This window comes from Esox lucius, chromosome 1 (genome assembly GCF_011004845.1).
Source record: "Esox lucius isolate fEsoLuc1 chromosome 1, fEsoLuc1.pri, whole genome shotgun sequence".
Classification (NCBI taxonomy): Eukaryota; Metazoa; Chordata; class Actinopteri; order Esociformes; family Esocidae; genus Esox; species Esox lucius.
Window position 1 is genome coordinate 5,089,998 of NC_047569.1, and position 72,089 is coordinate 5,162,086.

Here is a 72,089-nt window from a genome sequence, read left to right on the forward strand (position 1 = left end):
AACAGGGTCTAAGTACACAGGGCTAATGGGGAACCGGGGACAAGACAACAGGTGAAACACAAGATTTCTAAAATATGACAACACAGTGTATATGAAACTACAAAATAAATGGATCTTGACGGCTTGCATAGAGTGATAGGTGCATCATGCATCTTTAGCTAGTTAAAACATACCCTAATTGACTAGAGCTGGTGTGGTATGAGACAAGGCAACCGTGTTTGACATCCACCTGTTTGACATCCACCTGTCAAACCCCAGGTAGTGTACATTTTGCACCACCCTATGGTGGAGCCTCACACACTGTCAATACGCTGCAACCAGGATGCGATTGAAGCAGAGTTGCCTATTTGGAAAATATATGTATTTTAAATATATTTTTTAATACATTTGGAAAATATATTTTCGAAACACATTTGGAAAATATATTCCTGAATACATCTCGTTTGAACGACAAAACAAAAGTAGTTTTTAACTTAAATAAAAAGAAAAAATACTATGAATTGTCCCCTCCATGAACTGCCACCTTAACGTGGTGGAGGGGTTTGAGTACCCGAGTGACCCTAGGAGCTATGTTGTCTGGGGCTATATGCCCCTGGTAGGGTCTCCCAAGGCAAACAGGTCCTAGGCGACGGGTCAGACTAAGAGCGGTTCAAAACCCCCTTAATGATGAAAAAAATTATGAGTTCCGTGACATCGCCCGGTATGGCGCAGCCGGGGCCCCACCCTGGAGCCAGGCCCTGGGTTGGGGCTCGTACGCGATCCCCATGGGGGTCGGCCGGGCTCAGCACGAAGGAGCGACGTGGGGCCGCCTTCCCATGGGCTCACCACCCACAGGAGGGACCATAAGGGGCCGGTGCGGAGAGGATCGGGCAGCAGTCGAAGGCGGGGGCCTAGACAAACCCGATCCCTGGACATGGAAGCTAGCTCTAGGGACGTGGAACGTCACCTCGCTGGCAGGGAAGGAGCCTGAGATTGTGTAGTCGGAAACTAGCTCTATGGACGTGGAACGTCACCTCGCTGGCAGGGAAGGAGCCTGAGATTGTGTAGTCGGGATCACCTCTACGCATGGCTTGGGCTCTGGAACCACACTCCTTGAGAGAGGATGGACTCTTCACCACTCTGGAGTTGCCCATGGTGAGAGGCGGCAGGCTGGTGTGGGTTTGCTTATAGCTCCCCGGCTCTGCCGCCATGTGCTGGAGTTTCCCCCGTTAAACGAGAGGGTTGTTTCACTGCGCCTACGGGTCGGGGATAGGTCTCTCACTGTTGTTTGTGCCTACGGGCACGTGCAGAGTACCCGACCTTCTTGGAGTCTCTGGGAGGGGTGCTGGAAAGTGCTCCGACTGGGGGACTTCAACGCCCACGTGGGCAACGACAGTGACACCTTGAGGGGTGTGATTGGGAGGAACGGCCCCCCTGATCTGAACCCGAGCGGTGTTCAGTTATTGGACTTCTGTGCTAGTCACAGTTTGTCCATAACGAACACCATGTTCAAGCATAAGGGTGTCCAACAGTGCACGTGGCACCAGGACACCCTAGGCCGGAGGTCGATGATCGACTTTGTTGTCGTTTCATCTGACCTGCGGCTGTATGTCTTGGACACTCGGGTGAAGAGAGGGGCGGAGCTGTCAACTGATCACCACCTGGTGGTGAGTTGGATCCGATGGCGGGGGAGGAAGCTGGACATACTCGGCAGGCCCAAGCGTACTGTAAGGGTCTGCTGGGAACGTCTGGCCAAGTCTCCTGTCAGAGAGATCTTTAACTCCCACCTCCGGCAGAGATTCGACTGGATCCCGAGGGAGGTTGGAGATATTGAGTCCGAGTGGACCATGTTCTCCACCGCCATTGTGGAAGCGGCCGCTCGGAGCTGTGGCCGTAAGGTCTCCAGTGCCTGTCGAGGCGGCAATCTCCGAACCCGGTGGTGGACACCGGAAGTAAGGGATGCCGTCAAGCTGAAGAAGGAGTCCTATCAGACCTGGTTGGCTTGTGGGACTCCTGAGGCAGCTGACGGGTACCGACAGGCCAAGCGGACTGCAGCCCGGGTGGTTGTGGAGGCAAAAACTCGGGCCTGGGAGGAGTTCGGTGAGGCCAGGGAGAAGGACTATCGGCTGGCCTCGAAGAGATTCTGGCAAACCATCCGGCGCCTCAGGAGAGGGAAACAGTGCCCTACCAACGCTGTTTACAGTAGAGGAGGGGCAGCTGTTGACCTCAACCGGGGATGTCGTCGAGCGGTGGAAGGAGTAGGATCCTTTGCTAAGGGCTGTCAGGTCCCTTCACGACCGAAGCAGAAGCTTGGTCCGCATCCCGGCAGTAAGTCCTGGGAAGGTGTTCCGGTCCCGTCCCACCGGGAGGAGACCCCGGGGAAGACCTAGGACACGCTGGAGGGACTATGTCTCCCGGCTGGCCTGGGAACGCCTCAGTGTCCCCGCGGAAGAGCTGGAGGAAGTGTCGGGGGAGAGGGAAGTCTGGGCAACCCTGCTTAGACTGCTGCCCCCGCGACCCGGCCCCGGATAAGCGGAAGAAGATGGTATGGTATGGACTCCCCAACCATGTGTATAGGTGGAGATGTTATGATGATTATTTTACTGTTAACATTTCCAAACCTCTAGGAGTAATCCAGGATTACTCGTGTTTCAATCCTGAGGAAGACAACACCCCTTGCAGACCACATGACTAGCCCAAAGGTAGACCCGCTGTGATATGTCCCATAGCAGTTCCATGTACTATTGTGGTTCCTAATTTTGCACCATGTCGTTCTAAGCCAGGTAAAATATGGAGAGCACTGTTAGAGCCAGAAAACACAGCCCTTAGGATAATGGTTGATTATGCAAAGCACAAGAACATGACTAATTGTTGGATCTGTCAACACATACCAACATTTTCACGTTCCCCTATGTTGACCCCTATCCCATTTTCGGTAGCAGACTGGCAGGCGCATGGTTGGACGGAGGTGGCAGCACAAATGACGCAGAATGCGCATACCGTAATCAATTGCAAGTCCAAGTACAGTACAACCTTTGCTTGTTAAACCTAGACGATATGTTATAGCCTAACTTACATCATGTTTAACCTTAATTTAGAATAGGCCTAATACAAAAATAATTGGTAACTTCTAGCTAACGATCACCTGCTAGCTATTAACATGGCTATTAACGAGGCTTGTTGTCTTTTAGCTAACGTTAGCTAGCCCATTACATTTATTTACTAATTAAATAGCTTATAAATTTAACTTACCGAAAAAAATTCAAAGATCGATTGGAAATGCCAGATCGGTTAGCACAATGTACTGCAGAACAACCCATTATGTCCGTGTGAAATTATATCAATTATAGAAATTTAGAGATTAAATGTAAAGTTCCAATCTCCTCAGTCCTCCGAAGATTCAGTGGCTCCTCGGCTCAGATAGCTGTCAATCACAGCTGTGAATCACGACGTCACACCACCGTTTTTAGAGCATTAAATAACTAACTAAAAACAAACTTATTTTAAAAACAAACTCTTGAATTTACATTAGCGTGATACAAACTACAGTAAATGACAGAAACCAGCTTCGGAAAAAAGATATTTGAAGGGTAATTTAATTGTTTAGTTGATCTCGCGTCCCATTGAATAACATGGGGAGGGCGGGGTTTATGACCTATACTGGGACCACTCACCAGGGGGCGATCGAGACGTTTTGGCTTCACTTTTCAGGGCTTGTGCGGCACGCTTGAGGTTAACCTACACCGAGCGAATAGGAGCATGTATACTGTAAGAATGTAAATGACCCTGGTGCAGACAGACTGTCGCACTAAATAGGATCAAGCCAGATCAGGTATAACCTGTAATCCCTTACCTTCAGGTTTCTCTGTTCGTATTGATCCGGTTGATAACTATATCCTATGGGAAACATACATTAATAAAGATTCAATGACCATCAATTTGCATAACTGTTCCACTCCTGCCATACCTGAAGAAGCTCAGTTTGCGTGATTGTGCCCAGATTTGGTCACCAATACCTGTTTATGAATTGCATAATGTCTAACTCTGTATTACAGACACTTCAGGAGCCACACGGAGTTTAGGACATAGTGATTGTCCCGCCACAACTCAAACCAACTTCACGGCTCTAGGAACTTTGCCGGAGCAGGTCTATATAGTCTGTGGTGGGAAAGCATACAGTTGCATTCCTAGAGACCCAGGTGGGGTATGCTATGTGGCGTACTTGGTCCCTTTGATTAGGCGAGCAGACCACGAGGAAATGACTGCCTTATATCAATCCCAACCTCTCCATAAGTGAACACTTACTAGAACTCAACTTATATTCAGTGTACTGATCCCAGGATATGGCACATACACCTCACAGGAAGAGATAATGGCCCTGTCCACAGTGTTGGAGAAACACATGAATTTGACAACTGACACAATTGCAGCAATAGGCACGGAGCTGAGTGAAACCCGTTCAGTTGCTCTGCAGAATAGAATGGCACTAGATATGATTTTGACTTCCCAGGGCAGTGTCTGTAAGGTGGTGGGATTTGAGTGTTGTACATTGATCTCTGATGTGTCACAAAAGGTAATTAATTTAGTCCAAGAAACAAATAAAAGTATAGAAGAGCTGCATACAGTTCATGGGTGGGACCCGTTCTCAGGGTTATCCTCTATGGTTGGTCCCTGGGGAATGACAATATACAAGTTATTGACTACTGCCTTAGCCACTATCACCCTTTTGTTTGCTTGTGGTATATTTATGTCCTGTTTAATAAAAAAAATAGTTTCTGTTTGCAAAACATGTAATGGTCCAGAAGCCTGTAAATGAGGATTCAGACATTTCAGATTTTTTCCTGTTCCCTAATTACTGGGAGGATGATATCATAAAAGATCATATTGTTCAAGATTATTAGTATTATTTGTAGCATTATTAGTAGTAGTCTAAAGCCTAATGAGTTTATGTTTAATGATCTGTGAGTAAAATTGATTAAAAGTTGCATTACATTACATGATATTTCATGATATAGGGCGGTTAGTCAGGGAAATTTCTTTAACTGAGATATACTTAGTTTTATACATTAATTAATTGTTAAGAGTACCCCATCTTTAGATATGAAAAGGAATGTGAGAGAGGGCGATCTGTTATTTGTTTATGGTCATCATTGGATGGTCTCACAATGCATGAAAAGGCCTGTTTCAATACAAGTAAATACATAAAAGTAAAGATCTTTGTAATAGTGACAGGTATAAGGCCAGCGCGGAAATGTTGCGATATAAAAAGATTTTAACCAGTCAGCTCTTGACATTTCTGGAAACTCAACAAACTTTGCACATGCAAATTAGTTCTTAACACTTGTCTTTTGTCCTCAATCTAATTTCAATGAGCAGGCAATCTAAAGTTAAAAAGTAGTATAGTGTTGTACTTCTGGACAAAACGTAGTATGGAAATGGTTCATTGAGTGAAATAACGCAGTTGTTTTAAAATGTTGTATATTTGTATATAATTTAAATCAAATAATTGTATGCAATTATTGTGCTACAAAACTTCTTTCAAAATAATATTTTTATTGTTTACATGTGTGTGGCTGTTCACCATGACAACAAAGGAAAAATAAAAGTAATTGAATAAAAGCCTTTATAAATAGGCTGGTTGAGGATTCAGATTCAAAGAAGTTCGATGTTATATTGCAAAGTTCAAGAAACAATGTCAGCTGAACAATGGCAAGATTCTTGTTTGGAAGGTAAACAAAATAACTCGCCGGCATCCAGTCTGCGTAACATCCAATAAGAATTGAATAACGTTTCAGAAATTTTGTTATTAAATTGTTATTGATAGACATTTGTTGGGAAACGAAAATGGCTCCTAAGAAGTCTCAGAAAGAGCCGGCTGCTGAAGAGGAATATGTGACTGTGAATGTTCTAACGGAAATGTTAGAAACACAGAAAACCTTTTTTAAGGACATGATGGATCTTCAGGAAAAAAATTCAAAGTTTTTACAAATCTTTATGGAGACAACAAACAAGCGAGTTGATGATCTTGTAAAAGACACAAAAACACAAGCGCAGATGGATAATCAAGAGAAGAACGCCAAAGGAGATTGTTAAAATGTGCCGAGAAGCACGTGGGGATATAAAAGTGTGTGAATTGACGCCATTACTGGATGGGAAAATCGACAATCTTGAGGCGAGGTCAAAAAGGAATAACATTATTATTGATGGAATTCCTGAATCGCAACGCGAGAGTGAGGAAGAAACGGAGAACAAAGTCCGCCGCATAATAGTTAGAAATGAATGAAGAAGGGATCGAGGTGGAACGAGTGGGTGATCCTACAACAGCAGGAAATCGACACAGATTGATAGTTGTCAAGTTTCTAAGATGGAAAGACAATGTAGCTGTGATGACCAGGGTAAACAAACTGAGAGGTACAAACATTTTAATGAGGACTATTCTGAAGCCGTAAGGATTAAGTGAAGGGAATTAGTTCCGGTCATGAAGGCTGAACGAGCAAAGGGAAACATTGCCTACATTCGCCATGACAGACTTATTGTCCATTCTCCCTCTCAGAGGATGACAGGTCCAAATGGAAAGACCAGCTAAGAATGTGGGTTTGTGTGAGTACTCACATGGACTATAGGACTACATATATTTGAACTGAACGTGTGTTAATTTTTTTGGACACTATATTAATGTCATTTCCCAAGAAAGGCTTAAAAATAGCTCATATAAATATTTGTAGTTTAAGCAATAAAATTCCAGACATAAGTAACATGTTAACATCTCATAATATTAATATTTTAGCTATTTCTGAAACTCATTTAGACAATACATTTGATGATGCTATAGTAGAGATACAGGAATATAGTATCTATAGAAGGGATAGAGATGTTTATGGGGAGGAGTTGCCATGTACATTCAGAGCCACATTCCAGTTTAAATCAGAGAAGATCTAATGTCATGTGATGTTGAAATGTTATGGTTACAAGTTCACCTACCCCATTTAAAGCTTATGTTGATGGGATGCTGTTATAGGCCACCAGGGTCTGGCAGTCGGTATCTTGATGATTTGGGAGAAATGTTTGAGCGAGCATGTGATGAAAATAGGGACATTTATATCCTGGGAGACCTTAACATAGATTTTCTTGCATCAAAATGTTCACTGAAAAAGAAAATTCTTACTATAACTGGGGCCTGTAATCTGGTTCAGGTTATTAACCAGCCAACCAGGGAATGTATTAATAAGACAGGACTCATAACATCCTTATGTATAGATCATATTTATACTAATGTAACTGAACTAAATTGTTCTAAAGCCGTATCAATTTCGATCGGCTTTAGTGATCATCATTTGGTGGGTTTATCTAGAAAAATTAAGGTTCCAAAGGCAGGGCCAAAACATTTATATAAAAGAATGTACAAGGGTTTTGATTGTGATTTATATGTGGAAGATGTTGGAAATATCTGTTGGTCTGATGTCATTCAACAGAAAGACCTGGATACTGCACTTAATGTATTCATGAAATTATTGGCCCCAGTTATGGATAAGCATGCACCTGTTAGAAGGCTGACTGTTAGAGCTGCTGGGGCTCCTTGGGTTGATGAGGATTTAAAAGGATATATGGGTCAAAGAGAAAATGCAAAAGAAGTGGCAAGGAATTCTGGATCCTTATATGATTGGCAAATATATTGTAAATTGAGGAATTATGTTACCAACTCGAATAGGAAGAAGAAGAAACTGTATTATGGATTATGTATTATCTAGGATTGATTGTATAAAACATGATGGAAAAAAGCTCTGGAGTACCTTAAATAATATCATGGGTAGAAAAAGTAATTTGACCCCATCATGGATTGAAGTGGAAAGATCATTTATAACTAAACCTGTAGACATTGCAAATGATTTCAATGATTACTTCATAGATAAAGTTTGTAGATTAAGGCAGAAAATTACAACATCGTACTGTGAGTCAAATTATTCATGTATATCAGAAGAAATAATGAATGATAAGAACTGTTCATTTACATTTCGAGAAGTGACAAGAGAAGAAGTATAACTACTATTATTGTCTATTAATAATGACAAGCCACCTGGTACGGACAACCTTGATGGAAAGCTATTGAGGATAGTAGCAGACCACACTGCCACTTCCATATGTCTGCACCAGCTTTAGAAAACATTACTGCAGCTCTCAACAATGAGTTGCAGATGGTATCCAATTGGGTTACTGATAATAAACTTGTCTTAAATATAGCCAAGACTAAAAGTATTTTATTTGGTACTAAATTTTCATTAAAAACAAGGCCCATGTTGGATTTGGTACTAAATAATGTTGCTGTTGAGCAGGTACATGAAGCTTCTTGGGGTAACATTAGACTGTACATTGTCGTGGTCAAGACATATAGAGGAAGTGGTGAATAAAATGGGGAGAAATATATCTGTAGTTAAAAGGTGTTATTCGTTTTTAAATCCATATTTAATTAAACATGTTTTGCAGACACAAGTGTTATCGTACTCAGATTACTGCTCTGTGGTTTGGTCAGGAACTACAAAGAAGAATTTAGGGAAACTACAGAGGGTTCAGAATAGAGCTGCTCGTTTAGCCCTTTGCTGTTCATTAAGGGGTAACAAAATGCACGGCAAACTATACTGGTTACTGGTTGATGAGAGGTTAAAAGCATCACTCCTTGGCTTTATAAATAAAATTAATTTAAGGAAAACTCCGGATTGTCTGTATAGGCAACTTACTCTGAGCTCTAATTTACATACATATCTCACGAGGCATGCCGTTATTGGTAAATATATTATTCCAAAATCTAGAACAAACTCAAAACAACATGCTGTGTTGTATAGAGCTATGGTTGAATGGAATTCTCTTCCAGGTCATATTGCTAAAATTCAAAATAATATGAGTTTTAAAAAACAAATAAAATAATTTCTTTTTCATATGTGTATATAGATGTACACTCACCTAAAGGATTATTAGGAACACCATACTAATACTGTGTTTGACCCCCTTTTGCCTTCAGAACTGCCTTAATTCTACATGGCATTGATTCAACAAGGTGCCGAAAGCATTCTTTAGAAATGTTGGCCCATATTGATTGGATAGCATCTTGCAGTTGATGGAGATTTCTGGGATGCACATCCAGGGCACGAAGCTCCCGTTCCACCACATCCCAAAGATGCTCTATTGCACAGGTGTCGAACCGGTTCCACAAAGGGCCGAGTGTCTGCAGGTTTTTGGTTTTTCCTATAAATTGGTTCCTAGTTCATACCTACACAACCAGGTGAGGGTAGAAACTAACCAATCAGTGACCTAATTAACCAATCAAGTACAAGGAGAGAGCAAAAACCTGCAGACACTCGGCCCTCCGTGGAACCGGTTTGACACCTCTGCTCTATTGGGTTAAGATCTGGTGACTGTAGGGGCCATTTCAGTACAGTGAACTCATTGTCATGTTCAAGAAACCAATTTGAAATGATTTGAGCTTTGTGACATGGTGCATTATCCAGAGGATGGGTACATGGTGGTCAAAAAGGGATGGACATGGTCCGAAACAATGCTCAGGTAGGTTGTGGCATTTAAACAATGCCCAATTGGCACTAAGGGGCCTAAAGTGTGCCAAGAAAACATCCCCCACACCATTACACCACCACCAGCAGCTTGCACAGTGGTAACAAGGCATGATGGATCCATGTTCTCATTCTGTTTACGCCAAATTCTATCTGAATGTCTCAACAGAAATTGAGATCGAGACTCATCAGACCAGGCAACATTCTTCCAGTCTTCAACTGTCCAATTTTGTTGAGCTCGTGCAAATTGTAGCCTCTTTTTCCTATTTGTAGTGGAGATGAGTGGTACCCGGTGGGGTCTTCTGCTGTTGTAGCCCATCCGCCTTGACTCAAGTCTGTTGGAGCAAATTACGTTTAAGGTTTTAAATAAATAAAAGAGCTGAGATGACACAGTTTTCCGATTATGGCTCCAAACTGGACGGTGATGGACTTGGCACAGACTATATGTTTCGATGACCAATCAAATTAATGGAAGAAGGAGGGCGTAGTGATGGAAAACGAAATAACCAAATCTGGCGAAGAAAACCCGGAGTGAGGGTGTGACGATTTATTAATGACCAGTGAAATTAAGAGGATTGGAGTTCACTACAACATTGCTTCTTTTTTAAACTCTCAAGAACATTTTACTTCACAATTGTGTTTTACTGGCAGTTGTAATCGAAGTCTAACATTTCAGTAAAGCATTGAGAATGCATTCCAGCAATTTTTATTCAACTCGCCAAGCCATGGAAATGGCTACTGAAAACACGACAACTGTTCAAGGCAGTCCAAGTAGTTTTGTTACTACAAATCAAGATTAGATTCGACTAAGAGCTTGCTGTCTGTACATTAGCTAGCAGGAAGTGCGGTAACGAGTTGTTTTGTGTTTCAGCTATCTAGCTTGCTGGGTACTGTTGTAACATACAGAAAGCAATATTAAGCGCATTAACTAGATAACTAACCCTAGTAAAACATTATATAGAAATATTTATTCACATACCTAGCAAATTAACCAGACTATTGACCAGATAGCAATGAGTTGGCGGACCAGCGGCGGTCCTCCAGAGGCAGTAGAAGCGTCAGAATGTCTTAATCGCAAACACGTTTGCCGGTTTAACCAAAATACATATATAAAAATCCACACTACAGTTTCCAATTACATTTTGGTTACAAAAAACTGCCTTACAAGCAGATTATAACACTTAAACACAATCATTGTTAATAATATAAAGAGGTCAGCTCTGGGATGAAAAGAATTACCAGTAAACATTATAAAAAGTAATGAGGATATTTGGTACCACAGAATGTGCAGGATACCAAATAAATCGATATAACATCACATTTTCAAGCCATTTCTATCAATAGGATAAGTGGTAATAATTTAGAGTAAAGCTCTGGAGTAGAACAGACCATTATAATGGCATTGCTGACCTGGGGCACAAGATCTACACTGTGCTGCAATAAGATCTGTGTCTCTTGTATCTGTGATCAACAAAACTTGACATATATAAAAAATACGGAGGTAAAAACAGTAGTAGAACAGACCATTATACCTGCAATGCTGACCTGTGGCACAAGGATTTACAAGCTATATTTAACAATAGAATAACAGTTAAGCACTGTGACGGAATGAAAAAAGCTAATGTTAAAAATAGAGTAAGTAGAATATTTGGTATCAGGTAATGTGCAATATGAAGTATCAGAGGTATGAAATAGGATTTACAAACTAATCACCTATTTTACTTATCCTATGAAAAGTCCTGTATCCTCCAAATAAGTCAGAGAAAAACAGGTTTGTGTTAAGAAATGATCTCTGGGTCTGTAGTCTCCTTATCATTCCTATAAATGTAGTGGTTAGCATAGTCTCTTCCTCAACCCTGGGTCTGTAGTCTTCTTTGCTTGCTGCCTATGTAGCCATCAGCCTTTTTCACGGTACGCATAGACTCTCCCAACCTGTTTAAAGTGGAGCAAAATGGCCTCCAGGAGGCCTTCAGCATCCACAACAACAAAGTTTTAGTATAAAACGAGGGTTATCTTGTTCACCAGTAGGGTTGGCTACATCGATTGTAGGGAACTGTTCTCCACTGCAGCAGCGTCACTGGGTGGGATGGGATGATGCATCTTATCCTGCCCACTTCAGCAAAGTTCCACCAAAGCCGAGGTCTGGCAGGACTGCTAGTAAGGGGTGGGGGTCGGTCAGAGGGACAGTCCAGGTCCAACCTGAGCGGAAATAACTACAACACAGAGATCAGTAAACCACACAAAAATGTACCTAAAGCTTTCATCAGTCCCCTCTTTCCACATATTGTAGCCTTCCAAACTATTTTCTATAGCACCTTCACCAACTCCTTTAAGTTACCTTGTCCTCCAATCTGCCCGATAGGCAGGGCCGTGCAGAGACCTTTGGAGGGCAGGTGCTCAAAGTATAAAAGGGGCACATGGAACAAGGGCTTAAATAGGGCTTTGCTCAAAATATCAATACATCAATATATTGTGACACATTCCTTTCTGATACGTGTATCGATACGGATGCTTCTGTATTTATATGGCAGCAAATGTTCTTATGCAGTTTTGAAAAAAGAATCAGAAAAGAAAAGACCATTTTAAGGTCAAAAGTTAAAAAATCTATTTTCTTTGCACCTATTAATAACTCTGGAATTACACACTGAAGTGTCTTAAGTTGTCCCAATCTGAAGGCTTTTTCTTCTCTGTTATACAGAATAGTAAAGAATATCTGTTATAGTAAACTCTCTCTAGGACATCGTCATTATTCAAAATCAACGTGGCCCGTTTCATACAGTACACATACCGCTTCGCTGAGAACAGCACTTACCAGCAGCCGCAGTAGTGAAGATCCTCTCCTGGTAGTAGTGCGCGTGCTCGATATTGAAAAATGCGCGTGCGGCAAATTGTCCCGGGCTGGACAAATTGTCCCGGGCTTATTTTATTTACGAATAAATTATTATTCATACATTTTACTAATAGTTAGATTTGGGCAGGCCTTCACAAAGGGGCATTTAATTACATTTTTCTATTCATTTTTTTTTTTTGCCTTGACAAAAGGGCACTTAGGGCATCAAGGGGCAAAGGGGAAGGTGCTCAAGCATATCAAGCATACCTGCTGATAGGCCATGCATCCGTCACCGCACAAAAGTGCCATTAACCAGAAAATCTAAACAACTTCCAGAGCCACAATTGTACATGTCCGCACACCAAATTTGTCTAGCATACATTTGCAACTATACCCATTTCCCCAATTTCCCCAGTAAATCTATCAAATCTCGATAAACATGCCGTTAATAAACCCATTGGTCCATTTGCAAGATTTTCAAGGCCTAGCCTTGTCTGCAGAATTCAATTTCGCGGTCGGACTTCCACCGAGTCAGTGAACCGTATCGTGACCTCAGGGACCTGTACTGACCAGTTTCACAATCCACTCCAGACAAGCGTTCGCTAACTCAATGCGTTTAAGGCAAGCCCTCTCCGGGAGAGGTTTGAGCTCCAATGACCCAGTCCTGGCCGTGCACAGTTGGTAGTGAACGCGAAACGATCACCAAGGCAAACCAGATGAGCACCCCAAATTTTGATGGCAATTCCATCGATCAGAACTCTGAATGGAAGTAGGTACAGAGACAACATTTTCTTGACACAATTAGCGGTTTTATTGCATGGAAAGAGGTATCAAAGATTACTGAATAAATTGTGAGACATCTCTGAAGTAACACAGAACAATCATCAGTACTTATGCAGTAAAAGGGGAGTAGTAAGATACTGCAAAGCTGTCCTATGTTAACAATACATGTTCCCTTTGTTCAATCTATACCTAGGTTTTACCCAAAGGGCAGACTGCCCCCCACATTTCCCCATAGAACTAAGGACACTGTAGGCAACCCATTCAACTCAGAAGGGACACATACCATCTGGACAAAGAACAGATACACTGATGGTTTAAACAGATAGAAAGATTGACAGATTGATGGAGGACCCAATGATCCCCTGATACCATTCAATGATGACCATAAACAAATAGACAGGAACTAGATCCCCCTCTCCCACATTCCTTTTCTTATGTAAACATGGGAACTCTACCATTTCATGAACCCAATACTAAAACAGGTAGTAAAAAAACAGGTATGCTCCCCTTTTGTTTCCACAGTTACAAGATTAAGAATCACATTATCTGAACATGTGACCAATTGTACATGAACTAATCAGCATAGCCAGTTCCAACAGGAAACTCAAGTGGTGATTGGCCCAGCGACACACCAACTGACATCAAGATAGCTTATATCACTCATATTTACTGAATATACTGTGAAGCCAGTTTTCACAGAAAATGATAAAAACTGTTTAACATTTTCAGTCCCACAATATGAATCAGTATTTAATTTCTACAACAGGGGGTTTACTTAAAATACCTTTTCAGAGAAATGACAATCTTTTTCAATATATTGTCAACTATTTTGTGTAGAAAACTCAGGTTTATAGAGAATTTATTTGTCTAGCTCTAGCACTGTTCCAAAATAATTTGGCTCAGATGATATGACAGTAGAGCTCTTTGGACATGCACACTAGTAGTGGGGGCTACTTTAAGTTTAATAGCATCAGGAACAAATAACAGGACAATTTAGAAACAAATATTTTTGTAGAAAGCTGTATATGGACACAGGATTTCTAAGTATATCTGACTGTATTTTACATGCTGCATGGAGTATGTTTCCAAGGCCAAATATATTCTAAGTATAATAATGAACAATGTTAATTTCTCCCACAATAAAGAAAAACTGAGAAGTTGACCTAAAGCACAGATATTTGCAGTACATTCAATATCATTGGTACTTTATATTGTAAACCATATTCCATGACATAATTGTCATTATTAAAAACATCATCATGCAACAACATTCTGTATTCTCTTAGATTTTACATTGGTAATTCCTCATAAAAATAGCTGTTAACCTTTTACAAGAAGGCAGTAGGATCCTTTGTTAAAGATTAAATGGTCGACATTTCACAAAACATACAGTTCAGAATCATTCAGCGTCAGCTTTAGATGCTGAGTTGTCCTGGGCTGTATTCCTTGGGTTCGGGTCTGACGCTCTCCTAATGAGCCAGTTACATGTTCCTGATTTGAGATGAAGGGTCTTCAACAGGGTGTTCCTAAAGGTCTTACAAAGGAAGAAGTAGATGAGAGGATCCAGACAGACATTCATAGTTGCTGTCCACAAGGTTATCCTTTTAGAAATCCTTAAGGTGGTCTTAGTGCAGCTGGGCATTGTAGTAACTTGATACTTAGTGTATTGAATGCATATGACATGGTAAGGGAGAAAACACACCAGGAAAACCAGCAGAACCATGAACACCCGTACTTTGGTCTTATACATCCTCTTGTCATTGCTGCTTCCAGATTTCCTGTATGACTGAATAACCTTCCTTGTGATGCAAATGTAACAAAAGAAAATCAGAACACATACCAACCAAAAGATCATGTTGTCGAAAATGACCACACCCTCATGCCAATTCCGTCCTGCCTGACTTTTCATTTTCATACAGGACCCTTTAGTATTGTTTGTGAGATCCTGATTGGTTAGGACCATAGTTGGAATAGCAACTGCGATCAGCATAACCACCCAGATGGAGGCAGACAGGACTTTGCCAAAGACCACATTCTGACCCAACAACCGGCCATGAGGCCTGACGATCTTGAAGAAGCGGTCCAGACTAATTAGTCCCAGTAGAATGATGCTCATGTACACACAGAGGTACATAATAACATCAGAATATCGACAGCAATAGGCTTTCAGAGCCAGAGGAGCACTGGGCATGTCTTTGGCGGCCTTGAATGGGATGGTCAGAATCATCAGAAGGTCAGCCGCCACAAGGTTCTTCAGATACACTATGAAGGTGGATGTTGACTGCATGTGCATGCAGACCCAGACTACTATACCATTGATGATGAGGGCCGGAATTAAAAACAGGAAGGACAAACTTGATATAATTATATCCATCTTGTCTTCATTAAAGCCACAGTCAATTGGAGGAGGAATTGTTGCCATTGTCTAGTTTTGATGAATCTGCAAATAAACAACAACCACCATTTTCTTATTTTAATGATTAATTTCATAATTCAGGGGCAATCTGTGATTGGTAGATTCATTTTTAGCTTTTTACATGAATGATATATAGCCTGTCGTTTCATATCACAACCAAAAGTATTTGTAAAATTTTTATGTATTAAACACACATTTTATTTAGAATATATTAGGGGTAATTTTTTGGTCAAAAAATTCCCAGTCCCGACATGCACTTTATAATTGATTTCAAATATAACTGTTGGAAATCCTGCTCATCATTCTGGAAGCAGTTGATGCACACTACCCCATATCTAAACCACTCTGCTAAAAAACACTCTTCGCTTACTGGAAAAAGATGCTGTCCTTTTCTGTTTAAGGTCATAATTAAATCAAATTATTCATGGTATATACACGTAGCTATAAAGAAAAGTAAAACATTTGCAACACTCCCTGACCTGCCAGAAAAATCAGGTGATAAGCATTTAACACATTCAGACCCCCAGTATATTTTACAGCTAACTCCATTTTGCATTGTTAGCATGCTAATCAACTTTATTAGCATTGTCCGCAGCATTGCCACTCAGTAACAGCATCACTTCCTCTACCATGTTGATATGAACCTGAATAGAATAGTCTCTAAAAGGATGTATTACAGAATTTGTTTGTATTATGTATCATTAGAATGAAAAACAATAAAAGAACACGGGCTATACCATTTTCAATAGTTTATTAGGCTAAAAAAATCTGTTTGCGTCCCTGATACTCTTTCATTTTCTGTGAGCATGTGTAACCGAATAATCTATGATGTTCTGCAGCATTTGCATGTCACAGAAGCAGATACACTACCAGTGTGTCTCTTGGTGTGGGTTGTTGGGCCTGCAGACTAGATAAAGATATTCTGTGAAGGCTGTCTTCCTGGTGTGCTCTTATTGCTCTTTTCTGAGAAGGTTTCTGTACCAAACAAAGGTTTCTGTACCAAATATAAAGTTCTGCTTTTTTGATGTATAAAATACTCATGTCATGCAATAAAATGCTAATTAATTATTAAAAAATCATACAATGTGATTTTCTGGATTTTTGTTTTAGATTCTGTCTTTAAGTGTACCTATGATAAAAATTACAGACCTCTAGATGCTTTGTAAAGAGGAAAACCTGCAAAATCAGCAGTGTATCAAATACCTGTTCTCCCCACTGTATGTTTGGGTGAAATTATTCTTACCCGCCCAAAACAGTTAGGAAAACAGGCCAGACAGACAAGGCCGCCAGTCCATTTGTCCCCAAAGCCTAAAGCACCAAAGGCACCAGGGGCCTCATGTATCAATCTTATGTTAATTTCTAACTATATTCTGGCATATGTGGAAATCCTACAATTTGCGTGCACACAAAATGATTGGGATTCATCAAATGGATGTCCGCAACACATACGCATGCTTCCATTGATAAATCAGACCCATACTATACTTCTGCGTACGTGAACGAGTTTACGGTCTCCGCCCAATGTATGCACACAATTAACCATATAAGGCATTTTTTGCTTAGTGCTGCATAGTTATAGCATATAACTTATTTTTAGTAGGCCATTTGGCTGTTTTATTCGATTTGTGGAGAATAAGCATACCTATTTTATTTTCTATTCATTTTCATTCTGTGAGAATTTTAAATAAAAGTAATTTCTGAAATGTTTTGTAAATTTTGTTAAATTACAAACTGTAAACCAACATGTGATAACACTGTAGCTCATTCAAAAACATGAATCTCTTGGTTGTAAAAGTGAGCATCTTTAAATCAATTGGGCATGTTGTAGCCTAGTACTGTATGGTAAAATATGCAATGTTGAATGTTTTGCTTTACATACATGCACATGGGGCTATTGTTCGTCTGGTTTTCAAACTGCATGGATATGCCATTGAATGAGCTAGGTTTTAAAACCTATTCGTCCTTACAGTTTTTGGATCAGATATTGGCTGTAGGGTTTTAATGCTTGCTACATCCGTAGCTTATAGGCCTGTACGATTTTCCCCATGTGTTTCAGTTGACACTCCTCTGCCAGCTTTTCCAAAATAGCATGGTATTTCTCCAATTTAACTGTTAGGCTGTGCATACGCATAGGTTGACATTTGCATAGAGATATGCACACTTTCCCGTCACATTTAACATTAATAAATGCCAATATTTGCTTAAAAACTGGCGTACTCATGGTTTACACACATATTTGAGTGTACGCATGATTGATACGTGAGGCCCCAGATCAGAGGCAGCAACATGAAGGTGCACAAGAATACATGAGGAAAAACCCTGCCGAAAAACATGTGGTGGCCATGTTATGGCCATTTCTTGAACTGATGTATTCTTATTGATTAATGTTTTGAGCCCCCATGTTTTGATAAGAAAAGGAATGTGGGTTGTGCTGTGGTAAAGGAAGTATGAGGTGCTGAGATAAACGTAAATCTTTAGCATGATGGGGGTGGATGCAGAACAATGGGTCTTAGGACAGGATAGAGGAAGATACACAACAGGGGGTACGATGGATAAGGAACATGTGTTGTTTTTGTGGTATGACCATGCAGATTCTTATCCCCACCCATTCCTCTATAAGTATTGAATGTATTTCCAAATGCTTTAGAAACTCCTCAGATGATTATCCTGCAAGCATTTAATGCGTATCTCTATTTGCAAACAAACTATTAATTGTGCCAAGAGATTTTCGTCTCTGTACTTAAATGTTTGATAGATGGAATTGCCATCACACTTTGGGAGCTTGTCCTTGGCTACTTAACCTGGTGTCTCAAAATCATATCCTAGCAGGTTAACCATGCACGGCCGGTGACAAGGTCTCTGGAGCCCGAATCCTCCCCCCGCTCGTGGACTGGCTGCGAAAAAGGTGAGAGTCAGGGCACCCGGCTTAAATAATATTACGGGATTCATCATGAAATTTTGGGCACATTGCAGTTAAATACGGTTCTGGTAATATGTGTTAGGGCACATTTAAAAATGTGTTAGGGCCTTGAAAGTCGCACTTACGGGCCGACGGGTCTATTAACGATGTCTGGGCACGTTAATTGAGATGAAAGTGTTAGGGCACTTCTATGCGTTAGGGCGCGGGTATATGTGTTGGGGCACATTAAGTTAAAGTGGTTCTGACGTGCGGGGCACGCTCACATGAATTGAAATAAATTTATAAAAATGGGTCTGTTTTGCCATGCATGTTTTTACTGCATTTAATAATGGGTAAGCGTTGTGGTAAATATTTGGCAGCGTAGTTAATGTTTCTGTTGTCTGGGCATGTGAACAAATGTATCTTTGTGAGTTATTAGGTTTTCCGGTTAATTGGCGTTTTCATTCGGTGACGGATGCATGGCCTACCGGACGGATTGGAGGAATATGGCCGAAGTAACGTATGGGAGTTGCAGAAGGTGTAATATAAAGTTGTTTTGTGTAGGCTACAGTATATAGAAAGTCTGGAAGCTTTAGGGAAGTTTGTGTGGGGTGTTTTGATCTGTGTTGTAGTTCTTTTCGCTCAGGTTGGATGGATCGTCCCTCTGACCGCCCCCACCCTCCCGCAGTGTTTCCCACCAGGCCAATCGCTGGGACTCCTTGGAGTTTTGTGTGGTCCCACCCCGCCCGGCTACACTGCATGGGTGAAGATAATTTCCCTACAATCGATGTAGCCAACCCTGCTGGTGACCGTGATAGCCCCTGATTCGCTTCGCTCTATGGACCTTTTTGTTGTGAACGTGGTCATGCAGTAGGGCGTATGGAGGCCGTTTTGCTCCACTTTGGACGTGTTGGGAGAGTCTACGCGGGGTAAAGAAAAGGTCAAAAAAGTGGGAAAAGAACACACCAGATATGAAATCTCTGTTGGCCCTGTCCGGTGTTTACAGATCATTCCTTAACACAACCCTGGTTTTTCTCTGACATATTTAGAGTACACAGGATTTATACCTTTTTATAGGGTTTAGTAAACTTTGTTGTTGGGTTTAGTATGTCAGGTTGGATGGATTTGTGGAAGTTGATAGGTGGTTTTGAGAAAGTTCGGTTTGTTCAGTTCAGTTCAGTTATAGTAACTGTAGTGAAGAAAAGGCTGTTGTAGTTCCGTGTCCTGTTAGCACTGGTAACACTCCCATGCTGTCTTTGCGGGGCGATTCGTGCAGGATTTTAAGCAGCTTTCTGTTGGTGGAATTGGTTTCTGTGCAACTGTCTGTGCGAAATGCGAGAAAGATTTTCCGACAGTAAGGGAATTGTGCCCCTATGTCTCCTTGTGCAACCTGTATTATAGGTAGGGGGAGATTCCGTCCTGTTGGCTAGTAGTGGGCAGACCTCTGGTTTATTTCCAACCACATAGACAGAGCACTGATGGTTTAGGGACTATATCTGTTGCGCATCTATCTGGTGGTGTATAACCACACGCTATGCTCAGAGGACCTCACGGATTTTGTCAAGCTCTATGTCCACCAATTTAAGAGACTGTAGGATGGAGTAGGGATTGCTCCTGTAAAAGGCCAAAGTTTTTGGTCAGCTTGTGGTTTGGCGAATAGTCGAGTTAATTAAGTTGTATATGCGTGTGCACAAATTGTGCTTGATCTGTATAAAATTGTGACCCGAGTCCCAGGCATCGGTGAATATCTGGTTATGGCCATCCTAGTAAATGCATTTTTCCTTTTTGGTGTTCCCTGTGCACGAGGGTCACGATATGCTGCATTTTGTGTTCCTTGGTGGAATAGTTTATCTTGTTTATCGAGATTGTTGTTACCCTGGATTTTTTCTTTTTTATTTGCAAGGTTTGCTTTGTTTGGTGTACACTTGGGTGAATGCATTCATTGCGTCGTTAATGTGGTTCTTTGGCCTACTCTTTTGGCTTTTGCCTAAGCGCCGACTCCGCAAAATTGAAACTGGCCTTCTAGTGTTGTGCTGTTGGCTGGCACACATGGAGGTGTTCGCCTGCTAACTTAGGATTGTATATGAAAATAATGTCCTAAATTTTATTAGAGGGATAGATTGGAAATTGGTACAATGATGCTTTCCTAATTTGGTAAAATATGATTTGTGGTTTTTTTATGAGGGGTTAAAATGTTGTGTTTCTCTCTGCTTGTATGGAGTAGAATGCAGAACCACATGGCAATAGTCTTTAACGTTAAGAAACCACGCTGTTTTCCATGAAGACTGGATTTTAAATGTTGAATTGGGTTTGGTTAAATTAATTAGTTTCACTTTGTTTGTTTTTAGAATGATAACTAGCATAATACTTGTGTTTTAAAACCAACGCCTGATACTTGTTCTTGGAGTTTAAATTCTAAAATGGAACACTGAGAAATGGACTAATGGGGTAGATTGATGTGACAGTCCTTTGAGCTCTAGATGGAGTATCCTGGGGATCAATCCCTGATTGTTCCTTGATTTTAGTGACATGCATCTTTTCTCTGTTTTACTTGGCCTTTCCTGAGATTTCCCCCCCCCCTGCTGTTACTATGTTGATAACATAAGCATTTTTTTTTACCAACAGCAACGATATTAGATGAGTGGGGTAATGACTCTGCACCTTCAGTTGATGTAGGATATCGGCTAAGTTGAAAGCATGACGTGTCTTACTACAGACAGTCTGTAGACCATGTCACGTTTTTGTGCGGAAACTTCCATTTCATGTACATTTTAAACAATCCATTTGGCCTTTATGGCCTACCAGAACAGTCCTGGCCTCCAGGAAGGGGGGCAGACCCCCTGGGTTGGCCTCCACCAACCTTTCCCATAAAATCAAAGTAGCCTAGTGCTAAGGGTTAAATTCGAGTGTTCTGACTGTTCTCACCTGTTGTAATTTCCCCAACATGAGTATGTTCATTTTTGGGTTAATCAAACGTTAAGTGCAATATGGAAATATATTTTCATCTCAATAGCTTTCATGTTGGAATGTATGGTTTTACACCCAATTTATAGTGAGGGTAGAGACCTGAAGTCATCCCCTAACTGAAACAATCTCGCTGTCGTTGCATGAAATTTGCGATTTTGGCTGACCACCACTGTTTGGTGTAACATAGACATGTTTTAACTTTGGGAAAGTTCCATAAACTTTAGGAGGTTTATTGAGTCATGATGTTTGTGTTGTCACAATGTAGTTTGGCCATAGCCTGTGACAATGCTACTTTTGGTTACAGGTGAACGTGTGGCACATTTGTTGTTTTTGGTTGTTTGTGGTTGTTTGTGGATGTTTGTGGTTGTTTGTGGATGTGGATTTGTGGATTTTTATCATTTTCAAATTTGTTTTTGATGGATATTCAGTGTGCGACTCTTTCCTGTATGAATGTTAGATTCATCCCTAATATCGATTTCCTTTTTTCATGTCCATCCTGTAATGGTTTTGCTTTCGTGCATGGAGTCACCTTCCGTTGACTCTGTCGTGAAAGCAGGGGGGGAAAGTATGAAATTATTATTTATGTTGAAAAAAAATGTAACTTAGAGTCCAAAGCGAATTAAATAGGTACTTAAAGAGTAACAGTTTGTTTGATATTTGATTAAAAGTAATAATATTAATCTCATGCATTATGGAATAAGTGGGTAAAAAGGTGCAGGGAGCACATTTTATTATTCCTTACATGTTTCCTAAGTTTTGCTATGTTTAATTGAAACTGAGAAAGTAATTCTTCACCAAGTTCTATTCTAGAAAACAAGTTGAGAAGTTATACATAGTCTAAATTGTAAAGAGAGGTACAGATCCCCTGGAGTGCACTACTCACTCATACAAATACCAGTGTGAGGTGGGGGGCTGTTTGAAATGGGTTTTTGACTTGTTTGAACTCCTTGGAGAATAGAAAAACAGATATATTGGTGACATTATCAAAATTGGTATTCTAATTCAGCTAAATTATTCTGGTTTTGACTTGAAGGAACCGGAAATGTCTATTCCATCTTTATTTACATATTCAATGTATACCCATGTACTTAATTTCTGTCCTACTAGGCAATAATTGGAATTTTAACGGTTAACAGATGTTTCTTTAAGGTGTGTATGCTGGGACAAAAAAGGTTTGCTTGTTATTGCCTAGCTGGTTTGTTTCTCAAGATAACACCAATGTGTCCCTAATTGATAAGGGGTCCATTCTTCAAGACTAGGGTCCGTATTCCTTAGGTCAGTAAACCATACCCCCTACTCCAGGGTGAGCTCTGGGGAGATTGGGCATAAGGGGGGTGGTTCATGATTTATGACAGGATTACAGAGTGTCTTTGATGTGCTAGGATAAATAAGAAGACACTTCGAGAAATTCACACTGTGTTTCATCTTGTAGAGACATTTGGCTAAATAACAGTTTCAAGATGGTGTGAAATGTCTTGATTTGCAATAAGGTATTTGATCATTTAATGTGAAACAAATCAGATGCAAGTGTATATTAACTGAGATCTGGTTAGATGATGAACTGAGAATTGTTCATGAACTACTCTTTGAGAGTGATACTTCAACGTGAGCAAACTATCTTAATGCTGATGAGTAATTGGAACAGGAATAGGAAATTGTTTTTCTGTTCTTTTTGTAGTTTAAATTGTTAGTTGTTAAACCAACTATAGAAAAGAGCAGAATTGTTTTTTGTTATTTTTCTACACTAGCAGAACAGAAGCACCAGAAACGTTAATGTTTCCACTATACTGTTACTGTTTACAACTGTTCTAATCTATTTAGACAAAGGAAGCAGAAAGATATTGGAGATTCAGTTATACAAGTTTGAGTGTTTAGTAGGACTGGGTTCTAATGCATTAACAAGATACAACCACCAACCAACAGGGGAAGCTAAGAAAAGCTCAGTTTATGGACGTTTACTGGGGTGCAGAAAGACCAACTGCACGACATCATGCCATGCTGGTTGGGTCCTTACCAGGTACATCTCATCTGCTGTCCAGGTAGCTGAGAGAGGAACCTGAGGTCAATGACACATGCTACAGGAGGGCTTCAGTGTTTCAAGGTTAGGCACAGTGAATTGAAGTCACTGAGGGAAAAGTAAGACTAGTAACCATCACTTCTGACCCGGCCTGCAGCTAAAGAGCCCTTAGCTAAAATTGGTCTACTTGGTACTCATAATGGAGAACACACAGATTCTCCTGACGTGGCTGATAAAGCAGCTAGAATGGAGACAACTAGAGCTGTGTCATGGTAACCTGTCTTTGAGCTATGAAGGAAAACACCTTGGAATGTACATCTGACTTTTACATTCTGTTACACTGGCCTGCCAAGAAATGGTTCATAACTGACTGTCTGACGTTTGGAGGAGCAGAACATTTGTGATGACTTTGGAAGTACATCTTATTGGAACCATGAGAGGACTTTTCAGTGAATCAAACAATTGGCATAAGAGGACTTCATACCAGCAACAAATTGAAGGATGTATTCAGTGATAGGTGTTTACACACCCACGTGTCGATGCTACATATCCCATACTATCTGTATATGTGTCACCTGAATTCATTTCCTTTGACCAATGTTTTGGTCAAAGGATGCAGAACAATGGGTCTTAGGACAGGATAGAGGAAGATACACAACAAGGGGTACGATGGATAGGGAACGTGTTGTTTTTGTGGTATGACCATGCAGATTCTTATCCCCACCCATTCCTCTATAAGTATTGAATGTATTTCCAAATGCTTTAGAGACTCCTCGGATGATTATCCTGCAAGCATTTAATGCGTATCTTTATTTGCAAATAAACTATTAATTGTGCCAAGAGAATTTTGTCTCTGTACTTCCTCCTTTAAATGTTTGATGGATGGAATTGCCACCACAGCCATTACACCAGATAGGTGCCGCAGATTATGTCGTCAAACAAAAGGTTCAGCAATGTATAGCAGCATGCGAGGGGCTAGCCGAGATCCACACCTAAGGAAGCCCCTGGGGCCTGCCAAAGGTCAGGCACAGGGCTCAACTGGGGCAGCCACCAAAATCCTTGTCCAACAGGAGATGCCTGCATCGGTAAACTCTATCCCTGCCACAAGCCACAGACGCGGATGGACCACGGAGCACAATTTGTGATAAAACACTACAAACAGAAACACCAGAGGGAAATTTAACCCAAGTTGGACAGTTAAATTGCCAAGAGCAGGACTCAACGAAGTATAAAAACACTTTCAGTACGTGAAAAGCATTAAATCAGTGAATGTAAGAGTAGCTGGGTATTTTATAGCACAGGAGTTATGGATCCTGGCTGCTACACATATAGGGCCTTATGAGGTGTGTCTGTATTTGTGGATATGCACTAGGGAGAGACACTAGTGCCTGCTAACCAGTAAAAATTGAGTTGTGAGCAGTAGTGAGCAGTATAGAGCTGTTGGAAATCCTGCTTATTGCTCGCAGAGCAGTTGGGTAGCACTCCACTCCTTTTCCAGCTGCTCTGCATATACACTCACCTAAATGTTTTTCACCATAAGCTATGCCTTTTAAATAAAACAGATACAATTTAATAGGTTAGGCTACATTATTAGCTTATTATTAAGTATTTAAATAGCGTAAAAAATAAATTATGGCAGAGGTGGTGGTCTGGCTGTTTTTCACAAAGAGTGTTTTGAGCTGAAAATGTTGCCTGTCCCACCTGGCTTATCATTTAAGGGCATGGCTTTTAAAATGAAGCCTTTCACAGTTATACTTATCTATTGCCCTCCTAAATCAAATACTGTCTCATTTATATCGGAGTTCTCTGAGCTAATCACATTTATGTGTCCTGCTCTATCCAATGTTTTTGTCCTTGGTGATTTCAACATTCATGTTGATTCAACAAATGATCCTTTGCCACTGACCGGTGGGAATTTCGGCCGGATTTCACTACTTGGACATTTTGGGGTCCTAGATTCATTTCTGTAACAGATACAACCTATTCTGATGTATCCTGGTAATCACAACCCCCTTGGCTACAATAAAAACACATAAAAACAGACTTCTGGGTCACCATTTAGAAAACCCATCTATTGGAAAGGCAAAATAACATTCAGCATAATGTATTTTTTTTGAAAGCATTATAAAGTTTTGTGTCAATGGTAATCCCTCATATTTTCATGCATTTCCTATCAAATTACACTGTATTGGGTTGAAAATAATGAAAAAATATGTATTCCCTTGTAATCCCTATTCTTGCCTAAACATTAGCCTTTCTAAGATGCATGGTCAATGTCGTTGCCTGGTGAAAAGTTTTCTTTTTGCAGGTTGTGGTTCCCATAGCAACCCAAAGTATACACAGACAACCCAAATTATACACGGAATGCTTCATGAAAGTGCCTACAAATAATATACCATTACAATTATGGCGATTCGATTTTAATAAATATTTATGCAAAAGAGCACAGTATGCGGATCCGCGGATCTCGACCTGGGAGGGTCTTAACCTGATACAGCATGTCAACATGCCCACAAACAATCGTGTACATACACTTGACCTAACCATTACTGGAGAAGTCCCATCATTAGACCTGGAGGTACATGATTGTACATGACTCTCATAACAGCACATTGAGTAATACCTTAAACATTCTTGCCCCCCTCCTGTAAAATCCCATCAAGTTTCATTCCAATGGTCTTCCCCATGATTCACAGAGGAGCTGAGCAACAGGAAGACACACGAACGTTGGTGGAGAAACACTGGCTTACATTTCCACCTACTTGTAGGTTGTTAATGATCTGCTCATGGCTGCATATACAGGATCCCTCTCCATTCTAATTCTTCTGGACCTCAGCGCTGCTTTTGACAGAGTAGATCACACCATTCTACTCAGTGCTTTAAAGAGCACACAGCTATCTCTGTGCCTGTTTTAAACTAATTCACCTCTTACTTCTCTAACCACAAGCATTATGTTTCTCCCGGTGAGGCAAATTCAGAGGAGTTCACATTAAGCTGGTGTCCCACAAGGGTCAGTGCTAGGTCCTTCTAAACATGCTCCCACTTTGCCAGATCTTCATACATCACAATGTTCAATTCCACTGCTACACAGATGACACATGGGTGTACATTAAAACCAAACCTGATTCAACATCTGCCATGTCAACCCTGTCCAACTGTCTGGATGAGGTAAAACACGGGATGCAGAACAACGTCGTCCAACTTAACTGCAGCTAGACAGAGGCAGTGCTTATAGTCATCCCAAACTCCTAAAGCATCTGCCCTGCCTTTGACAGCCACATCATTCCCCTCTCCTCAGTCATCACCAATCTGGGGGTCAAATTTGACCCTACTCTCTATTTTAAGGTCCACATTAGACATTTCACTTTAAGAACATTTCCTGCCTAAGACCTTCTCTCACGTTGTCTTACACAGAAAACCTATCCATTAATTTGTTTTCTCCAGAATTGATTATGGGAAGGCTGTACTAGGGGGCCTGCCAGCAAATTAAATTAGTAAAATACAGCTCATCCAAAACCGAGCTGCAAGAATCCTGAGATAATCAAAACAATCTGCTCACATCACACTTCTCCTTGCTGCCCTTCATTGGCTTCCTATCCCTCAAAGAACTTACCATAAAATGATCCTTTTGGTCTATAAAGCTGTAAATGGCATCGGACCTGCCTATTTACCTGACCTGCTCTCCCCTTATGAACCTCCACACCTCTAGGATCTAGCAATGCCAATCTGCTCAATGAACCAAGAACCTGGCTTAAAAAATGGGAGACCGTGCCTTTTCCTACATTGGACCGCTTCTCTGTAACTCCCTTCCTGACAGCCTCAGGGCTGCACAGACAGTCAGGCCTTAAGACACACCTTTATCAGTTGGCCTGCCCTACCCTTTAATCCAGTTAAACTGTACATTATTATATAATTATGTATTATGATGTTAGTTTACTTTATTATCATTATATTATTATTTTAAATCTGATAGTTATTTTATGTTATTTTCTTATTTCTTCTTTTCTTTTTCATGCACTGAAATGATTCCTCTATAATGAAAAGCACTTTACAAATGCAATAAATAATAATAATAATAATGATGTGCTCCCTGAAGAAGGATTCTGTGAAGGTGCTCACTTGGCCCCCTGTATCCAGCAAGAAGTTGGCAGCGACCCCCCAATCTTCAAATATGCGACCAGACATTGGCCTACAGCACGCCTTAAAAACAGGTCACGACATTAAGAATCATTGGACGAGCCCATACATTTTCCCCCGAATTGCCTGGCTCTTAGCAACCGAGGGTATTGGTTTTCCTGCACCAGTAGCCCGGGTGGCAGTAACCTAAGTAGCTGACCTGCTCTTCTTTCTACACTGCTTAACCATATGTCCCACCCCTCTACATTTAAAGCGGATGGGCAGACCATCATCAGTAAACTTTGGTTAGGATCTATATTTTGCACCTGTGTCATTATCAGTATTCCACTTACTCAGAGTAAGATCCCAAACTGCACTCGGAGAACCCCCTATTATAGAGAACCCCTTATTATCGGCAAAGCCAACAGCAGTTTTGAAATATATCTTCTTGTACTGAGTAATCATTTGTCCAATAGGGCAGAACCCCCTATTATCGGCACAGTCAACAGCAGTTTTTAAATATATATATATATATATATGTTTTCCCATTTTCCCAAATTTCAAAGCTACAGCAATTGGTCTCCTCAGTTCCCACACTCTTAAAGAGAAGAGGGAATGCAACACAGTGGTAAACAGGTATCTGTCCCAGATTTTCTTAAACGGATTGCTGGCATCAAATAAAAAATCTGCATGTATTTTTCCAAAAACAATTACATTTATCAGTTTCAACATTTGATATGTTGTCGTTGTACTATTTTCAGTTAAATGTAAGGAGAAATAATTGGTACATCATTGCCTAATGTTTTTATTTGCATTTTACCGAGCATCCCAACTTTTTTGGAAACTGGGTTGTATATGAAGGGTTATCATATTTCCTACATCAGCATACTATATTCAGTTACAGTAGATGGTTTTGGATAATTCCGTTTGAGTAAACCAGAGATGGCCATTTATGGGAATCAGTAAAGCGGTATATACAACTTGGATTCAAAGATGGTCATTTGACTTTGACCATGTTCATATATACAACCAAAAACATCAACACAATTTCACTTAATGGTCTGCTTCTAAATAGTTTACCAGGAAACAATTTTAAACTAACTTCAGTTCCTATCTTGCTAATTATTTAGTGAATTGGCTGAGCTGCTTAACAACAGACTCATTATCTGGTCTCTCTTCCTCTATGTGTTGACCCTGTGTAACTCTCTGATACTCTCTGCTCTCCATCTGCTCAGTGCTTCCTGGAAGGTTTTCTGTATTCATCGGTTAGCAATCCCAGCCATGATATTCAGTCTGAAGTCATTTCTTCTCTCTTCCTCTTTACCGCCACATACCCCTTGGCTGCATTGGAAAACTACATGTAGAGCCTGAACTGCAGTTTGCCATTCTTTGTTTCACAGGGTCCCATGCCACATTGTGTGGCTGCCTTAGACAAAAATAGCAGAGTCATGCCTCAAAGCTGGCTGTATTTGTTTATTTAATTATTTTGTATAGAGAGAATTCACACTCTTTAACTCTCCTGTGTGGATGCCTGCAGTGCTTTTCTCTTGCCTCTTTATCTTTGCCAAGATACAGACACCATGGTCAGTAAGTTTGATGAGGCACCTCTCAAGACCTACTATCTCAAGCTAGTAACTGTTCTTGTTTTGAGTTCCCTCTTCCTGCCCCACCACCAGCTTGGATTTTGTGTCAAGCAGTGTGTAAGTTCCAAAGGTAAAGTTTTGACCTGGGCTATCATACCAGGCATTTCCAGAAAGGGTAAGCGGCTCTTCTCCCACCACTGCCATGTAATTTTCATTGTGGAGTGTCCACAGGTTATTCACTTAGGAATGACATATACCTTCTGTATGTTGTACCATTCCTCTGATAGGGTCTCCAAATACAGACATTTCCACATCTCCAAAAATGGTCTGAAGTTATCCAGGTTCCACCAGGTATTGAACACAATTCCCACAATTACAAATTGCAAATAACTTGCACAGCTCTTCTTCTTACTTGCAGAGTCGGTGGACACTATTCATCCTCTTCAGTTGTGTTGTGGTCCTCTTACTTACTTGGTAGGAAGTCTGAATCACTTGGATCTTCAGGGACATCAGACATGATCTATTCACTGCTGCCGTTGAAAGAAGATTAAAAGTGAAGTTGTGGTATTCCTGTCTTTGTGAATTTTGTAATGGACATGCTGTTTAATAACTAGCAGATGTTTCCCCCTGAGGCACTGTAAGAGTAATCATTCTTGATTAAACTGTCACTAATTATGTCATCTGTCAACATGGCTTTTGTGTCCTGTTCAGCAATTCTTACTAGCTTTTTGATCCTGGATAGTAGCTGTGACGTACTTAGAGGCTGGCAATATCAGCTTGGCTGGGCAAAAAGCAATAGTGACAGGCAATATGGGGAATATGCTCCAAGCAGGGTCGGGGGCAGCCTCACACATTCAGGTGTTATGTAAAGGTTCCCCACAGGCAGTGGAGATGTAGAACATATATTTAAAAAAACATGTTAGCTAGTATAATATAGTTTGGCTATGCAAAAATACATTAAAATACACTAAAATACATTAGTTGGGTACCACTGTGTAGAGATAGCTGCTACAATAAGGACAACATAAAGTTCGTTTTTTATTAAAGTTCATTTTTAATACTTAGTAGAGAATCCTTTGTAGGCAATGACTGCTTGAAGTCTGGAACGCATGGACATCACCAAACGTTGGGTTTCCTCCTTTGTGATGCTTTACAAAGGCCTTTCCTGCAGAGGTCTTCAGTTCTAGTTGGTTCATAGGTCTTTCTGCCTTATGTTTTTTTAAAGGTTTTTTAAGGTTGATATCAGGTGATTTACTCAGCCAATGCAGAATATTCCACTTCTTTGCCTAAAAAAACTCCTGGGTTGCTTTTGAAGTATGTTTTGGGTTGTTCATCTGTAAAGTGAAGCGTCATCCAATTAACTTAGCTGAATTTGGCTGAATTTGAGCAGACAATACATACACTTCAGAATACATCTAGCTTCTAGTGTCTTCTGTCACATCATCAATAGCATGCCCATGCCATCACTGCCTCCACTGTGTTTTACAGATGTTGTGGTGTGCTATGGTTCATGAGCCATTCCAAGCCTTCTCCCTACTTTCTTCTTTCCATCATTCTGGTACAGGTTGATGTTAGTTTCATCTGTCCAAAGAATGCTGTTCCAGAACTGCTGGCTTTTTTTGATTTTTTTAGATAGTCTAATCTCGCCTTTCTATTCTTGAGGCTTATGAATGGTTTGCACCTTGTAGTGAACCCTCTGCTTTCGTGAAGTCTTGTCTTTATGGTAGTCTTGGATAATGATATGCCAACCTACTAGGGAGTGTTCTTCACTTGGCTGGATGTTGTGAAGGGTTTTTTCTTTACCATGGAAAGGGTCCTACGAACATCCACCACTGTTGTCTTCCGTGGACGTCCAGGCCTTTTTGTGTTGCAGAGCTCACTAGTGCATTCTTTTTTCCCCAGAATGTACCAAACTATTGATTTGGCTACTCTTAATGTTCCTGCTATCTTTTGGATGGATTTTTTATTAAGTTTTTGCAGCTGAAGGATGTCCTGTTTCACTTGCATTGAGAGCTCCTTTGACCGCATGTTGTGGGCTCACAGCGACAGATTCCAAATGAGAATGCCACACCTGGAATCAACTCCAGACCTTTTACCTGGTTTATTGATGAAGAAATAACGAAGGAATAGTCCACACCTGTCCATGAACCAGCTTTTGAGTCCATTGACCAATTACTTTTGGTCCCTTGAAAAAGAAGGGACTACATAGTACAGCTGTAAGTCCTAAACCCTTCCTCCAATTTGGATGTGATTACCCTCATATTAAAGCTGAGAGACTGCACTTTAAGCCCATATTCATTATTTCACTGTAACTTGAATATATTTTGGTAAACAGCCAAGCTGACAATTTCAAGATGGCTGCACCCTATCGTTCGGCAGTATTCTTTATAGCATTTTAAGGACATCCTTTGTAATCTTATTACATCAATGTACTTAATACATAAAGTTACAGTTTAAGCTCTTGAAATCTAGCCTAATATTATATTATTTTTTACTAAGAATACAATCTTTATCTATAAACCTGACACTTCGTCTTCATCTTTTTTTTTTTGTGTATGTGGGAGAAAACATTTTGGCCTGTCAAACAATCAGAGTTTGTATCTACAGTTTGTAACTAGAATTTAAGGAACAATTCAAGCTCAAGCAAACATCGATCTTGCAACAGGACAATGATCCAAAATACACAAGCAAAGCTACAACAGAATTGCTGAAAAAATTAATCTGGTGTAAGGAATGTGCTAGTCAAAGCCTAGATCTCAAATTTATGAAAATGCTGTGGGTACTTAAAACAGGCATGCAAGAAGGCATGCTAGAAAGCTCTCAAACAGCTTCAACTGCTTCAATTTGAGTTGAAGCAGTAATGTAAAGAAGAATGGACACACATTCCTCTTAGTCAATGTAAGACGGCTGGACAGTTACATGTAATGGCTACATGTAGTGGCATTACAAATGCACATGGCTCCTGCGTTTTTCACCCACTCGTCTCAACGATAAACTAAAAATGTTTTCTCCAAACACATGGTGTTCTGTCAAGCAGAATTGTATGAACTAGTGTGTATACATTTGTTATTGTTAGCCATTAAGCAAGTTATATTACTAAATACACATTTGTGATCTTTAAAGATTTGCATGCTTTTCTCTAGAAAACGTGGGGTTGATGCCAGTCTCCTTCCCCTCACCTTCCAAGACACACAGGGTAGGTCCCAATATTTCACTCTTCTCAGGTAGAATGTACTGCAATGGTTATTTTTTTCTTGAATACACTTTTATTTATGTTTAAAGTATTCAATGTTTTATTAATCAGAACTATACAAGAAAAATATATGGTCTGAGTTTGCCCCTTTAAAGAAATGAAATTAGAAACAAGAAAAAGGAACAAAGATTACTGGCCAAAAGAGGAACCCCCCTATTAGGTACTTTTTTAGAAATCTGTAACAACGACATCCTTTTTTAGGCTTTGAAATAGTTTCACATAGCATCCTGTTTTGAGGGAAAATAATGGTTTGCGTCTTGTAGTGTACCCTCTTGTAGTTCTGATGAATCATCTGCAGATAACTGTGACAGGCACAACCACACATGCCACCAGGAGTGTTCTTTATATGTCAGATAGTTTTTTGGTTTTTCTCTTAAGTATGGTGAACTTTAATTGGTCATCCACTGTAGAGGTCTTCATTTGTCTGCCAGGTCATTTGCAATCGCCTAGCTCATCAGTGCTTTACTTCTGTATGCTGGTGTTCAAAACTGTTGTTTTTGGTAACCTAAGGTTTTGTCTGTTTTGGATAAGCTCTTTCAAATGTTTGAACTTTAGTCAACCTTAATTCTTTTGACATTTTTGTGAAATATATGTCCAAGGCAAGTATGCAAACTCATCAGACCCCCCAAAAATATTTAATCTATTTTCAGGAATTGGGACAAAAGACCCAGGGAAAATCCAGATATACCTTGGGTTGAAGCCCCAGAAGCCCAGGCCTAATAACACCACGACATGTTTCACAGTAGTGTGACAAAGGAAAGCATTTAACTTTAAATAGTAATTAAATGTTGGCCTTTACAGACTGCATTGTTCTAAGCCCTGGGCTATCTTAGCCCCAGGCTACGACTGGCCCTTGGTTAGCTTAGCCTGTGTTCACACAAGATTTTGTTAACCCTGGACTAAGGTTTGATCCTAGGCTAAGGATTCACACTTCACACAGCCCTGGGATAACAGACAAATACGATACAACACCATTTTACATTCTATTATAAGCTACAAATGTTACATTCTCTCTGGCATGCAAATAATGTTGCAGTAGCCTACATCACTGACCAATCAATGTTACGGTAACATGATTTAATTAACGACTCCATGAAATTGGTTGATCAAGATGCCCACCCTGTCAGTATTTCATTTGACAACTTTGTTAAAACAATGCAAAGAAAGAGAAAAATGTTAGTCAACCTTCATTCTTTCGACATACATGTGTCCAAATGTTTGCATACCCTTAGAGAATTGGTAATATACAGTGGATATAAAAAGTCTACACACCCCAGGTTCTTGTGACAAAGATAAATCATGTCAGGACTTATTCCACCTTTAACGTGACCTATAACGTGAACAATTCAGTTGAAAAACAAACAGAAATCTTTGAGGAAAAAAAAACAAAATAACCTGGTTGCATAAGTGTGCACACTTTTAAACTAATACTTTATTGAAGCACCTTTTGATTTTATTACATCCCTCAGTCTTTTTGGGTAGGAGTCTATTAGCATGGCACATTTTGAGGTGGGAATATTTGCCCACTCTTCTTTGCAAAGGCTCTCAAAATCTGTCAGATTGTGAGGACATCTCCTGTGCACAGCCCTCTTCAGATCACCCCACAGATGGATTGGATTCAGGTCTGGGCTCTGGCTGGGCCATTCCAAAACGTTAATCTTCTTCAGGTGAAGCCATGCTTTTGTGAGTTTGGATGTGTGCTTTGTGTCGTGCTGAAAGGTGAACTTCCTCTTCATCTTCAGCTTCAGCTTTCTAACAGACGCCTGGAGGTTTTGTGCCAAAATTGCCTGGTATTTGGAACTGTTCATAATTCCCTCCACCCTGGCTAAGGCCCCGGTTCTAGCTGAAGAAAAACAGCCCCAAACCATGATGCTGCCACCACCATGCTTCACTGTGGGTATGGTGTTCTTTGGGTGATGTGCAGTGTTGTTTTTGGACCGAACATACCTTTTTGGAATTTTGGCCAAAAAGTTCAACCTTGGTTTCATCATACCATAACACATTTTCCCATGTGCTTTTGGGGGATTTGATGTTTGTTTTTGCAAACTTCAGCCGGGCTTGGATGTTTTTCTTAGTAAGAAAATACTTCTGTCTTGCCACCCTACCCCATTAATATGAAGAATACAGGAGATTGTCACATGTAGCACACAGCCAGTACTTGCCAGAAATTCCTGTAGTTCCTTTAATGTTACTGTAGGCCTCTTGAAAGCCTCCCTGACCAGTGTTCTTCTCGTCTTTTCATTAGTTTGGGGGGACTTCCAGTTCTTGGTAAATTCTCGGTTGTGCTATATTTTCTACACTTGATGATGACTGTCTTCATTGTGTTCCATGGTATATTTAATGCTTTGGAAATTATTTTGTACCCTTCCCCTGACTGATATCTTTCAACAATGAGATCCCTCTGATGCTTTGGAAGCTCTCTGCGGACCATGGCCTTTGCTCTGAGATGCAACTAAGAAAATGTCTGGAAAGTCCTACTAGAACAGCTGAACTTTATTTGTAATTAATCATAGTTACTTTTAATGATGGCAGGTGTGTAATGCCTTCTATTTAACATGAGTTTAAATGAGATTGGTTAATTCTGAACACAGCCACATCCCCAGTTAAAAGAGGGTGTGCACACTTATGCAACCAGGTTATTGTAAGGTTTTTATTTTTCCCCCTCAAATATTTCAGTTTGTTTTTCAATTGAATTGTTCACATTAAGGTCACATTTAAAGTGGAAAAGGTTCTGACATGATTTATCTTTGACTCATTCTTTTACATCACAAAAACCTGGCATTTTCACAGGGGTCTATAGACTTTTTATATCCACTGTATGTACCATTTGTAAAGAAAACATGAGTGAGCAGGCAAAACATATGTCTTTTATTTCTTATGTGATTCATATTCAACTGTAAGTCATAACAGAATGGCACAATCATAAAACAAAACATGGCAACAAAGAAAACAATTAACTCACCCATGTTCAAAAGTCTGCATAATCTTAGTTCCTAATTCTGTGTATTGCCCCTTTAGCATCAATGACAGCGAGCAGTCTTTTGTAATAGTGGTGTATGAGGCCCAGAATTCTTGCAGGTGGTATAGCTGCCCATTCGTCTAGGCAGAATGGTCATGCAAAGTCTTTGGTTGTCTTGCATGAACCGCATGTTTGAGATCTCCCCAGCGTGGCTTGATGATATCAAGATCAGGAGTCTGTGATGGTCACTCCAGAACCTTCACCTTTTTCTGTTGTAACCCCTGGAGGGTCAAATTGGCCTTGTGCTTAGGGTCATTGTCGGGATGGAAAGTCCAAGAGCGTCCCATGCGCAGCTTTCATGCAGAAAATTGCAAATTGTCTGCCAGTATTTTCTGATAACATGCTGTTTTAATAATGCCATACATTTTTACAAGATTCCCTGTGCCTTTAGAGCTCACACACCCCCAAAACATCAGTGAACCACCCCCATGCTTCACATGTGGAGATGGTATTCTATTCACTATAGGCCTTGTTGACCCCTTTCCATACATGGTTGTGACCATAAAGCTCTATTTTGGTCTGCTCACTCCAAATTAGTTTGGAGTGAGTGTGTCGTGTAAAGGATTGTCGGCATATTGTAACCAGGCTTTTTTTGTGGCATTGGCGCAGTAAAGGCTTCTATCTGGCAACTCAACCATGCAGCTAATTTTTGTTCAAGTATCGTCATATTGTGCTCCTTAAAACAACCACACCGTCTTTTTCCAGAGCAGCCTGCATTTCTCCTGGGGTAACCTGTGGGTTTTTCATTGTATCCTGAAAGATTCTGCTGAAATCTTTTTTGGTCTACCTGACCTTGGCTTGGTATCAAGAGATAATTGAAATTCTCCACTTCTTAGTAAGTGATTGACTGCCAGTACTGACTGGCATTTGATTGAATGCAAGTACTGACTGGAATTTGCAACGCTCTGGGTATGTTTTTTGTCACGGTCGTGGGATGAGAAGGACACAGGCGCAGAGTAGAGGTATTGAAGATAATCCATGTTTAATGAAATAAAAAGGACTCCAACAAAACAAAAGGCAGCAACCAGTGCCATGGGTTTAACTGAAAACATGCAAACCAAAATGAACCACACCAACCTGGCCAACAAACTGAACTTAAATAGGGTCCCCAATTGGAGCCAATAACCAACACCTGCCTCCAATTGGGGAAACCAAAAAAAAGGATTAGAGGTTGCCAGAGGCCACCTCCTGTCCTGTCCTGGCTATGCCCCGAGCCCAGCGCAGAGATGGCTAGGGGCACAGCCAGGACGTGACATTTTTATACACTTTTCCATCTTTATAAAGTTCCATTACCTGGTTACGCAGGTCATTTGACATTTCTTTTCTGCTCCCCATGGCTCAGTATCTAGCCTGCTCAGTGCATCCATGTGAGAGCTAACAAACTCATTGACTATTTATACACAGACACTAATTGCAATTTAACCCTTTGGCGCGTACGATCACACCAGTGTGATCAATCTAGAGTGGTCCCTGGAGCATACGATCACACCGGTGTGATTAGAACGTCATGTTTAGAACGCACCATTAGCATACCTAGCTACAAGTAACGTAACAATGGCTCGTAAAACCGCGTTATTATTTACTCACATTTACCTCAAACAGTGTTTATAACTTTATTTCCTGATTGTAATTGTTTCAAGACCATACTATGATATTAACCAGGTAGAAAGCATTCAAATCGGGACAAGAAGTGTTAGTTACGTACCAACAGACAGCCAACACTAATGCACAAAAACAAATTATATTAGCGACTACTACCGATCAAAACCATTGCAAAAACTTTCTAGAAGTTACGTTCCCCGTTGTATGCATTTTATATAGTTTATTCATTTTCACTGCATTGAATAACTGGTCACGATTTGTTAGCTAGCGGGCAGCTGACGTTTGCTAGCGGTTAGCTGACGTTTTCTAGCTAGCTACAGTAATAAATCAACCAACTTTTGTAGCTCTTAGAATTCGAGTCAACGAGAGAAGCTTGCAATGCAATGCATGTAGTGTTCCTTACCTAGCAAGGTGACTGTTCAAAGGCTGGCATGAGTTCAAATGCTGCAGAGTACCGAAGTCACGTGCAAAAAAACACACGCTGGGGGGTCGGTAAGGAATATTTGAAACTCACGCGTGAAAAGGTTAAAAAGCCACAGGTGTGGGAAATTCACCTTAAATTCCCAGTTTCACCTGTGTGTGTCATCCAAGCATGCCGCACAAGCCCTGAAAAGTGAAGCCAAAACGTCTCGATCGCCCCCTGGTGAGTGGTCCCAGTATAGGTCATAAACCCCGCCCTCCCCATGTTATTCAATGGGACGCGAGACCAACTAAACAATTAAATTACCCTTCAAATATCTTTTTTCCGAAGCTGGTTTCTGTCATTTACTGTAGTTTGTATCACGCTAATGTAAATTCAAGAGTTTGTTTTTAAAATAAGTTAGTTTTTAGTTAGTTATTTAATGCTCTAAAAACGGTGGTGTGACGTCGTGATTCACAGCTGTGATTGACAGCTATCTGAGCCGAGGAGCCACTGAAGCGCCATCAGGCTTTTTTCGCGATCTTCGGAGGACTGAGGAGATTGGAGCTTTACATTTAATCTCTAAATTTCTATAATTGATATAATTTCACACGGACATAATGGGTTGTTCTGCAGTACATTGTGCTAACCGATCTGGCATTTTTTTCGGTAAGTTAAATTTATAAGCTATTTAATTAGTAAATAAATGTAATGGGCTAGCTAACGTTAGCTAAAAGACAACAAGCCTCGTTAATAGCCATGTTAATAGCTTGCAGGTGATCGTTAGCTAGAAGTTACCAATTATTTTTGTATTAGGCCTATTCTAAATTAAGGTTAAACATGATGTAAGTTAGGCTATAACATATCGTCTAGGTTTAACAAGCAAAGGTTGTACTGTACTTGGACTTGCAATTGATTACGGTATGCGCATTCTGCGAGGGAGAGTGAGGGCGGGGCACAGGGGTGGGGCCGTTGATTTCGCGGCTTTACGGCTTTACTTCCTGCTCGCTACTGCGCATAACTACTGCGCAGAACTGGTCCCAAGATCGCTATCTGCGCAGACGCAAGTCCAAGATGTCAGCGCTGTATTGGGACACTGGCGGCTTCAGTTTTCACCAATGGAAAAGAGCGAAAGGGCGTCGTCCATTTTTTTTTACAGTCTATGGTGTCACCTTGTGTGTCTGTAACATTTAAGGGCCAAACATTTAAGGGTATGGTAACTTTTGCTCAGGGCCATTTGGGTGATTTTTTTTTCTCATTATGATTTAAAAAGGAGCCAAACAACAATGTGATAATAAATGGCTTCATATGATCACTATCCTGAAATAAAATAGTTTTTTTGCGGTCACAGTCACCTGACCTGAACCGGAGTCAACGGGAGTTGCTGCTGCTACCCTCCGGGCCCTCTTTTATTATTTTTTGTCCTCTGACTTTGATCTCTCGCTTTCTCTACTGACCTTAGCAAGGTTGTAATCTGATCTGGTAATTTTGGGTTAAAGATTAGACTATCCGGTGTGTATGCTTGGACTAGCTTACCTGTTACGTACCACCGGGCTCCTGCTCCTCACTGGGCTCTTTTCCCTGCCCGGAGCCCTCATTTGGCTCAACATCATCTCCGGCAACAATGTGGATTAACAAGTTATTTGTATGGTTTGTGCTTGCCTGGATTGCCCTGTCTTTCATACGCAATCCAACGACAGCGGAACTCCAATACACAGCTGCTGAGCTCCTGCAACTACGTTTCCACCTGTCTGATCCACCATTGGCATTACATTGTCTGGATATTGTTCGTCATTCCCGTCGGAAGTATATCCATCGTGGTCCCCAACGGAGTTATCACATCGACGACTCAACAAATACAATCCATCTGGTGTTCAACTCGCCACCCCCCAAAAAACTCCAGACGGAAAGTTGCCCCTTTAAAAAGCCAGACTGTTTTCTTTAACCATTCTGCCCCATGGTTTACATCTGAACTACGCCAGATCAAAGTAAAAGGTTGTTGCTTGGAAAACCTTTACAAGAAAACTGGACTCATTGTGCACAAAGAAATATATAAGGACCACATTCAAAACAATGCTCTTTCTACCGCCAAATTATGCAGGCTTAATTAGTTCAGTTGAAGGAAACACCAGAGCCCTGTTCTCCATGGTCAACAACATTTTATGACCACCTCTTGCACCTCATCTGTACTCAAATACCTATTGCAAATCCCTAATGTCATTTTTAAACGCCAAAGTTCATAAGATCCACCAGCAACTGATAACTACTACTTCTCACAGTCTGTCTCTCTCAGTTCTCTCAGCCCCTCTTTCTCTTGCATTTTTGAGTTTCACGGTTCCTTCTGTTGCTGAAATATCTGACCTTATTCAAAAGTCAAAGCCAACTACCTGTCAGCTAGACCCTCTACCTACCACCCTGGTAACCTCCCTTTTCTATCTAAAATCCTCTAAAAAACTGTTGTATCTCAGTTTCATTCACACTTGTCTGACAATAACCTCTATGAAGAATTCCTATCTGGCTTCCGCCCCTGCCATAGCACTGAAACAGCACTGGTAAAAGTAACTAATGATCTTCTCATGGCAGCTAACTCTGGACTATTAACCATTCTCATCCTCCTTGATCTGAGTGCATCCTTTGACACCATCTCTTATAACATTCTCCTTGACAGACTAGTCTCTATTGGCATAACTAATACACCTTTGGACTGGTTTAAATCCTATCTCTCTGGCTAGACTCAATTCATCCAACTCAGAACTTTCAAATCACATCCATCTCCTGTCATTACCGATGTTCCCCAGGGCTCTGTCCTGGGGCCCCTACTATTCATCATCTAACTACTTCCTCTTCTTCATATCTTTCGTAAATTGAATATCCATTTTCACTGCTATGCGGATGACACCCAGTCCTGTCAACTAAACCTAACTCAACCCTCCCACCCACCTCCCTCTCTGATTGCCTAACAGAAATCAAATCCTGGTTTTCCTGCAACCTCCTTAAACTTATCAATGACAAAACTGAGATTATCCTCATTGGCACCAAATCCACTCTAACAAAACATGACAGTTTCTCGCTTGCCATTGATAACTCCTCAGTTTCTCCCTCCTCTCAGGTTAAGAGTCTGGGTGTCATCCTCGACAGCACACTTTCATTTCAAGCTCACATTAACAATGTCACTCGGTCTGCATACTTCCATTTACGTAACATCAATCATCTCCATCCGTCCCTCACACCCACTAGTACAGCCATTCTCATTCACACCCTGGTTACATCCTGTATTGATTACTGAAACTCTCTTCTCTTCGGTCTTCCGCTCAAACTTATACAAAAACGTCAACTGGTTCAGAACTCTGACGCTCGTATCATCACCAGAACATCTTCTATTAATCATATCACTCCTGTTCTTCAGCAGTTACATTGGATCCCATTAAAATACCACATTGATTTTAAGATTCTGCTCCTCACCTTCAAGACAATTAACAACCTCGCTCCTCTGTACCTCACTGACCTCCTTCATATCAACATACCCACCCTTAGGTATTCTTCTTCTATTCACCTCACTGTACCTCCAGCCGGTTTGACCACTATGAGGTTTAGAGCCTTCAGCCGCTCTGCCCCTCACCTCTGGAATTCTTTTCCACCAGACATCCATAACATCAACTCGCTTTCCATTTTCAAAAACTGTCTGAAAACTCATCTTTTCACACTGGCATATCTAACATGATCACTATTCATTTGCTTATAGCAATGTTCTGTTTGCTTTTATTTTTATTGTTATTTGTGTCTTGTATGGAGAAATTGAGTGCTTAGAAAGGCGCCTAAAAATAAAATGCATTATTATTATTATTATTATAACATTTTCAAAATCAATGTCAAAATTTCACAATTTCTGCCAGGGTAGGCAAAGTTATGAACACAACTGTATTTGCTAGATTTAGATCCAAAGCAAGCTGCAATAACTACTTACTTAAAGGACCGAAACAGAAATATGGAAAACTACTCCAAAACACTTCAAACTACATCTGTCGCGGGAGCAGCAATTAAAAAAAAAACTGTAGGGTAAAATCAGGTAAATTGGGCCACTTTTTGGTTAATCGTTTGGGACAATAATACAATACCATATATGCCTTTTCCATGTGTTTTTATGATTAATAATGACTGTTGTTGATAATTTTGTGTTGAAATTATTTAATAAAATATAATTATTTAGGCCCTACAGTTCTTGAAACATCAGCTGTGCCAACTTTTTTTTGCATGAGCAGTTTCAGGTAAAATGGGTCAGTTGTTTCAGGTATAATGGGCCAGTCAAACTGCAAAGGGAAATAGTAATTTATCATCAATTTTAATTTTAAAACACAGTTGCTTATACAGCCACATAACATTTAAACTGCATTAAACAAACATGTTCATATGTGGCATTAAAAAAAGGCAATTTTGGAACAGCATAGATCAGTGAACTGATGTCAGTGAACTGGTGTGTGTGTGTGTGTGAGTGTGTGCTGCCAGACAAGTTGTTGTCTCCCCCTTCTCTCCGGCACACACCTCCACACATGGCTGGCCAACCTGTCCAACGACCTTTGTCGAACTGAACTGGTCCTGAAGCCCAGACTCGTATGCCTAAACTTTACCTAGATGTAATGCCTAACCTTAACCCTAAACTTACCCAACAACGCCTGGACCTTAAAGAAACCCCAATTCTAACTATAAAATCAACTGTAAGTTTGACCCTAAACCCTGAGACGGAAATTGACTTTTGCCTCACGGGACCGGCAAAAGGTCCCAATGAGGTAAATTTTTTCTGGTTTTACTATACTCATTGGAACATTTGGTCCCCATTCGTTCAGTAAGACCTAACCCGCACGTACATACACACACACCCTCACTTTTTCTAAAAATATGTTCATATACAAAACTAACAACATTAATTCTGATTGATGCCATCAAGACAGACATTATGCATAGTTTTTTTTTATGTGCATGTTTTTTTTTGTTTTTATAGATTTATCATCCTTATAATAGTTTAGTTAGATTTGGTATGCCAGGCTACTTACCATGCAGCTTTCTGGTGCAGTCTTGAATTGAAATATTGCCCTGCCCACCATAGCAACCATAAACCAATCAAATCACCTGTTACTTGTGATTTGCGATTAGAACCTATTCCGGATTTGATAAATAAACTTTGAACTTTGGATTGACATCTGCTTGATCACATCTTTACCACGCTGTTTGCCTGCTCCTGGGATTTTTGGTTTGAAATTAAATTCTACCCACTCTGTAAATGGGACAATACCTCTGCCTCTCCCGAGTTGTATTGTGGGAGAATCAAGGAAGCAACTTCGCCAATGAGCCATACAAAGTTTGCAAGAACCATTTTACAGAGCATCGTGACCCACGTTCACTTAGAAGAGGACTAAAATTCCATCATGTTACCCACTTCAACCCTTGGAGACAAGAGAGATTGTAAGTAATACTTCTGATTGCTCTGTTATAATACACAAAGTACTCATTGACTCCAGATATTCTGGGCATGGTTTGGGGATCAACTGGTTCACCGTCGCCCCCCTTTAGCTGCTGGCAAGCTTCTATTCGGTCAATTCATCATCTGAGTATTATGGTAGTAAGGGTCTATCCCCGAAAAATTCAGATTCTGACACATACATACACTCACCTAAAGGATTATTAGGAACACCATACTAATACTGTGTTTGACCCCCTTTCGTCTTTAGAACTGCCTTAATTCTACATGGCATTGATTCAACAAGGTCCTGAAAGCATTCTTTAGAAATGTTGGCCCACATTGATAGGATAGCATCTTGCAGTTGATGGAGATTTGTGGGATGCACATCTAGGGCATGAAGCTCCCGTTCCACCACATCCTAAAGATGCTGTATTGAGTTGAGATCTGGTGACTGTGGGGGCCATTTCAGTACAGTGAACTCGTTGTCATGTTCAAGAAACCAATTTGAAATGATTTGAGCTTTGTGACATGGTGCATTATCCTGCTGGAGGTAGCCATCAGAGGATGGGTACATGGTGGTCATAAAGGGATGGACATGGTCAGAAACAATGCTCAGGTAGGCCGTGGCATTTAAACGATGCCCAATTGGCACTAAGGGGCCTAAAGTGTGCCAAGAAAACATCCCCCACACCATTACACCACCACCACCAGCCTGCACAGTGGTAACAATGCATGATGGATCCATGTTCTCATTCTGTTTATGCCAAATTCTGACTCTACCTTCTGAATGTCTCAACAGAAATTGAGACTCATCAGACCAGGCAACATTCTTCCAGTCTTCAACTGTCCAATTTTGGTGAGCTTGTGCAAATTGTAGCCTCTAGTGGAGATGAGTGGTACCCGGTGGGGTCTTCTGCTGTTGTAGCCCATCCGCCTCAAGGTTGTGCGTGTTGTGGCTTCACAAATGCTTTGCTGCATACCTCGGTTGTAACAAGTGGTTATTTCTGTCAAAGTTGCTCTTTTATCAGCTTGAATCAGTCGGCCCATTCTCCTCTGACCTCTAGCATCAACAAGGCATTTTCGCCCACAGGACTGCCACATACTGGATGTTTTTCCCTTTTCACACCATTCTTTGTAAACCCTAGAAATGGTTGTGACTGAAAATCCCAGTAACTGAGCAGATTGTGAAATACTCAGACCGGCCCGTCTGGCACCAACAACCATGTCACGCTCAAAATTGCTTAAATCACCTTTCTTTCCCATTCTGACATTCAGTTTGGAGTTCAGGAGATTGTCTTCACCAGGAACACACTCCTAAACGCATTGAAGCAACTGCCATGTGATTGGTTGATTAGATAATTGCATTAATGAGAAATTGAACAGGTGTTCCTAATAATCCTTAAGGTGAGTGTATATGTGTGTATTTTCCTTTCACTCTCAAGCAAGTACATTTTGATTGTCCAAGGTGAATATCAAAGACAAAATAGGTAACTTGCTTTCTATGTAACGAATACTATTGTTTACTGTGATGTATACAATTTTTCTTCAAAACTAACCGGTAAACACAGGAAGTACATGTTAATTTGAAATGAGAATTATATCACGAAAATTAAAACTTTAATTTAAGGAATATGACATCGTCATGTACTTTGAGGTAAACAACACCATTTGTCTGTGTTTTAGAGTAGTTTTCCACTTTCAATGCAGTTTTGCGATAAGGGTACGAACCTTTTCCATTCATAAATTTGGACAATGCTAATAGCACTAATTAAAGACTGAGCCGAGCTGAATAATGGATTGTTTGAAAAAATTATTCTGTCTTTTGGTGAGTAGACTTAAAAAATATATTAATTTTGGACAAACTATCCTTTTAATTTGAGGGGATTTTCATTTAGATCAGATGACCATGCTGGTCAGGAACGTTCGACATTCACACTGTAAAACACTGTTACCTATGGCAGTGTGGTTGGGGTTGTTGTCCTATTGAATAACGACAAGCAATCCCATGAGTTAACAGGATTCTGTTAGAGTTCCTTTTTTACACACTTTCTTCATGCCATCACACTGGTACATGTTCATGTATGTGTAATTTGTCCACAAAACTTTTATGAGAGGTACACTGGCTGCTTTTTATATGTGGGATGCCAACTTGTTTTGAAGCTAACTGGTGTTTGTACACTTTGCAATCCAGCCTCTATATATTGGTTTGTTTTCTGTGGACGCATAGTGCCTTTGACATAAACTCCTACTCTTGGAGAATGTTCCTGATCTGTCTGACACGTTTTCGTTTCTCTGTGATTTCTTTCATCTTAATGTCCCAAACAGTTGATTTTGGCATATCTTATGTTCTGTCTTTAATCGATGTGTTCTGATTGTTCTTCCTTATAACGGCCAAACTGAATTGCTTTCACACTCTGGTCAGATACCAGACAGACTCAAATGCAATGCCTAGAATCAAGATTAGACATTGACTGCTCTCTTGTGCATGCGCTAACAAAGCCAAAAATCGACACACCTGTCTAATAAGACACATCTAGCTGGGACCCTTTAATGGAGTATTAGGATTACGGTTAGGCTGTGATTTCAGAATTCCAGGATATACAGTACATATACTCCAAAAAACTGTTATTTAAAAATGTTTTTGGGAAAATGCAAATCCATGTTTGTACACTTGATGATTACTGTGGCAATGAACACTAACATTTTGAGAATGAGAATGATAAAAAAAAAATAGGGTGCATTTAGTTTCTATAAACAACATTTAAAAAAGTGTTGTCACCATCATGTAATCTATTTATTTTGCTATACATCTTTCATAATTGTTCTTCATATATCCTTAAAATAAGGTTTATACATAGCACCAAATTGTATTTCCAGTTGTTTTTACTAGAAAACTAGACTAAAAGCAAGTTCAACAGAGAATGGCTGCATATCATAACTTTACAAAATCTAACTAATCATAGTCCAATCACAGAATTGCCCCACAGAATAAAAATTATTTATGAAAAAGTTATATGAAGCAAAAGGTTAATTTTCATTGTGTGAACTAAAAAAAACACTGTAAAAATTAATTTAAAGAAAATATACATACCTCAAAATAATTGCATGGATTGAAGATATTAGACCAACTGAACATTTTGTGTGGGGTTACATTATAAATGTAAGAGAAGTACTCACCCGATGCTGATACCTTTCCTGAATATGAGGAAGTGGTGAGATGAGTGTAATCTTTAGCTTTCACACAGCTGAAAAACAGTTGCCTTTCATTGTCAGACTTTTAATATAATGATATTCCAGACCGAAAGAGCAGTATAGTTTAAGTGGATTATTTTGCAACCACATCTGTTGTACTTTACACAGTGAATAGTATTAGTTTTTCTCAATCGTTTTGAATCATTTCTCAAATGAGAATACTTTTTTTCAAAACAATAACTTTAAATGTCTGAACAATTAGTTTCTTGCACACAACAGATTAGAATTTTTCATTCATTTAAGCAAATTGCATGTGTTTTGGCACGTGTGCAAAAGAGTAAGTGCAGTTGTCTACAATAGGCACAATACCTGAATGTAAATAAACATTCTTTCATCCTTTGAGCCATCACATGCAAAATGATCCATTCAACTATCAAAATCTGTCAGACATACACATTATTCCATAAATGTCATAGATATTTATGGAGTAAATGTCAGATATTTATTCCATAAATATCTATGACATTAAATATTTGTGATATCTGCTATATTTGCAAATGACCTGCCAGGTGACATGGTAATGAAATAGGAATTGCAAGATTTTCCCCCAGTGCATCGCAAGGGACAACATCAGATGTGATGTTGATGAAAATCTCTTGCCAGACCAACAAGTGCGACAGGATTTCCCCCCAGAAGATGTAGTGTTTTGTACCGTGAGGAGGTGCAGTTCATTGTTTTTTACAGAACTACTGCAGGATTTTTCATTGTTGCAGTAATTTTGCTTTCATGGATGTCATTTTTGCGAATGTTCAGCTCCCTACATATGACTATATGTAAATTATGTAAAAATAGACATGCAAAAGTAAATTTTCTGTTTACATGTAACACATCGCAACATTTCATGTATACATACAAATGTGCATATCCTTTTTCTGTGTACTACAGAATTGTACAGATAGCTAGGTTGTTTCAGGGGAGGGGTGATTATGCTGAGCTATTGTTGTTTCCATTGTCTTCACAAAAGTGTTCAAGTCACTTATTTCGGTAATTAGCTACGTGATTGACCAGTCATGAACTACACTGAATGGGTGTAAACAAAGACCAGCTCTCTGGCAAATGTGAATCTTTCAATGCTTGTTTCTCAGAACTATGTACAGCAGATAGACTTTTTAAGCAGCACATCTTTCCCATAACCTCAAAACAGTATTGTTTTATAGACCATTACAAAGCTCTGAATCTGGACATTTATAAAATGTAAAAAATGAGCATAACTCAAATTTTGCGATAAGAACCTATTCCGGATTTGATAAATAAACTTTGAACTTTTGATCGACAACTGCCTGATCACATCTTTACCACGCTGTCTGCCTGCTCCTGGGATTTTTGGTTTGAAATTAAATTCTACCCACTCTGTAAATGGGACAATACCTCTGCCCCTCCCGAATCGTATTGTGGGAGAATCAAGGAAGCAACTTCGCCAATTAGCCATACAAAGTTTGCAAGAACCATTTTACAGAGCATCGTGACCCACGTTCATTTAAAAGAGGACTAAAATTCCATCATGTTATCCACTTCAACCCTTGGAGACAAGAGAGATTGTAAGTAAAACTTCAGATTGCTGTTATAATACACAGTACACATTGCCTCCAGACAATCTTTGAAAATTGGTCCAGCATTGAGCAAGATCGCTGTGAAATGGGCTGCAATATTATATAGGGCAACGGTGCATGGTCAGTTAGCATCCACTAGAAGTTCAGTTTTTGCCGCTGTGACACACAATTATTCTAAGTGTCAACAATTATGGAAAGGATCCCTACAGAGATAGACCTTTTCGTTAAAATGTAAGATCCTAATCAGTACTTTTAGCCTGGTGTAGTTAAACTAAAAGGATGTTCAACTAAAAGGATCTTACTCTTCAACAAAAAATTTGTCTCTGTAATGTTGTACGACAATTTGAATATTAATCAGAGTCTGTCAGTGGCCAAAACAGTATACTTGGACGTACATTAAAAAGGTGCACAATTGTCCTATAACATACATTGAAGCTTGTTTGGCAGCTGCCCACTGCAGCGATCTTGCAGTGGGCAGCTGCAAGATCGAAGATTGTTGTTCCTATCAGTACAAGAACATAAGAAAATATGGTCCAGGTTGAAAAACCCAAATTTACCCTTTAAATTGTGCACTTTGTTTCAAAGTGGTTTAGCAAATGACAGAGAAAAATTAAGAAAAAAAAGGAAACTAAAATATCAACCCTGTGTAGATATTTTTCCTGAGGAATAAACACAAAGAGAAACAGGTTTTCAAAAATTCTTACAATTGTTTTAATAATGGCTTCACAAGGGGAAAAGTGGTCCATCTGGTATAGCAGTACCAAAGATGCCTGTTTTATCGCTGACAGCTCAGTCTTTACTAAAAGAGTCTTTTTTCAGAGAGCAAACTTTTGCTTGGTTTGCAAAAGGTTATTTCCATGCAGATCCATGCAAATTCTGTCCATTTAATTCAAAACAAACAACACTAGTCCAAACGGTATAGCCATACCAACGATGCCTTTAGGGACAACTACGTCGTTAGGCTGACGGCGCAGTCTCTCTGACCCGTTCACTGGAAGAGCCAGTTTTTTAGAGTGAGTGCTTTGTTGGAAAGTTTCCCTCCATCAAGTTCAATTAAAATCTTTTGGATTACCTCAAACATATAACGAAGCTCAGCAGGGTAGCTCAAGTTCAGTGCAAACATTAGTCCAAACAGCATAGCAACAGCTAATGCTACATTATCAAGATCTTGCCTTCAAGGACAATTCCGATGTCCTCTGGTTCCTCATTTGAAGCATGTTCTTTAAGAACATCAATCCCAACAGTGGTGTCTTCAATGGCCTCGTTGATGGCGTCTTCATCCGTGCCCTGTAAAAAATTAATTAAAAAAAGCCAGTAAATAAGACCAATCGAGAAACAAATTAATTAATATTAAAATCACAGAGACAAATATTTTTTTTGACAGAACAGTAGTTGAGTGTGGGAAGATAGTGCTGTAACTACGATTAATTTAACTAATTAAACGTGTGATGTTTTCTTGTTTATTTAACTAATCTGACAAATTCAATAGTTAATGACTTATAAATAAAGATAATAAATTGAAAATAAACACATACCCACCACAACTAGCCAGTCTAAAGTCATGTCTCAGATTTGTTAAGTATTGACTGTATAATGCTATGAAACAACAATTTAATAGATACATTAAATTTAATTTCAGCCCAAGAGATCAATCTAGACCAGAGATCTTCAACAGGGGGTCCAGGACCCCTAGGGGGTCCTCAGAGTTACTTCAGGGGGGCCCCAACTCATTGTTTAACCATTGAGTCACAGAAGTCCAATACATTGGCATATTTGTGATTTGTTTTTAAATGTACACAACATTGTGGTAGCCACTAAGGTAGCCATCCACAGATACCGTTAAGCTTTAAGGATTCACTGTGCCACATGTATGTTTAACATTAAAACATTATGCATAAAGATATGAATATGTTAATTATCATCATATTAATAGCTTAATATTGTATGCAACATAAAAAGGTATGTATAGAGGCTTTAGGCCGCCCACACATTATTGTAGGCCCAGTTTAATATGCGACCCAATTTCAACTTAATTTGGTGGGGGTCCCTGCTCCGTCTCTCTTTTAGCTAAGGGGTCTTTGGCCTAAAAACATTGTAGACCCCTGATCTAGACAACAAAAAGGGAGTGGTAAGCACACAACACATACCACATATTGCTGCATAAGATTTTCTGGATCTTCACCCATGTAGATAGACTCGCTTGATGATACACTCCCGTTCAGCATCTATATCATCACACTGAATTTTTTTTATTAGCATCTTGGTTTAGCACTTTTGCTACATTTTGAAGTCAACTACTGGTGTACACTGTCATATGGGTACATATTTCTCTAAGAATATTACAACAGGGTTCCCACAATGGTTCTAGCCTTGTTGTCCGCTCCAAATCACGTAGGAAAGAGTTTGACAGTAAAGACAAAGAAAGACACAAATTTGAAGATCAGAAAATAAATAAAGAGGAAAGGTTAAAACTGAGACAAAAAGATGAATTTAGTAGGAGAAAGAGGAAAAGTCAATAGACGTAGGGCCTCCCTTGCTTTCTGTACAATTTGTATGCCATTCTTGCCAATTTTACATAACCTTCCCCCAGTCTTAATGTTTTCAATAACACAGTCATAATTCTTAAATTATCTAGGTTTTCTGGCCCGGGGGCCGCTAGGAACTACTTAGATCAGCCACTTGTGTAATGACTGTTTTCAGCCTTTGCCCTAGCTGTCCTCCTCTCTTTTTGAACAGCTTCATCAGGTTGTCAGAGTGGAGGTCAAGCTGAGACAGAAACTCGGATTGAAGTGGGACTGTGTTGATTCTCTTGAATTCAGTGTTGATCTGAAAACAGGTAATAAGCACAAAGGAATTAGGTTAAAATGGTAAACGTCAGAGATAAAGCCACCTTCACACATGCAGTAAACTAGGACAGTTGTGTGTTAGCAGTTTGACACCGTATCCAATACCTCACTTATATCAACAGTAAACCGGAGATGAAAAACCAGCATGAGATAAGCCTTACCTCACTGACGTCGAACAGAGCAGGCCACCTTGCCATGAAATCCTCCACCATTGGTGCATCACGAACAACTTAATGTCTTCTGTGTGCAAAAGTATTTTCCATCTTGAGTTTCACAACCTCTCTGTTGTCTCTCTTCTTTACATCCAAGAGCCGTGCTTTCTACATGACCTCCAGACCTCAGTTTCTGATATGTTGGGCAAAAATTCACCTCTGATCTCTTTGCCTTTTTGACACCAAAGGCTGCACTGAGTCTCCCTGCAGGCTTGTTTTTTTAACGACTTCACTGTTACTTCTGGGCTGCCTAGTTCTCAGTTGTGTGCGGTAGTTTGATAGTTTATATTTTAAACTGGTCTTCCATCCACCACATCCAGAAGAGGACCCCTTCTCAGTTAAACATGGATGTGTCTTGATGAGACTCTGTGCTACCTGTTCCATCTCCTTATCAGTGACAGACTTTATACTGCACAATTTCCTGCACCAAACTGTCAAGAATGGCCAACTCTTTGAGTAAGTCTACTGGTAGAGCTCAGTGGTTGGTACAGCTGAGACCTCAAGGTCAGGCTTGCTCAGACGGGAAGCAATCATCATCTGATGCTTCACGGCTAATGATAGGGGCACATTTTTGAAGCAGCTTGTGTGTCTGATAACCTGCTTGAAAAATCTATGCTTAGCCTCACTGGCTGACAACTGGCTGACAACTGGACCAAACAGCCTAATGATCTGGGGGTAGTGTTCCAAATAATGGTGTTTTGGTAACTCTTTGTACCTCTGCCGGTGCTCTATGATTTTACCTTCTAAAAACACAAGCGAGTCATCACTAAGCACAGGGGCAACAACAAGCTCTGTGATGTCCTTCAGGTCCATGAGAACAAGCCACGCAGGCTCATCTTCGGGTACAAGTGATCCAACCAAAAAAGGTAAAAACCGGAGCAGGCTCCAGTTTTCATGAGCATTTCCCCCCATTGTTTTTCTGCTGGAGAAACTTTGTGACACTACATGAGGTTTGTTAGTCTTGTCAACCCATTTGCAGGGAAACTTGCATTGTTCAGGTCACCTAATGTGAAAAGCTTTCTGGAAATGAGCACCGCTAAGCATTGAGCTAGTTCGACTGGGATTATACCCTCAAAAACATTGTGGGCAAGATCAGGTGGATAGCCAAAAATGGCATGAAAATGAGACAGTTGTTTTGTGAAGATGCATTCTTTTTGGACCCCACAACAATGTTTACCTGTATCTTGGGCTTGGTTGACATGGGCTTGATGAAGCTCCTTTGTTCTCAGACTGAACACACCAGATGCAACAGAATGTAGCTGAAAATCAGTAGTTTTTCCTGTGCAAAATCTGCAAGTGTTCCACTGAGAAACTCTCCAAAAATCCTGCAACGCTGTGTGCTCCCAGGTTGTCAGCCACTACTCTGAATACAGTACCTTTAACTGACTCACCTAACAGCGAGACATAAACACCCAGCTCCTGCAGAGTTTGCAGATCTTGTACAAGAGGTTCAAAGACCTTATTATAACTATAGGTTTTAACATCATCGGATTTGCACAAAACTGACAAGTAGATAGATAACGAGGAATGAGACCCCGTAGGGAAGTTAGCCAACACCCAATATACCGCACAGAGCTTGTGTTTTTTCCACGACGTGCCAAGGGGGTTACAAGTTTCAATGTCATCCACATACAAATAGGATGATTCTCGGCTTTTTTCCAGAGAAGAAACCATTTTCCTTAAATAGGGAACCATCTCTTGAGGTCCTGTACTTATATGACACATCAGAATGTGTGCCCTCCTGTCTTTGATGGCCCTCAACAATTTTATCAATGATATCCCCTCTACTTAACAGCTGCTTTAAGGACTTCAATATTGGGACATATTTGAAACTGCGGTTGTTTTTTGCATCAAGAATGTATTCAACAGGCTCTACAACACGGAAGTTCTCCTTGTAATACTGCTTACGCAGATATGCAGTACTTAGAGGGCCAACTTTTTGTATGGACCTTTGCACAGGATTACCAGAACAAATTGCATTAACATTTTCTCTAATTATAAGTTAATCGACAGGGATGTTTCGCTGATTAAATATTTCACTAACAATGTCACAAGATAACGAAACAGGTGCAGAACCAATCAAATGATGGAGTTCCCCTAAGAAAACATCAACAGCTGAGCTTGGCACATGGACCAAATGCTCCAACTTAAGCAAAGCAGCTGCAAATCTTTGCTCTATATCCTTCTGCAAGTCCTCAATATGATAATGAGTATTTGAAGGAATGGCAGTTTCTGACTGCTCTACACCCTCCTGACTATTTGCCTCCAAATCATTCACAGATGATATCCTAGTAGTAATAACTACTCCAGGTTTAAAATCAACCAGTGTATGATGGCAGTGTTTTCTGTTTTTGCGCGATTTAAATGTACAATAAACATTTGATTTAAAGTCACAGCCTAAAAACATACAAATGACTGTCTCATTTCTTTTGAGATGTGGATTTATATGAGCAAAATAATCCCTCTCTGATGCTAAATCACTACAAACACAAAGGTGACAACTGAATATCGCTTCCTCCTTGTGAGTGGCTTCTGTTAAGTGGATTTTACTTTGGTGGACAATAAGGGCATTCCACATCTTAAATGTGCATGGACAGTCCACGTATGTACATGGAAAGTGAGAACTACGTCCAAAATGTGGATGCTTTAACTTGTAGTGATGCAAAAGCTTGGACCTACTTGAGAGTTTCTGTACACCCCTTACATCTCCACATTCCCACCGCCTAGCCCTGTAACATATAATCAAGTTCAACATTACGGCCAGTAATTCTTCTTATCATTTATGCCCAGATCTACAATTCAGATATAAACAAAAAGGTCCGCTGCACTATCAAAATTCACAACACGATGGAAATCTCACTTCCAAATTGATGTCTTTAAATACAAGAAATTACACTAAACAACTTTTTATGTTTCTAATACTGTTAAAGGCTTGTTTAAAATGGAAATGTCTGTGGGCGTAGGTCCATTTTCATTTACAGTATAAACAAGAAAAAAACAAATGTTTCCATCTGTAACTTTCAATTATTTTTGGAAATGTACATTGAAAAAAGCAACACAAAACAAATGACAGCACTTACCACTGTAAAGCCTTTGAATGTGTATGCTGTTCAAATAAGAAAATATTTAGAATCAGTGAGGTGAACCAAGTACATTGGCTCAACAATTAAAAGACCACACAAAATAAAGCAAAGACACAAAGGCAAGCAAAAAATCCAGTTTGAGTCCGACCTTAAGAACTCAGCTTAATTTATATGAAATATGATATGACCGCTTACAACACTCGTTCTAACCCGACACTAAAGTCCCGAGGAGCGGGACCGTCGTGGGGGGAGGGGGGTGTCAGTAGAGAAAACAACTAAATGGTAAGCTAGTGGTGGTATTAGCTAGTTAACCTTAGCTATTAGCAAACCAATATATTTATAACGTAGCTAATGCCCAAACAACTCAACTGACCTTTTTAATAAATCAAAGACCTGCTATTTCCTATTTTTTTTCAGTGCAGTTGAACAAAAATTTAAATTACAGACCTCTATATGCTTTGTATGTAGGAAAACCTGCGTAATCGGCAGTGTTGCAAATTCTTGTTCTCCCCACTGTATGTCATGCAGTAAAATGTAAATTAATTATAAAAAAATCAAACAATGTGATTTTCTGCATTTTTGTTTTAGATTCCATCTCTCACAGTTGAAGTGAACCTATGATAAAAATTACAGACCTCGACATGCTTTGTAAGTAGGAAAGACTGCAAAATCGGCAGTGTATCAAATACTTGTTCTCCCCACTTTACATATATATATATATATATACACACATATGCATATATGTATATATTTTCCTTTCACTCTCAAGCAAATACATTTTGATTGTCCGTGGTGAATATCAAAGACAAAATAGGTAACTTGCTTTCTATGTAGCGAATACTATTGTTTACTGTGATGTATACACTTTTTTTCTTCAAAACTAACCGGTAAACACAGGAAGTACACGTTAATTTGAAATGAGAATTATATCACGAAAATTAAAACTTTCATTTAAGGAATATAACATTGTCATATACTTTGAGGTAAACAACACCATTTGTCTGTGTTTTAGAGTAGTTTTCCACTTTCAATGCAGCTTTGCGATAAGGGTACGAACCTTTTCCATTCATAAATTTGGACAATGCTAATAGCACTAATTAAAGACTGGGGCCGAGCTGAATAATGGATTGTTTGAAAAAATTATTCTGTCTTTTGGTGAGTAGACTTAAAAAATATATTAATTTTGGACAAACTATCCCTTTAATTTGAGGGGATTTTCATTTAGATCAGATGACCATGCTGGTCAGGAACGTTCGACATTCACACTGTAAAACACTGTTACCTATGGCAGTGTGGTTGGGGTTGTTGTCCTATTGAATAACGACAAGCAATCCCATGAGTTCTCCTCCAAGAACTGCCACCTTAACGTGGTGGAGGGGTTTGAGTACCCGAGTGACCCTAGGAGCTATGTTGTCTGGGGCTATATGCCCCTGGTAGGGTCTCCCAAGGCAAACAGGTCTTAGGCGACGGGTCAGACTAAGAGCGGTTCAAAACCCCCTTAATGAAGAAAAACATTTTGAGTACCGTGACGTCGCCCGGTATGGCGCAGCCGGGGCCCCACCCTGGAGCCAGGCCCGGGGTTGGGGCTCGTATGCGAGCGCCTGGTGGCCGGGCCTTCCCCCATGGGGCCCGGCCGGGCTCAGCCCGAACGGGCGACGTGGGGCCGCCCTCCCGTGGGCTCACCACCCACAGGAGGGACCATAAGGGGCCGGTGCGAAGAGGATCGGGCGGCAGTCGAAGGCAGGGGCCTAGACAACCCGATCTCTGGACACGGAAACTGGCTCTAGGGACGTGGAATGTCACCTCGCTGGCGGGGAAGGAGCCTGAGTTGGTGCGTGAGGTTGAGAGGTTCCGATTAGAGGTAATCGGGATCACCTCTACACACGGCTTGGGCTCTGGAACCACACTCCTTGAGAGAGGATGGACTCTTCACCACTCTGGAGTTGCCCATGGTGAGAGGCGGCGGGCTGGTGTGGGTTTGCTCATAGCTCCCCAGCTCTGCCGCCATGTGTTGGAGTTTACCCCGGTGAACGAGAGGGTCGTTTCCCTGCGCCTACGGGTCGGGGATAGGTCTCTCACTGTTGTTTGTGCCTACGGGCCGAACGGCAGTGCAGAGTACCCGACCTTCTTGGAGTCTCTGGGAGGGGTGCTGGAAAGTGCTCCGACTGGGGACTCTATTGTTCTACTGGGGGACTTCAACGCCCACGTGGGCAACGACAGTGACACCTGGAGGGGCGTGATTGGGAGGAACGGCCCCCCGGATCTGAACCCGAGTGGTGTTCAATTATTGGACTTCTGTGCTAGTCACAGTTTGTCCATAACGAACACCATGTTCAAGCATAAGGGTGTCCATCAGTGCACGTGGCACCAGGACACCCTAGGCCGCAGGTCGATGATCGACTTTGTTGTCGTCTCATCTGACCTGCGGCCGTATGTCTTGGACACTCGGGTGAAGAGAGGGGCGGAGCTGTCAACTGATCACCACCTGGTGGTGAGTTGGATCCGATGGCGGGGGAGGAAGCTGGACAGACTCGGCAGGCCCAAGCGTACTGTAAGGGTCTGCTGGGAACGTCTGGCCGAGTCTCCTGTCAGAGAGATCTTTAACTCCCACCTCCGGCAGAGTTTCGACTGGATCCCGAGGGAGGTTGGAGATATTGAGTCCGAGTGGACCATGTTCTCCACCGCCATTGTCGAAGCGGCCGCTCGGAGCTGTGGCCGTAAGGTCTCCGGTGCCTGTCGAGGCGGCAATCCCCGAACCCGGTGGTGGACACCGGAAGTAAGGGATGCCGTCAAGCTGAAGAAGGAGTCCTATCAGGCCTGGTTGGCTTGTGGGACTCCTGAGGCAGCTGACGGGTACCGACAGGCCAAGCGGGCTGCAGCCCGGGTGGTTGTGGAGGCAAAAACTCGGGCCTGGGAGGAGTTCGGTGAGGCCATGGAGAAGGACTATCGGCTGGCCTCGAAGAGATTCTGGCAAACCATCCGGCGCCTCAGGAGAGGGAAACAGTGCCCTACCAACGCTGTTTACAGTAGAGGTGGGCAGCTGTTGACCTCAACTGAGGATGTCGTCGGGCGGTGGAAGGAGTACTTCGAGGATCTCCTCAATCCCGCTGACACGTCTTCCATTGAGGAAGCAGAGGATGAGGGCTCAGAGGTGGACTCGTCCATCACCCGGGCTGAAGTCACTGAGGTGGTCAAGAAACTCCTCGGTGGCAAGGCACCGGGGGTGGATGAGATCCGCCCTGAGTACCTCAAGTCTCTGGATGTTGTGGGGCTGTCTTGGTTGACACGCCTGTGCAACATCGCGTGGCGGTCGGGGACAGTGCCTCTGGGATGGCAGACCGGGGTGGTGGTCCCTCTTTTTAAGAAGGGGGACCGGAGGGTGTGTTCCAACTATAGGGGGATCACACTTCTCAGCCTCCCCGGGAAAGTCTATGCCAGGGTTCTGGAGAGGAGAATACGGCCGATAGTAGAACCTCGGATTCAGGAGGAACAGTGTGGTTTTCGTCCGGGCCGTGGAACACTGGACCAGCTCTATACCCTCTACGGGGTGTTGGAGGGTTCATGGGAGTTTGCCCAACCAATCCACATGTGTTTTGTGGATTTGGAGAAAGCATTCGACTGTGTCCCTCGCGGCATCTTGTGGAGGGTGCTTGGGGAATATGGGGTCCTGGGTCCTTTGCTAAGGGCTGTCAGGTCCCTGTACAACCGAAGCAGGAGCTTGGTCCGCATTGCCGGCAGTAAGTCAGACTTGTTCCCAGTGCATGTTGGACTCCGGCAGGGCTGCCCTTTGTCACCGGTTCTGTTCGTAATTTTTATGGACAGAATTTCTAGGCGCAGCCAGGGGCCGGAGGGTGTCAGGTTTGGGGACCACACAATTTCGTCTCTGCTCTTTGCAGATGATGTTGTCGTGTTGGCCCCTTCTAACCAGGACCTTCAGCATGCACTGGGACGGTTTGCAGCCGAGTGTGAAGCGGTGGGGATGAAAATCAGTACCTCCAAATCTGAGGCCATGGTCCTCAGTCGGAAAAGGGTGGCTTGCCCACTTCAGGTTGGTGGAGAGTGCCTGCCTCAAGTGGAGGAGTTTAAGTATCTAGGGGTCTTGTTCACGAGTGAGGGAAGGATGGAACGGGAGATTGACAGACGGATCGGTGCAGCTTCTGCAGTAATGCAGTCGATGTATCGGTCTGTCGTGGTGAAGAAAGAGCTGAGCCGCAAGGCGAAGCTCTCGATTTACCAGTCAATCTACGTTCCTACTCTCACCTATGGTCATGAGCTTTGGGTCATGACCGAAAGGACAAGATCCCGGATACAGGCGGCCGAAATGAGCTTTCTCCGCAGGGTGGCCGGGCGATCCCTTAGAGATAGGGTGAGAAGCTCGGTCACCCGGGAGGAGCTCAGAGTAGAGCCGCTGCTCCTCCACATCGAGAGGGGTCAGCTGAGGTGGCTTGGGCATCTTTTTCGGATGCCTCCGGAACGCCTTCCTGGGAAGGTGTTCCGGTCCCGTCCCACCGGGAAGAGACCCCGGGGAAGACCTAGGACACGCTGGAGGGACTATGTCTCCCGGCTGGCCTGGGAACGCCTCGGTGTCCCCCCGGAAGAGCTAGAGGAAGTGTCTGGGGAGAGGGAAGTCTGGGCATCCCTGCTTAGACTGCTGCCCCCGCGACCCGGCCCCGGATAAAGCGGGAGAAGATGGATGGTGGATGGATGGAATCCCATGAGTTAACAGGATTCTGTTAGAGTTCCTTTTTTACACACTTTCTTCATGCCATCACACTGGTACATGTTCATGTATGTGTAATTTGTCCACAAAACTTTTATGAGAGGTACGCTGGCTGCTTTTGATATGTGGGATGCCACCTTGTTTTGAAGCTAACTGGTGTTTGTACACTTTGCAATCCAGCCTCTACATACAGGTGCTGGTCATAAAATTAGAATATCATCAAATAGTTGATTTATTTCAGTAATTCCATTCAAAAAGTGAAACTTATATATTATATTCATTCATTACACACAGACTGATATATTTCAAATGTTTATTTCTTTTAATTGTTATGATTATAACTGACAACTAATGAAAATCCCAAATTCAGTATCTCTGAAAATTAGAATATTACTGTCATGGTTCTGGTATCCTTTCTTCCTCTTCTGGCCACACTCGCTCTTACACACGCGCACACACACGCACACTCCCCATTACGCACACACACCACATGCACCTCCATTCACCCTCAGCTGATTCTTGTTTGCAACCAGCAATCGCGCTAATTCTCCTACACCTGTTTTCTCTCCCCCCCTGATTGTGTTTGCTACTTCTAGCTCTCCTTTTCCCTGCCTCTTTGCCAGATTATTCCGTGAGTTTCCTATGCAAGAGGCGCTCCCTTTCACCTGTTTGTTTCCCTTCCTGCCTTAGTCCTGTTTGGTTCTGCTGTATCCTGTGAGACCCGAGATTATACGCCGCTACACCTGGACCTTTTGCTGTACCCTGCTCCTGTCTCTGGAATACCTCCGTATCTGGAATAACGCCCGTATCTACGGCAATTTCTGTTTGTTGTTTATAGAAGAGGATTTCTGTTCACCTGGACTGTTACTCTTTCATTATTAAAGACATTGCATTATTACATTTCGCTTTTGGGTCCTTCCTCACCTGTTATAACAATTACTTAAGACCAATACAAAAAAAATATTTTTAGAAATGTTGGCCAACTGAAAAGTATGAACATGAAAAGTATGATCATGTACAGCACTCAATTCTTAGTTGGGGCTCCTTTTACCAGAATTACTGTAGCAATGTGGCGTGGCATGGAATCGATCAGTCTGTGGCACTCCTCAGGTGTTATGAGAGCCCAGGTTGCTCTGATAGTGGCCTTCAGCTCTTCTGCATTGTTGGATCTGGCATATCGCATCTTCCACTTCACAATAACCCATAGATTTTCTATGGGGTTAAGGTCAGGCTTAATTTGCTGGCCAATTAAGAACAGGGATACTATGGTCCTTCAACCAGGTACTAGTAGTTTTGGCACTGTGTGCAGGTGTCAAGTCCTGTTGGAAAATGAAATCTGCATCTCCATAAAGTTGGTCAGCAGCAGGAAGAAGTGCTCTAAAACTTCCTGGGAGACGGCTGGGTTGACCTTGGACCTCAGAAAACACAGTGGACCAACACCAGCAGAAGACATGGCACCCCAAACTATCACTCACTGTGGAAACTCTACACTGGACTTCAAGCAACGTGGATTCTGTGCCTCTCCTCTCTTCCTCCAGACTCTGGGACTTTCATCAGAAAATGTACTTTCATCAGAGAACAAAACTCAGCAGCAGTCCAGTCCTTTTTGTCTGTAGCCCAGGCGAGATGCTTCTGAAGCTGTGTCTTGTTCAAGAGTGGCTTGACACAAAGAATGCGACAGCTGAAACCCATGTCTTGCATACGTCTGTGCGTGGTGTTTTTTGAAGCACTGACGCCAGCTGCAGTCCACTCTTTGTGAATCTCCCCCACATTTTTGAAAGGATTTTGTTTCACAATCCTCTCCAGGGTGCAGTTATCCCTATTGCTTGTACACTTTTTTCTACCACATCTTTTCCTTCTCTTCGCCTCTCTATTAATGTGCTTGGACACAGAGCTCTGTGAACAGCCAGCCTCTTTAGCTATGACCTTTTGTGTCTTGCCCTCCTTGTGCAAGGTGTCAATGGTGGTCTTTTGGACAGCTGTCAAGTCAGCAGTCTTCCCCGTGATTGTGTTGCCTACAGAGCTAGACTGAGAGACCATTTAAAGGCCTTTGCAGGTGTTTTGGGTTAATTAGCTGATTAGAGTGTGGCACCAGGTGTCCTCAATATTGAACCTTTTTCACAATATTCAAATTTTCTGAGATACTGAATTTGGGTTTTTCAGTTGTCAGTTATGATCATCAAAATTAAAGTAAACATTTGAAATATATCAGTCTGTGTGAAATGAATGTAGAAATTAAACAAGTTTCACTTTTTGAATGGAATAACTGAACTAAATCAACTTTTTGATGATATTCAAATTTTATGACCAGCACCTGTATAGGTTTGTTTTCTGTAGACGCATAGTGCCTGTGACATGAACTCCTACTCTTGGAGAATGTTCCTGATCTGTCTGACCGGTTTTCGTTTCTCTGTGATTTCTTTCATCTTAATGTCCCAAACAGTTGATTTTGGCATACCTTATGTTCTGTCTTTAATCGATGTGTTCTGATTGTTCTTCCTCATAACGGCCAAACTGAATTGCTTTCACACTCTGGTCAGATACCAGACAGACTCAAATGCAATGCCTAGAATCAAGATTAGACATTGACTGCTCTCTTGTCGATGCACTAACAAAGCCAAAAATCAACACACCTGTCTAATAAGACACATCTAGCTGGTAACCTTTAATGGAGTATTAGGTTACGGTTAGGCTGAGATTTCAGAATTCCAGGATACACAGTACTTAAAAATGTATTTGGGAAAATGCTAAACTATGTATAATTTGTGAATGATTGACTATGTTTGTACACTAGGTGATTACTGTGGCAATGAACACAAACATTTTATGAATTAATAACTTTTATATGACTAATGAGATTGATATAAACAAAACCTAAAAAAGGGTTGTCACCATCATGTAATCCATTTATTTTGCTATACATTTTTTATAATGGTTCTTTATTTAACCTCAAAATAAGGTTTATACATAGCACCAAATTTCCAGTTGTGTTTACTAGAAAACTAGACTAAAAGCAGACTAAAAGCAAGAATTGCCCCACAGAATAAAAATGATTTATATGAAAATTAAGTTATATGAAGCAAAAGGTTAATTTTCAAAAAACACAGTAAAAATCTGTTAAAAGCAAATATATATACCTCAAAATAATTGCATGCACTGAAAATTGCATGGATTGAAGATATTACACCAACTGAACATTTTGTGAGGGGTTACATTATATATGTAAGAGAAGTACTCACCAGATGCTGACACATATATAAACGTTTCCTGTATACGAGAAAGGGGTGAGATACCTTTTCTGTTTATGAGGAAGTGGTGAGATGAGTGTACAGCAATTTTTAGCTTTCACACAGCTGAAAAACAGCTGCCTTTCATTGTCAGACCTTTAATATAATGATATTCCAGACCAAAAGAGCAGTATAGTTTGAGTGGATTATTTTGCAACCACATCTGTTTTACTTTACACAGTGAATAGTATTACAGTTTTTCTCAATCATTTTGGCTAATTTCTCGAATGAGAATTTTTTTTTTTTCAAAACAATAACTTTAAATGTCAGAACAATTAGTTTCTTGCACACACCAGATTAGAATTTTTCATTAATTTAGGCACGTGTTTTGACAAGTGTGCAAAAGAGTAAGTGCAGTTGTCTACAATAGGCACAATACCTGAATGTACATAGCTTTCTGATCAAAACTGATGAGTTGATTCTCAGTGAAATTGTTATACTCTTCACAACATTCTTTCATCGTTGAGCCATCACATGCAAAATGATCCATTCAACTGTCAAAATCTGTCAGACATACACATTATTCCATAAATGTCATAGATATTTATGGAGTAAATGTCAGATATTTATTCCATAAATATCTATGACATTAAATATTTGTGATTGCTATATTTGCAAATGACCTGCCAGGTGACATGGTAATGAAATAGGAATTGCAAGATTTTCCCCCAGTGCATCGCAAATGAAAACATCAGATGTGATGTTGATGAAAATCTCTTGCCAGACCAACAAGTGCGACAGGATTTCCCCCCAGAAGATGTAGTGTTTCGTACCGTGAGGAGGTGCAGTTCATTGTTTTTTACAGAACTACTGCAGGATTTTTCATTGTTGCAGTAATTTTGCTTTCATGGATGTCATTTTTGGCGAATGTTCAGCTCCCTACATATGACTATATGTAAATTATGTAAAAATAGACATGCAAAAGTAAATTTTCTGTTTACATGTAACACATCGCAACATTTCATGTATACATACAAATGTGCATATCCTTTTTCTGTGTACTACAGAATTGTACAGAATTCACTTTTCCCAGTAAACCTTTACCACTGTTGAAACCGGTATCTAAAAAGCACAGTGTGATGCACACCAGCATTCAGCTAAACAAAAAAGTAGTACAAAACATCTCATCTCATCTTCATCCGCTTATCCGGTATCGGGTCACAGGGGCAGCAGCTCCAGCAGGGGACCCCAAACTTCCCTTTCCCGAGACACATTGGACAGCTCTGACTGGGGGATCCCGAGGCATTCCCAGGCCTGTGACTGGGCCTACCCCGAGGTCTCCTCCTAGCTGGACGTGCCTGGAACACCTCCCTAGGGAGACGTCCTGGGGGCATCCTTAACAGATGCCCGAACCACCTTCAACTGGCTCCTTTCGATGCAAAGGAGCAGCGGCTCTACTCCGAGTTCCTCACAGATGGCTGAGCTTCTCACCCTATCGCTAATGTAGAAGCCAGCCACCCTTCTGAGAGAACCCATTTCAGCCGCTTGTACTCGCAATCTTGTTCTTTCGGTCATGACCCAGCCTTCATGACCATAGGTGAGGGTAGGAAGGAAAATTGACCGGTATATTGAGAGCTTAGCCTTCTCCAGATCCACAAAACACATGTAGACTGGATGGGCATATTCCCATTCCCTTGCAAGAGTAAAGAGCTCGTTGGTTGTTCTGCGACCAGGATGGAATCTGCATTGTTCCTCTTCAATCTGAGGTTCGACTATCTGCCGAACCCTCCTTTCCAATACCTTTGAGTAGACTTTCCCAGGGAGGCTGAGAAGTGTGATACCCCTGTAATTGGCACACACCCTCTGGTCCCCCTTTTTGAACAGGGGAACCACCACCCCGGTCCGCCACTCCTTAGGCACTATCCCCGACTCCCACGCAATGTTGAAGAGGCGTGTCATCCAAGACATCCCTTCCACACCCAAAGCTTTCAACATTTCTGGATGGATCTCGTCAATCCCCGGAGCTTTGCCACTGTGGAGTTGTTTGACTACCTCAGTGACTTCTACCATGGAGATTGACAATGATTCCCCATCAGCCTCCAGCTCTGCCTCCACTATAGAGGGCATGTTAGTGGGATTTAGGAGTTCCTCAAAGTGTTCCTTCCATCGCCCAATTACCTCCTCAGTTGAGGTCAACAGTGTCCCATCCTTACTGTACACAGCTTGGATAGTTCCCCTGAGGTGGCGGACGGTTTTCCAGAAACACCTTGGTGCCGACCGAAAGTCCTTCTCCATGGCTTCCCCAAATTCCTCCCACACCCGCTGTTTTGCCTCTTTCACAGCAGTGGTCGCAGCCCTTCGGGTCTGTCGGTACACTGCAACCGTCTCCAGAGTCCTCCGAGATAACATATTCCGGAAGGCCTCCTTCTTGAGTCAAACAGCTTCCCTGACCACCGGTGTCCACCAGGGTGTTCAAGGGTTACCGCCCCTTGATGCACCTAAGACCTTTAGACCACAGCTCCCCGCCGCAGCTTCGGCAATGGAGGCTTTGAACATCGACCACTCAGGTTCAATGCCCCCAACCTCCACAGTGATGCCAGTAAAGCTCAGCCCAGAGTGTGAGTAGAAGATCTTTCGGACGGGGGCCTCCTCCAGATGTTACCAGTTCACTTGCACTACCCATTTGGGTTTGTCCGGTCTGTCCAGAGTCTTCCCCCACTCTCGGAGAGGCATCTTGATCAACCAATGTCATGAAGTCGTTAATTGAATCATGGTCCGTAACATTGGTTGCGTGTCAGTGCTGTAGGCTACTGTAACATTATTTGCATGCCAGAGAGAACGTAAAATGTTTAGCTTATCATTAAATTTAAAATTATGTTGTATCATATTTGTTTGTTAGCCCAGGGCTTAAGAATAAGTGTGAATCCCTTGCCTAGGAATAAACCCTAGCCCAGGGTTAACAAACTCTTGTCTGAACACAGGCTAAGCTAACCCAGGGCCAGTCTTAATCAATCAAATGTATTTATAAAGCCCTTTTTACAACAGCAGTTGTCACAAAGTGCTTTACAGAGACACCCGGCCTTAACCCCAAGGAGCAGACAACATCCCTCATATCCCCCAGCACAATAATATAGCAGCGTAACACCTTGGAACTGAGACGGGGGGGTCCGGTGACACTGTGGCCCTACCCGGGGGAGGCCCCGGACAGGGCCCAACAGGCAGGAAATCAATCCAACACACATTGCCAGGCATCAACCAAAGGGACACCCACCAACCGCAACCCCCCTGAATGAGGGCCGAGTATTGCTAGCGGCGTACAGCCCAATTGCACAAGTGCGCATCAGAGAGTCAACAACAAGCCAGTGACTCTTCCCCCGAAAGGCATTGTAGGGAGGGCATCCCAGTGGCGACGAGAGCCCACCTGGCAAGACAGCAAGGGTGGACAGTATCAAGCCTACTGGTCACCTTCACGCCCCCGGGCCAGGCTACACCTAATTATAAACCGTGCTGTAGAGATGAGTTTTTAGTAGACACTTGAAAGTTTGCATTTCTAACCTTAATTGGCAGATCATTCCACAGGAGTGGAGCTCTATGAGAAAAGGCCCTGCCGCCAACTGTTTGTTTAGAAATTCTAGGTACAATTAAAAGGCCTGCATCTTGCGATCTAAGGTTATGTGTAGGTATGTATGGCTGGATCATTTCAGCCAGGTAAGTAGGAGCAAGTCCATGTATTGATTTATAGGTTAAGAGTAAAACCTTAAAATCAGCCCTAACCCTAACAGGCAGTGTAAGGACGCCAGGACAGGAGTAATGTGTTCAAATGTTTTTGTTCTAGTTAGGATTCTAGCAGCTGTGTGCAGCACTAATTGAAGTTTATTTATTAATTTGTCTGGATAACCAGAGAGAAGAGCATTGCAGTAATCTAAACTAGAAGTAACGAAAGCATGGATTAATTTTTCTGCATCAGTTTTTGATAGAAAGTTCCTAAGATGAAAATAAGCAACTCTTGAGACATATTTTATATGTTCTTCATAGGAGAGGTCAGGGTCAAGGGTAACGCCAAGGTTTTTTACAGTTTTTTGGGATACGACCATGCAGCCGTCGAGGTTCACAGTGAGATCTGCTAACATTGCTCTTTGTTAGCCCAGGGCTTAGAACAATGCCGTGTGCAAAGGCCTACATTTAAGTACTATTTAAATGGCCATAAGTATACACCAGTGTGTTAAAATCACTGCATGAAAAGGCCTGTTTCCGAGTGTGTCCATAAAAGTAAAGATCTTTTTAATGGTGACAGGTAAAAAGCCAGTACAGAAAAGTTGCGACATAAAACAGTTTTAAACAGTCGTATGAAGTAAGCTCTTGACATTTTTGGAAACACTTCAAACTTTGCACATGCAAATTTAGTTCTAAATACCACATTCTAATTTCAACAGTTTACACTCAGCAGGCAACACAAAGTAAAAAAACAATGTACTTAAGTGTTGTACTTTTGGACATAAAGTCATATATAAATAGTTAATGGAGTGAAAATAGACCCATTTATTTTTAAATGTTGTATACTTGTATATAATATAATTTAAATCAAATTATTGTGTCCATTTTAACACTATATACATTATATGGTTTCAAAATAATTTTTAAATGCAACAAAAGCATAGAAGAAACAAAGAATTACTACTGTCATCTATACATACTATGTAGCAGCTATGCTTGGGATGTTAACAAAAGTTAAATTTTGACAAATCTAATGTCAGTTAAAATTAAACTTTTAATCTTCATGCTTTCCCCTCTTTCAATGAACTTGCAATGCTGATGAGTGTGTTTGTGTCTGTGTGTCTTAAAATCTATCGGGAAGTGTGATTAGAGTTACATGTGATAATGTCCAGTTAAGCTTTCATGAAGATTTGGAGAATCAGTTCCTCCAAATCCGAGGCCATGGTCCTCAGTCGGAAATGGGTGGCTTGCCCACTTCAGGTTGGTGGAGAGTGCCTGCCTCAAGTGGAGAAGTTTAAGTATCTAGGGGTCTTGTTCACGAGTGAGGGAAGGATGGAACAGGAGATTGACAGATGGATCGGTGCAGCTTCTGCAGTAATGCGGTCGATGTATCGGTCTGTCGTGGTGAAGAAAGAGCTGAGCCGCAAGGCGAAGCTCTCGATTTACCGGTCAATCTACGTTCCTACTCTCACCTATGGTCATGAGCTTTGGGTCATGACCGGAAGGACAAGATCCTGGATACAGGCGGCCGAAATGAGCTTTCTCCGCAGGGTGGCCGGGCGATCCCTTAGAGATAGGGTGAGAAGCTCGGTCACCCGGGAGGAGCTCAGAGTAGAGCCGCTGCTCCTCCACATCGAGAGGGGTCAGCTGAGGTGGCTTGGGCATCTGTTTCGGACACGCTGGAGGGACTATGTCTCACGGCTGGCCTGGGAACGCCTTGGTGTCCCCCCGGAAGAGCTGGAGGAAGTGTCTGGGGAGAGGGAAGTCTGGGCATCCCTGCTTAGACTGCTGCCCCCGCGACCCGGCCCCTGATAAGTGGAAGAAGATGGATGGGTTTCAGCTGTCGCATTCCTTGTGTCAAGCCACTCTTGAACAAGACACAGCGTCAGAAGCGTCTTGCCTGGGCAAGACAAAAAGGACTGGACTGCTGCTGAGTTATGTTCTCTGATGAAAGTACATTTTGCATTTCCTTTGGAAATCAAGGTCCCAGAGTCTGGAGGAAGAGAGGAGAGGCACAGAATCCATGTTGCTTGAAGTCCAGTGTAAAGTTTCCACACTCAGTGATGGTTTGGGGTGCCATGTCATCTGCTGGTGTTGGTCCACTGTGTTTTCTAAGGTCCAAGGTCAACGCAGCAGTCTACCAGGATGTTTTAGAGCACTTCATGCTTCCTGCTGCTGACCAACTTTATGGAGATGCAGATTTCATTTTCCAACAGGACTTGGCACCTGCACACAGTGCCAAAGCTACCAGTACCTGGTTTAAGGACCATGGAATCCCTGTTCTTAATTGGCCAGCAAACTCACCTGACCTTAACCCTATAGAAAATCTATGGGATATTGTGAAGAGGAGGATGCGATATGCCAGACCCATCAATGCAAAAGAGCTGAAGGCCACTATCAGAGCAACCTGGGCTGAGCAGTGCCACAGAATGATCGACTCCATGCCACACCGCATTCCTGCAGTAATTCAGGCAAAAGGAGCCCCAACTAAGTATTAAGTGCTGTACATGCTCATACTTTTCATGTTCATACTTTTCAGTTGGCCAACATTTCTAAAAATATTTTTTTTGTATTGGTCTTAAGTAATATTCTAATTTTCAGAGATACTGAATTTGGGATTTTCATTAGTTGTCAGATATAATCATCACAATTAAAAGAAATAAACATTTGAAATATATCACTTTGTGTGTAATGAATGAATATAATATACAAGTTTCACTTTTTAAATGGAATTACTGAAATAAATCAACTTTTTGATGATATTCTAATTTTATGACCAGCACCTATATATCCAACAGACCAGTGTTTGTGTAATCTCCATTGATCTACCTGCTGCACACTGCAGGCAGGGCTTTCCTTAGTTATGGGCGGGGCTGTTCCCTCAGTCTTTCATTCACCTCTGCTCCCCCTTAGTGAGATCTCGGAAATCCTTTGCTTTGCTGCTTGGCCGATCGTTACAGCCATCTCATTAGCTGTGTTGGTTGAGGGGAGATTAGGTGGAGTGGGTGTGTTGGACGTAGGGCGCTGTCAAACTGCAGTAAAGGAAGTCCATACTACCAAACAAAACACTAGTGTACAAAACCAAAACAACTCGTGACGATGGCACACGCAATAGTTGATGGGAGATTGATAAAACTCTAGTTGCCCTTTGTGACAAAAGGTTATGTTTTTTACTCAAAGACTGATATCGTTCACCACAAACGTGACATACATCCGCAGTAGCTACTATTGCACTGAAGGCATTTCTCTCATGAGCACCTGTATAAGTCCCTCCCATGCAATGAATTTGACTGGGTTCATGTGTTCTGAGACGTTACTGATTTTTTCTTTTCTTTCTTCCCACCCATCAAAAATCCTATAGGTATTGCCTAGGTCTAGCGACAAGCCAGGCCTGGATTAAGACGCTAAGAATAACATCAAACTCTGAGATAGTGCCTTTTTTTTGAGGTAATACTATTTTTCATATTAATATATGGAACTCCGTTCTCTGTCTAGCTTGAATGTAACATGTATGGAGAATGTGAGTTACAGTTATGAGAACTAATGTCCACCCACAACAGGAAGCACTGTTTGCCAGCCCCTCCCACTCATGTAGTGCAGTTCAAGCTAACGTTGATTAGGCTGCACATTTATTTTATACAATTCACAAAAAATAAGTGACAGTGTATTGACAACTTTCTCAAAAGAAACATTAAACTGTATAGATATGGCTTCTTCCCCATGCTGTTGCCATTGCTAATTGGTGGGTCTCTGATGGTAAAAGTTTAGTAGTCCTAAACATTTCCCCGGATCGGCGATAGCTCTCTTCTGTTGCATGTGCGTCGATGTGAGTAAGGAAGAGAAACCACTTTCAATTAAACTCAAGCTGGAGGAAAGCGCTGCAGTTCAGACAAGAATTGTGAGCGCTGTTTCTCATAATTACATACATTTTTAATGGTACCTATAGTGCAGCCTTAAGCACAATACTTTGCTTAAATCTCAAAGTGCTGTACATATCCTGTTTGTACACCTAGACCTATTTCATCTACAACTCTGTGTTAGTAAAGTTATGTACATTTTCCAGCTTTCCCTAACAGAACTTCTAACAAAAACTTTGTGTGTGTACCTGGGTTAATGTGTAATGGCCATGGAGGACAAAATATGCAGAATTTACAGCATCCACTTACCTTTCACATTATAAATATAAGTGCATAGAATTTATAAAAGCCTAAAGGTATGTGGAAGAACACAAAATCATTACAAAGAGCAATCATGGATGAAAATGCATTACCAGACCATGATGCTACAAGCTATATCACTGCCCTCTAGTGGCCACAATAAATACATGACACATGGTTTGTTTCAGGACAACAGCACAGGAGGGGGCAGTACATCTTCAATGCTAGCTTTAAACTTTTTTCAATCAGCCAATTGCCAAAATCATCAATGGTGCTGCCAATCCTCAAACAGACCCCATAAAGGCACAGAACAAAGGTGAGTCCTCTAAATAAGTCTGTATTTACAATGAAGGCATCAGTCAACTACAAATACAACAGTATGGCCGTTTTGGCATACTAACATGCATCTGTGTTGACCTGTCTACATGTGTCTCCCTGTCTGCTGGTCAGTTTACCCACCATGGAACACTGCATTACACAGACTAGTTCAGACAGAATGGAAAAGGGAAAGAAACTATTTCAACACTAGTCCGGTTTTTTCCATTTAACACTCCCCTAAAAATATTCACCCCTCCACCCCTTTCCTTTCACCGGTCTCCTCAGTAATAGCACTCTTGACTCCATCTTGCTCCTCATACAAACCCACCGATTTCACTGTAAGCTACCATCACAGCAACGGAGCCAACAAACACGGCACTCACCAGGCATGATGATGAACCTGAAAATAAGAGAAATGCCACTGTTCTCTCCACCTTTCGCACTGGTTTTCACCGTCCAACTGAAGGCATCACAATCCTTTATATTGAGGAAGGTGTTAGGGAAAAAAGAGAGAGCTGGGGATGAATGAAAGTAAGGGTTTGTTTGGTTTTACTCCTCTTTTTCTTCATGGAGGGATATCATCCTTTTCATCCTATTTAAATGTTCTCTAAGGGATGACGATGTATGGGGGGGACAGGAAATGAACTTTCAACCTGCAGGGGGTAGACCATCTGTCAGAAAGAGCACTGAAGTTGTGTTGAAGGATTAGATTATTTTATTTATGGTTCGGAGACCTTGTGGGGTGTGTGTGTGTGTGTGTGAGTGAGAATGATTTGGCTGTCAGGCCAACTCCTGAACACACTATACACGTACAGGCTGCCCTATGTTTTGAAAGTGTAAGGTTACAATAGCTACTGATGTTGGCAGCCAGTTCAGTTAGACAGGGTATAACTTTTACATATGGCTCCCACACTTGAGAAACAGAAGCTTAAAGGCACATACTGTATATCAGATAAAATGGAAAAATATTTGGAAACGTTTAGAAAGGGATTTGAGCATAAATACCAAACCATACACCACCAGGGTAAAAACGCACCACTCCATCTACATCTGTATGAAAGAGACTAAATGTTGGCCAAATTCACGGCCAAGCTTTTTCCTATTTATATTTTTTTCTGCCTGTGTGATGGTAGTATGGTTAGTGAAGACTAAGCACTTGTAATGGCTGACTGAAGTACATTCCTCCTGTCCACACAAGCCCCATGTGTCCAATGTAAGAGGAGTGATGGCTGTCTGTTCTAAAAGCCAGACACAGGCCTGCATGCTCAAACATACAAAGACACACGCACCCTCTAAGGTTAAACTGGCTCTTGGACATCCATTTTCATCAGTTAATGATATTGTTGAGGGTGTTCATGGCAACAGCTTTAGTTCAGTAATGAGGCAAGTTATTGCTAAAGATTTTGCTGGGTCTGGCACAAGCATCAGCCAGTGACCTTTTCAATGTTGGACATGATTTTAAAGATTGTTCAATAATGAGAACGTCAATTTATACCACTCGAACATGGATCCGCTCTATTTTAGCATATTAAACCATAATGGTTTATATGACCCTAAACAAATACTGATTCTCTGGAAATGTTGCACCAAAAATACAAAACTATGGTTCAATGGTATAGTTGTCAAAAATGGGTGGGTAAACTGATCAATGTGAAGTAAAGCTCCCTATTCCTAAATACATTTTTCTAATGGTCAGTAAACTTATGCAAAATTAAAATGGTGGGGTAACCAGTACAATTAATTACCTGTGTTATAATTGCAACATAATCCAGTATCACTCAACTGAACAACATCTACAGACAGCTAGATCCACTACACTTTATTCATCATATTTTATTTTTCTTCTTTAAATGTTCCAACTGCCTCCACCTTTGATACCTATTGGACAGTCCTAATCCTTACTATTTTTATGTCCTTTATCTTAAAAGGGAATTCGGGAAACTCCAGAGCGTAGTTCTTTTATGCACTCATTATGCTCGCATCATCACAGCTCCTGAATATCCCAGTTTTCCAATAATTTTTACCAGCTACACTTGCACTAACCTAATGAAACATTGCTGCCGCTTTTCCCATTAAAGAAAACTGTCAAAGATGCAATCAAATTTACCTTGTCAGAAGCAGTCTTAGTTAA

At 41.2% G+C, this 72,089-nt stretch overlaps 1 protein-coding gene and 1 long non-coding RNA gene across 3 annotated transcripts; both read right to left on the reverse strand.

Moving 5' to 3' along the window:
• Nucleotides 1-13,179: 13,179 nt before the first annotated feature.
• On the reverse strand, nucleotides 13,180-46,135 carry LOC109615628 (P2Y purinoceptor 14). 2 transcript variants are annotated; one of them, XM_020045345.2, is made up of 2 exons: nucleotides 46,057-46,135; nucleotides 13,180-15,592 (listed from the first exon to the last, which is right to left on the reverse strand). In XM_020045345.2, the coding sequence occupies exon 2, from the start codon at nucleotides 15,572-15,574 to the stop codon at nucleotides 14,552-14,554; it is 1,023 nt and encodes a 340-aa protein (XP_019900904.2). In that variant the 5' UTR covers nucleotides 15,575-15,592; nucleotides 46,057-46,135; the 3' UTR covers nucleotides 13,180-14,551. The 2 variants fall into 2 exon arrangements, with proteins under 2 accessions (XP_019900904.2, XP_019900899.2); XM_020045340.2 differs by lacking the exon at nucleotides 46,057-46,135 and adding an exon at nucleotides 45,971-46,040.
• Nucleotides 46,136-48,417: 2,282 nt separating this feature from the next.
• Nucleotides 48,418-53,081, reverse strand: LOC109615753. The gene is made up of 3 exons (XR_002196741.2): nucleotides 50,689-53,081; nucleotides 49,829-50,507; nucleotides 48,418-48,968 (listed from the first exon to the last, which is right to left on the reverse strand). It is a non-coding gene; the product is annotated as an uncharacterized LOC109615753 (long non-coding RNA).
• Between the last annotated feature and the right edge of the window lie 19,008 nt (nucleotides 53,082-72,089).

Coding starts and splice junctions, on each gene's coding strand:
- LOC109615628 (XM_020045345.2), bottom strand. CDS start 15,574: ATGGCAACAATTCCTCCTCCAATTGACTGTGGCTTTAATGAAGACAAG.